At 32.2% G+C, this 60948-nt stretch overlaps 3 protein-coding genes and 1 long non-coding RNA gene across 7 annotated transcripts; 3 read left to right on the top strand and 1 right to left on the bottom strand.

The window, feature by feature from the left end:
- Positions 1-3007: 3007 nt before the first annotated feature.
- On the top strand, positions 3008-6912 carry LOC100802962 (G-type lectin S-receptor-like serine/threonine-protein kinase SD1-1). 2 transcript variants are annotated; one of them, XM_006582156.4, is made up of 7 exons: positions 3008-4486; positions 4596-4715; positions 5334-5479; positions 5620-5830; positions 5946-6183; positions 6268-6418; positions 6512-6912. In XM_006582156.4, the coding sequence occupies exons 1-7, from the start codon at positions 3160-3162 to the stop codon at positions 6818-6820; spliced, it is 2502 nt and encodes an 833-aa protein (XP_006582219.2). In that variant the 5' UTR covers positions 3008-3159; the 3' UTR covers positions 6821-6912. The 2 variants fall into 2 exon arrangements, with proteins under 2 accessions (XP_006582219.2, XP_040872594.1); XM_041016660.1 differs by having other exon boundaries at positions 4457-4486; positions 5315-5479.
- A 17061-nt stretch (positions 6913-23973) lies between these two features.
- Positions 23974-38339, bottom strand: LOC121175074 (uncharacterized). 3 transcript variants are annotated; one of them, XR_005892081.1, is made up of 9 exons: positions 38144-38339; positions 37984-38054; positions 37525-37558; positions 26193-26493; positions 25890-26108; positions 25532-25795; positions 24459-25449; positions 24209-24376; positions 23974-24136 (listed from the first exon to the last, which is right to left on the bottom strand). It is a non-coding gene; the product is annotated as an uncharacterized lncRNA (long non-coding RNA). The 3 variants fall into 3 exon arrangements; XR_005892080.1 differs by lacking the exons at positions 37984-38054; positions 38144-38339 and adding an exon at positions 37678-37973 and having other exon boundaries at positions 37525-37580; XR_005892082.1 differs by lacking the exons at positions 37525-37558; positions 37984-38054; positions 38144-38339 and adding an exon at positions 26592-26977.
- A 4557-nt stretch (positions 38340-42896) lies between these two features.
- Positions 42897-47954, top strand: LOC100802443 (G-type lectin S-receptor-like serine/threonine-protein kinase At4g27290). Its single transcript, XM_014776736.3, has 7 exons — positions 42897-44286; positions 44646-44789; positions 46250-46395; positions 46484-46694; positions 46811-47048; positions 47129-47279; positions 47373-47954. Exons 1-7 carry the CDS (start codon positions 43005-43007, stop codon positions 47679-47681), a joined length of 2481 nt encoding a protein of 826 aa, XP_014632222.1. The 5' UTR covers positions 42897-43004; the 3' UTR covers positions 47682-47954.
- Positions 47955-52663: 4709 nt separating this feature from the next.
- LOC106798962 (S-locus-specific glycoprotein BS29-2-like) lies at positions 52664-53744 on the top strand. The gene has a single exon (XM_014776737.2). It carries the CDS (start codon positions 52935-52937, stop codon positions 53496-53498), a length of 564 nt encoding a protein of 187 aa, XP_014632223.1. The 5' UTR covers positions 52664-52934; the 3' UTR covers positions 53499-53744.
- Positions 53745-60948: the final 7204 nt, after the last annotated feature.

Below are 60948 nucleotides of genomic sequence, written 5' to 3'. Positions count from 1 at the left end.
GGCTTCTAGCCTAAAGATTAATCTGGCCAAGTCAAATTTTATTTGTTCAAAAGGTGTCCCGAACCCAATTAGAGATGAAGTTACTAATATTTTGAACATTAGATGTACTCATTGCAATATCAAGTACTTAGGGTTCAAAGTTATTTTCTGAAAGAGTGTCATCTGCGGATTTTAATGGTGTGGTGAAATCTAAATTGGCATCATGGAAGGGGAACCTTTTGAATAAGGCTAGTCACCTATGCCTTACTAATTATGTATTGGCTTCTATGACAATCTATAACATGCAAACAATTTGAATGGTCTAATGAATGCAACAAGGCCATGAATGAAGTGTTCCAAGATTACTTAGAAATTGACATTGTTGAATGAACAAATATTTACAAGTTCCATAAGTAGGTCTTTGATTATCTATATGCCCAATATAAACTTTCAACAAATTTGAAGCTTCTTTGAGAAAGAAAACACCTTAGCCCCTGATTTTTTATGACTATAAAGGAGAGGAGAAATTACCTTAGTGTCATGGAGCAAAGCTTGGAGCTAGGTCATGAAATGAGGACTTTCGACGAGTGAGGACTTTTAAGTTTCAATGTTCTGCGATGATGAGGATCAGCATGACGCGAGTCAGACAGAGTCGCGAGTGAGGGCCAACGATGACGAGGACCACCATGAAGCAAGTGAGGACTTTCAAAGCAGAACTCGAACAAGGCAGAGTGGCAGACACAGACAGAGTCACGAGTAGCTCAACACAGAGTCAATTTCGGGTTTTTGTAAGTGAGTAGCTCAACACCAGCACGATGTCGTTCAGAGTTTTCGTAAGTAGCAGACTTGCGACTCTACCCAAACTCGCCTGAGTCTGTGCTAAATCGAACGAGTCTACTCCATTTTCGATTATGCTTCCGATTTAACTCGCTGAACCTTAGTGAAATCGTAAAATCGTACTATTTTACGATATAAAATGTGAGTTTAACAACCATGGCCATGTCATCTCATTTAAGTTGCACCTTCTGTTGATTCATATAATATGTTGAACCTTAGAATGATTAGAATGTATATCATCCGCTACACTACAACATCTTTGTACTTAGGGGCAGAGCTTAACCCCCTCCAAAAATTTTGACAATATATACACTCACTAAAAAATTAGAAGTATGTTAGCACCTAGCACCTTCTTTATTAAGAAAAAATATCCTTCCTTGATTTAAACCAACACAAATTAAAAACTATTTACATTTTGAGGCCGTATTCGTAAATTAGTTTTTTTTATATAATGTTATTCAAATCATTTATTAACTAATTAATAATACTATAAGTCATTGATAAACTATGAATTTGCTAATTTCATTTGTTACGGATTGTGTTGAGGATAGAATAAAAAATTAAAAATAAATAAAAAGATTATTATCAATAAATCTAACACTCTTCCTTCACCACTATTCAAATAATCTTCTAGCTAGCTTCTTTAATTTATATTATAAGTGTTAAATATATTTTCTATTTTCAAGGTATTAAATATCTTCTTATTTAAATTTTGTTTATAAAATAACGGAAAATTTATAGAATAAACAGGTTGCTCAATAATAAGATCAAAGGGCTATATGTTGAGGATGCTATTCGTTCAGAGTGTGTCAAGTCAGCCAACTATGGCTTCCAACTGCTATATTCTAAGTACCGATATTGATTCCAGAGAGCTACATGAATTGTTGACTTGTATAGTTGTAGTTGATATTACATGTATGGATGAGATATTAGAGTAGGTAAGATTCTCCGAATAGTTTAGCCTAACAAGGAAGAAAAAATCATTGGCCAAATTGCATATTAAAGTCTCCCGAAAACATCATCATCGATCAAAGTCTCCTATATTTGTCATTTTGCATAAGTGTTTGACTAACATATGCATGTGGTCCTTAAAAATAATGTCATTTTTATTTTTGATCCATTACAAAAATTTTAGGAATAAAAGTTATATATAATTTAATTATAAGAATTGTTATATATAATTTCTTAAAATTATAAAATGGTCATTTTGAATTTTTAGTCATTCCATCCTTCAAATGCAAGGACTAAAATTAATATTTCATATTTATAATTTTAAGAGATTAAATATTTTTTATAGTTAACGTGTCCTTGTTTTTAGAGGCTAATTTAAGTATTTATTTAAAAGACTTCACTTCCATCACATAGCAAAGTTGTCAAATCAATTTCTCTTCACGACAAATTTAAACAATATAAGCAAAAACTAAACAGTCTCCTCTCTCTCCTTGTCTGTCTTTCTAATTCATCACCGTAATAAATTAAAACAAAATATCATTTTCCCGTCAAATTAGTTTATTCTTCAATGAGAACATATCAAATTAATTGTGTTCTATCAATATCTCAAGAAAGTTTAACATGAAATAAAAGCTAAAATTTAATTTTCAAGCGTTGGGAGCATATTAACCATAACAATAAGACTATAAAGAAAGGTTGAATGATTGTTATTTAATTTAAGTTCTGAAATAAAAATTATTTTATTAATTTTTTTATCGTTAATGACCTCATCAATAATTTGTATTTTACATACACGAATACAAATATGTGTATTATGTAATCTTTATTTATTTCTATTACGTCTTGTTCTTTCAAATATCTTTAATTTTGAATGATCTAATAAATTGGCAATTATTAGACAAAATTTCGGATAACAAAAACATTTAAATGTCTTAAAGATGAAATATATACAGGGCATATTTGATTAGTCAGAGAGATAGTTTTATTAGAGTAAGAGAAACACATCTAGACCATATAGACATGAATAAACAAAATTTAATGTCATATAATTATTTATTTAAAAAGTCATATTATATTTAAAAAATTCACATGAATTGGTATCTTTTAACATTGACCATTTAAAATAAGATCTAAGGTCATATTATATTTAAAAAATTCATATGACTTGGTATCTTTTAACATTGACCATTCAAAATAAGATGTAAGAATATGATGTTAATGAAATCTATAATGTAAATGCATGATTGTTTTTATATATCATCGGTCCAAAGAAAATGGGGCTCGTGCTTGACTTGGAAAACATGTTAGAATTAACAAACAAAACAAGTCAACCCTCTCAGCCTATACCGAATTTCCCATTTTAATTAGTGTTTATGATACACAGCTTAATCCATGCATATCATCATTATCCAAATATCGGAGTACCACAAAAGCTCTGACCCAATGCACATCCTTTCTTTCATAATTTTATTTACATGCATACTTGTCCCCTTTCCCAAAATTTCCGTAGCAAATGATTCTATCAACTTGCGACAGTCTATGAGAGACGGCGATACCTTGGTATCAAAAACTAGAAAGTTTGAACTTGGGTTTTTCAGCCCGGGTAGTTCGCAAAAACGTTATCTGGGAATTTGGTACAAGAATATCCCAATTCAGACAGTGGTTTGGGTTGCTAATAGGGAAAACCCCATCAATGATTCCTCAGGCATCTTAACACTCAACAACACGGGCAATTTTGTTCTCGCACAAAATGAGTCTCTTGTTTGGTACACCAACAACTCTCACAAACAAGCACAGAATCCGGTGGCAGTGCTCTTGGACAGTGGCAATCTTGTGATAAGAAATGACGGAGAAACAAACCCAGAAGCTTATTTGTGGCAAAGCTTTGACTATCCATCTGATACACTCTTGCCAGGGATGAAATTGGGATGGGACCTTCGAACCGGTCTGGACCGGAGACTAACAGCTTGGAAAAGTCCAGATGATCCATCCCCGGGAGACGTTTACCGGGATCTCGAACTCTATAGCTATCCTGAGTTCTATATAATGAAGGGAACCAAAAAGGTATACCGGTTTGGACCTTGGAATGGCCTATATTTTAGTGGAGTTCCAGATCTTCGGAATAACACCATATTTGGCTTCAATTTTTTCAGCAATAAGGAGGAGAGTTACTACATCTTTAGCCCCACAAATGATGTCATGTCCAGAATTGTAATGAACGAATCGACTACAATCTATCGCTATGTATGGGTGGAGGATGATCAAAATTGGAGGATATACACGTCACTTCCAAAAGACTTCTGTGACACTTATGGTCTCTGTGGAGTCTATGGGAATTGCATGACCACACAGACACAAGTGTGCCAATGTTTGAAAGGGTTTAGTCCAAAGTCACCAGAAGCATGGGTTTCATCTGGCTGGAGTCAAGGATGTGTCCGCAATAAACCATTAAGCTGCAAAGACAAACTCACAGATGGGTTTGTCAAATATGAAGGCCTCAAGGTTCCAGATACTAGACACACTTGGTTGGATGAGAGTATTGGTCTAGAGGAATGCAAAGTTAAGTGTTTGAATAATTGTTCTTGTATGGCCTATACTAATTCAGACATAAGAGGTGCAGGTAGTGGCTGTGTCATGTGGTTTGGAGATCTAATTGACATCAAACAGCTTCAAACTGCTGGTCAAGATCTATATATCAGGATGCCTGCTTCAGAGTTAGGTAAGCATCATAGACTTTGATCTTATCATTTCGATTTGCAACTTTGAAAGTGTAAAATCAGTCTAACTTCAGCCTTTTTATTTATTTTATGGGTTCTCCAACTTTCCAGAATCTGTATATAGGCACAAGAAGAAGACCACAACGATAGCTGCTTCTACCACTGCTGCAATCTGTGGGGTTCTTTTACTGAGTAGTTATTTTATTTGCAGAATTCGGAGGAACAATGCTGGTAAATAGTTGTTTACTCACCGTTTCACTGCACTTTTCTTCTTTATAAAAATAATGGTGTTAGTCAAACTTCATTTCATTAAATTAGGAGATTTATTTATTGGTTACGCAATTATTTCCTTTATCAACATTGATTTTGTTTGCTTTTTTATCTCCTTATGTAATACTACCTACTATTCTTTTTATAAGAAATTACAAGTGGTTGTATTTCTATCCTGATAATTATAGGAAATATGGACTTATATATTTTTCATATATATTGGACTTCGTGCAGTTTACTCTACAATTTTTTTATGTCCTAGCCTATTGAATCAAGAGGAAATGAAATTAATTTTTTATGATTTCATTTTCTTCGCAAACCTTTTTTATTAAAGAATCAGAAATTTGAAACTCTCATGGTTTAATCATCTAATAGCAAAGTTAAGGCCAAGTAACATTTTAAAATGTTATTGTATCTTATATTATTACATGATCTTGAGTTTTAATACCTTGCAAGATATTTAACAAAATGAAATTATTTTTCCATCGTTGATTTTCATGTTTTTATTATTTTTAATTTATAATTTCAATTCCTCCACACATTTTATAAAACTATTGGAGGCCTTCCTTCGTTTTGTAGGAAAATCATTAACAGAATATGACAGTGAAAAAGATATGGATGATCTGGACATCCAACTGTTTGATCTACCGACAATTACAACTGCCACTAATGACTTCTCAATGGAGAATAAGATTGGAGAAGGTGGTTTTGGACCTGTATACAAGGTAATCATTCTTTGAGAACTACCACAAAAGAAAAGAAATATATATATATATATATATATATATATATATATATATATATATATATATATATATATATATATATTAATTGAAAGTTTCTACTCACGGCCAATAGTATGCAGGGAATATTAGTTGACGGGCAAGAAATTGCTGTAAAGACTCTATCAAGGAGCTCATGGCAAGGAGTGACAGAGTTCATAAATGAAGTAAAATTAATTGCAAAACTTCAGCATCGGAATCTTGTAAAACTCCTTGGTTGTTGCATTCAAGGACAAGAGAAAATGCTAATTTATGAGTACATGGCAAACGGCAGCCTGGACTCCTTCATTTTTGGTATGGGAAATAAACAAAGCATACATTTGGTTGCTAATGACTTTAGTGAAATAAGCATATTGCCAAAATTAATCCATGTTCAGCATTGAATAACATTTATGCTTGAATAAAACAGATGATAAAAAAAGAAAATTGCTAAAGTGGCCTCAACAATTCCACATAATCTGTGGAATTGCAAGGGGGCTTATGTATCTTCATCAAGATTCCCGACTGAGGATTATTCATAGAGATCTGAAAGCAAGTAATGTTCTACTCGATGAAAATTCTAGTCCAAAAATATCAGATTTTGGAATGGCCAGAACTTTTGGTGGAGACCAATTTGAAGGAAACACAAGTAGAGTAGTTGGGACCTGGTAAGTGACTCATTATTCAAAGTCATTTTTCTTTTTTACAAATATGTGAATTATTCTTGATGTAAATGTGTGCATGTCTTGCAGTGGGTATATGGCACCGGAGTATGCTGTTGATGGGTCATTTTCTGTGAAATCTGATGTCTTTAGCTTTGGCATTTTAGTGTTGGAGATTGTATGTGGCAAGAGAAATAAAGGACTTTATCAGACAGATAAGAGTCTTAACCTCGTTGGTCATGTAAGAACTTGAATCCATCTTTGATTTATGTATTGCAAATTGAAATATATCAAATAATCATCTTTTATTTTTATTATTGCTATTATGGGACAGGCATGGACATTATGGAAAGAGGGAAGGGCACTAGATTTGATTGATGACTCAAACATGAAGGAGTCGTGCGTTATATCCGAAGTATTACGTTGCATCCATGTTGGCCTTTTGTGTGTGCAGCAGTACCCAGAAGATAGGCCTACAATGGCATCTGTGATTCTGATGTTGGAGAGTCACATGGAATTGGTTGAGCCTAAAGAACATGGCTTCATTTCGAGAAATTTTTTAGGTGAAGGAGATTTACGCTCAAATCGGAAAGACACAAGTTCAAGCAACGATGTGACAATTACCTTGTTAGAAGCGCGATAAAACTCATGAAATCTTAGTTGGACATAAACCAAAATGTAGATATACAAGGATATACATTTAAGAATTTAAATACAAAAGTTGATTAATTTATGACATTCCTAGCTGCATGTTATTTTTAACTTATTTTCATATATGCTTGTTTGTTAAGCTTATAAGTGTTCATATGATAAACTTATTGAATTTAAATATCTGTTTATTAAGTTGTTTATCTAAATATTCTCAAAATATTCCCGTGCCAGATATGAAAGTGAAGTCCCGTACCAGATTTCCAAATTAGTCCTCAAGCAATTACCAAATTAATCCTCGCACATGTCTAACATTTTTTAATTCTAAATTACCAAAATCAATTTCTAAAATACGACTTCTATTATTTAGAAAAGAAAAAAGAAACAAAAGTTGTGTTTTAAAACAGGACTTGTAATTGGAAGTTGTTTTTAAAACATGACTTATTCTGTAGAAAAAATCTATTTTTGTAAAATTTTCAAATAATTATCCCAATCACGTAAAAAAGCCCTAACTTGAGGTTTACCCCCCAATGCCTCCCTGTCCAATGCATGAGAAAATTGAACCTCTATTTTTTTCCTTCTCTTTCCCAATTTACCCTTTCTGCTGCAACTGAAATCCAATCAAACCCTCACTACCCAACAACCACACCCAACAAAAACACAGCCACGAGGTGGAACTTTTGACAGTAATTCTACTTACCCAATTTTTATGAGCTAAATTTGAGAACATAATCTAGTCAGGACAGATCCAGAAGTCTATTAAAGGGCGGTTAAATATTTTTTTTTGTTTATAATTATTTAAATGTCTAATTTTTTATAAGTAATACTTTTATAAAAAAAAAATATTTATTGTTTTTACACAAAAAAGTAAAATTAATTTTTATTTTAAATGATAATAAGCTTAATTGTTATCTAAAAAAAAACAAACACAATATGATTCTAATTATCAGCTTAACCATTACAATTTGATTCTAATATCAAATAATTTTGTACTAATTAACTAAAATTAATCATTATTATAATTATTATAATATTAACATAAATAATTAATTTTACACAATTTAACTTTATCTAACCTAAAAATATATCTATTTCTATGAGAAGTGCCAAGGGAGGTGGGCTCGGGCCTCTTCCTACCCTCCTCTCCATCTGTCCCGGCCCTTATCTAGTGCTGGAAAATTTTGAAGAGGCTCTTAAACAAGTGGGGAAGATGTCTATGAAAAATCAGCTCCAAATTTTTAGTTTTCAAATTGATATTATTTTCAATTAAATAAAATATGTTTCTTTCCTATAAATATTGAAATGTTTAAAATTTATCCCTACACAATTTTTGAAATGCTTATTGTCCCTGTAAAATTAAAATGTATCACATTTGGGCTTAGAGCTAGACTTGATTGGGTCCCAAACCTTTTGTGTCACTCTTTTGTTGACGTGTCACTTCTTCATTAGTCTCATGACTGACTACTCGTTACAATTTCTAGAGGTTGAAATCCCTCACAAAATACAAAAAAAATTATCACAATTTTTTAACCATTCTTTTTTAACCTTCTTCATCTTTTACCAAGTTCTCAACCACCAAAATCAACACCTATAACGAACACACAAATAATTGTTTTTTTAGGATCACTACATTGGCTGCAATGAGCACATGAAAGAATAAGCTTTTCTACCTATTGGTGAACAGCTTCCACGCTAACACTTCGACATACCTCTCGTTCCTCAATCTTTATGGATATAAATAGTATATTCCAATGATATAGATAACTAGTGAAATGTGACTATAACTGGAGAGTCACGTTGATATTAGTTTGTGTTATCATCATCGACTTATGGAGTGTTGGGTGTGTAAGTGGTTGGTTTTAAGAGGAATTTTCGCATCGGTTATAATATTAATCGATTTAGAACATTTGGTTTTAAGAGGAATATTTGCATCAGTTATAATATTAACGGATGTAAAATATTTGGTTTTAAGAGAAATTCTTATATTGATTATAAATTCAACCGATGTGAGAAAATAAAATTGTCTTACCATTTCAAGTGAATGAACAAATAGTTTTGGATGTAAATTAGGACACCAAATTTGATAGAGTTAAAAATTGACACATTTTAATTTTATGAGCATAAAAAAAATTATAAGGATAAATTTTTAATATTTTAGTATTTATAAGAACAAAAAATGTATTTTATTTTTTAATTTATGTTCTTCCATCCATAAAATTTATATGCATATGAATATATATACATAAATATTTATATATAAAATATTATCCACATGAATACATATACATATGCATGAATACATTTATTTCTTTTTTCACATTTTAATTAATTATTTTTAAATTTCGAATGTAAATTTTTTAATTATCTCATCACAGTACTGTCACATCGTTAGTCTATAGTTAAGTTAAATTGTTAACTGTTGACTCGTTGGCAAGTGCACCAAATTGTCACACGTATTAAAGTACTCGGAAGTTGTTCGAGTGTCGAATCCATAGGAACTTTGTTTATACTTAGATTAATGCAAACCCAATTTTAAAAGTAAAAGTTAATAAATTTAAAATAACAAATAAAGAAAGATAGAAGATAAGGTAAAGAAAAGATAAAATATTTAAAGATAAAATTATGAGATAAAGGAAAAGATAAAGGAATTAAAGATAAAATTAAAAGATAAAGAAAAAGAGAGAATAATTAGAAAGATAAAATATTTAGATAAAAGATAAATTCAAGATAAAATAGTGTTAGGAACTGACTTGCCTTGTCTGTCTAGGATGTATGAGTTTATGATTTTTTATTTATCAATTCAGGTTGTTCTATGTCTATCTCCTAAATGCCTTTGTAAAGACTCAATAGATAAAATTGATAAAGTTCTAATTCTAGATGTTTGCTTTGACACATTGGCACAATGCAATCACTCTATGTCTAGTAATGATTTTATTATGATATCTTTTCTTCTTGTTCTAGTAGAAGTTATCCTCTCCCGACCGTCTAACCTCTAAAACTAATGCATGCATATCTTCTTTAAATCTTATTTAGAAATTACCCTCTCCCGAGCATCTAACCCCTAACAGAATATAAAGATGAGTATGCAAGATAAAAACAGAAAAGAAAATAGGAAAGAAAAATCTGGTATTGCATTGATAAATAGTGAAGAGTACATCATACATCGCGTGGGCTTTTTAGGCCTGTCAGACCTTAACTAGGGGTTTAGCCACTCATGACCATTGAGGGCTTTACAATGAGAAGAGGGGTGAAAGAAAGAGTAGGAGTAAATGAAACCCCTAGGAGAGGGGGTTCTGTCGTGGTGTGTTTTGTCCTTGGACTGACTCTCTGTTTATAGCTGCTGAAGTGAGCTTTGGGCCTTCGTAGGCGCGCTTAGCGCAACACCCCCTCGCTCAACGCGTGCAGATCGCGCGTGTTGCAGGCTTAGCGCGTGCTTCTGTTGGATCGTGGGTTTAACACGCGTGCTGCAGGCTTAGCGCGTGCTTCTGTTGGATCGCGGACTTAGCGCACGTGTTGCAGGCTTAGCGCGTGACGCGCGCTCAGCGCGCGTATTGGGCTGGGCCTATTTCAGATTTTCTTCTTTTCTTCAATTTTTCTGGCCTTTTTGCTTGTTACACCTCCATTTTTATATCTGCAGCCAAAATTCAACAAAACATCAATTCTTTAATATTTAAGCGCAAATAACTGCTTAATAATTATTTTTAAAGACAATTTTGCCTTATTTTCTATTATCAAAATACAATTATTTAGCAGTTATCAAAATCCCCAAATTAAAACTTTGCTTGTCCCCAAGCAAATCAAATTAAAAGCAGACTCTGAATGCTTCAACACTTTCAATGGCTGCAATTTCTCATATTTCTCCAACTGGTCCTTTCCGCATTTGTCATAATCTCACAATGGAAGCATAAATTACATTAAGATGAAATTGGTTAGTATCGGAAACAATCAAGTTGGTTTGCCTCACTTTTCTCACAAGGTTAGTGTTTATCTCTGCGCACAAATGTCTAGGGTGAGTGTTTAAAATTTATACGACCTGCAATTAAGATTCCCAAATTTTGCACTTCATCTCAATCAAAGTTATTCTTACTTACATTTGGTGGATCACTAAGGACTTTTATTGGCTTGTAATGGGGCCTGGCTAAGCAAGAAATCATGGTTTTTCTGGGATTTCAAGAACTTAGAATTATAAGAGAGCATTCATCCTAGAAAAACTTATATTTAGCCTAGGCTTTATTTGTTTTTCAGCCTTAGCACATATACAATCTATTTTTCTTATTTCCAACCTTAGCACTTATGGCACCTCTTTTTTTTTTTCTGCCCTTATTTTCTTTTTCTTTTTCTTTTTTTCTTTCTTTTTTATTTTAGGAAAGAGACTTTTGGCTTACAAGCTTCTTTTTTTTTTTTTGTGCCTTATTAAGTGCTACTTTTACATTCCCAAGACCATCTTCATTCTACCCATCCCCCAAATTAGGGGTTTATTATGACTAAAATCCTTATGCTCTCTTAGAACCCTAAAATAAGGTCAGAGATATCACAATTAGGCTTAGGGGTTTTATTTAGAAAAATAATTACTAATTTTGGCTCAACAAGGGTGCAAGGGATAAATTTCATCACAGGTTGGCTTTTTGGCTAAGTGGCTAAATTAAAAAAGAAACATGGCCTTGATCATATCCACCTTATGTAAATAATCTAACAGTATGAGAATGATGCAAAATTAGGATTTTAAAAACAAACGTTCTCTCATAATTAAGTTCACACAGCTCATCGGGACAAGATAAAGTTATCGGCTTACCGGAACATGATCTCTTTCCATCAAGCTAACATTTTCTCTCTTTGTGATTCATGTCCCACTGTTTGACTGACTCTTGCTTCCAGGAAACCAGTATTTTCACAATTGTCATGCAGCATTTCAAGTGTTGAATCCTTCAAAAAAAGCCTAAATAGTGACTTCACAAATATCATGCAATTTTTATTCAATGACTGAATTTAAAATACTGGGATTAAAATGCATAAAATAAAAATGCACAAATTCAAAATAAAGAAAAGAAATAACACAACTATCCTAAAAAAACTAAATGTGATTAACTAAAAGATAGATAAGGTAAGGAAATAATTGTTTGTTACACCTCCATTTTTTATATCTGTCGCCAAAATTCAACAAAACATTAATTCTTTGATATTTAACAAAATACAATTATTTAACAGTTATCATTAATGTATTCTAAATAGGGGATTGACCCAAAATTACAATTAAATTATCTAAAGTCTGAAGACTAAAATCACAAAAACAAAATATGGAGACAGAAATGCGCGTATCAAGAATCAAAGAGAAACTAACATTGTAATTTTTTTTTTAAAAAAAAAAATACTAGCCCGTGTGATTGCCGAACATGAGTTTAACTACGAAACTGAAATTTTCATCAAAATGTTTCCATTATTCACGTGAAGGACATTAACTTGATCACTTTAGATTTTAGTTCCAACATTGACTTTCATTGTAAAACTATATCAACTTCTTTAATTAATCACTTTTGTTTCTTTCCTTTTTATAACGTTTATCAACTTCTATAATTAATCACTTTTGTTTCTTTCCTTTTTATAACGTTTGTGAATTTTTAGTTAACAAGAACAACTATAATATGGAATATGGACCAATCGTGTGTAACAAGTCGAAAAGGTTCTTGACTGGTGTGTTGCGATGACTGGTATGATATAGGTTGGCAATGGAACCAAAAATTCTGGAGCCAAATGAATTCTTGATTAGTTCAGTTGTCATTGATTGATGTTAGTCGTGCGGAATACATAGTAAAGTCTGAAAAAAAAAAGTATAACATCATGGACAAAGTCATATATTAAAAATGACAATATAGTAAACATCATTGATAGACTAACTAAAGTACCACAAAAAGGATAACAATATTGACAACGTCTAATAGAAAAAATTATTTTGGTCATCTAATTAATTTTTTGGGTTCAACTTGCTTCTGTTATTATTAAAAACTGTAGTAAATCCTGTAATTTTTTAAAATGATTTAATTAGGTTTTCTTATTTTAGAATTTTCAATTAGATATCTTATTTTTTTAAAATGTGTTTTTGGTCCTATTTAAAATTAAATTGGGTCATGTTATTTAAAACTTTCATAGTAGAGGAAAAAAATGCGACTAAATTAAATCTTTAAAAAAACACCAATTGAAACTTTTAAAAGTAAAAGACCTAATTAAATAATTAATTTAAAAATTTTACTGAACGAAATTAAAATTTATAATAATAAGAGGACAACATCAAATCTAATAACTAAATTAGAAGACCAAACTAGTAAGTAAGCCTTTATTTTACCGAAAATTTTGAGTAAACTCTTTATTCAAACTCTTAAAGAAAGTAATTTTTGGTCAATTTAACGGGCCGGGATATCTTTTATTTTTTATTTCTTTCTCTATAGATTGACACTTAGGTGTCGTCCTTGGATATATTTGTTGAAAAAATTCATTCAACCTAAATAATCTTCCAAAAAATTACGTTAGACGATGTTAATTAATTCTCCTTCATCATGATCATTACGATTAGCATGAACGTCGTCAGCTTCTTCTTCTCCGACGTTGTTAGAAGTCATTTGTGTAGACAAAGGACTAACATAAGTGTCCATGTATGAATCATCATCTTCTACATTAACACCAATTGTTTTCCCGTTTAGAACCACAGACCACCTTTTATATACAGGTATTTTCAATTAATTTGTTCACTGTAATCAAAACTTGCTAATTAACTATGTTTTATCAATAGGCAGCCGTGTCTCCAGCAAAACCTCCAGAAAGCCCGGATGAAGAGGTCGATGATCCCCTATACCTGATGACATTGACCATCCCACAATTGTTTTTGAAGCCGCTCCAGGTTATGTGGGATGCTACCATATTCGGGGTGTTTAATCAAAACTTCCCATTGTATATAAAGCACGAAGATCTCTCTGAAATTGCACATGGTGGTCAATGTCTCAGCATATCTGTTATACAGTTGTGGATTCTGTAAGTCATTTTAGATTACTATTAATTACCAAAGTAATTGTTTTAAATTCATACATAATTAACTTTGACTTAACAACACAGCCATCTGACTGAGACAAGTGTGCGAGCGGGGAATTCTGATGTGTATGGATTCCTCGAGCCATAGTCCATTCAGAGATTTGGGCAATCACAATTTGAATCCGAAAGTTACATCAAGAGTTGGATACAGAGTTCAAAACGAGATGTTTACCTTGGAGCCTATCTGAATAGGTAAGTCAAACACAATAATTGAATTTAAATAATCTATACTACTACAATAACCCATATTCGTCTCTACTACAGTGGACACTGGCAAATGGTCATCATTCTACCTAAGGAAAACCTAGTTGTCTGGTTTTGTTCTTTGCATAATAGGTCAGACAACTACCTTAAGGGAATAATTAACAGGTTCGTATTGTTTTCAATACATTTTCATTGGCATAACTCAACAACATCAATATTTTAATGTTCCTTATATTCAACACTAGTGCTTTGAAAGGACTTGATGATACTCCACAACCGAAATCCAAGGCTGCTGCTAGGTGGATTGTTGTTAAGGTACGTGATTTAAATAAAAGTTCTACTTATATATATTTTATGTGTGTGTACACTAATTGTAGTTAACGTTTAATTAATATCCAAATTTCATTATGTATTTAGTGTAATAGACAAAAAGGAATCACTGAATGTGGCTACTACGTGATGCACTGGATGTCCACGATAATCTTAGGATCTTTCAGGAATAATTGGGAGACGGTAATTGTTTATTACAAACAAATTTGGTTTTTTTATAATTGTTATTACATTATTAATTTATTTTTTTATTTGATCATGCAGTATTTTAATGAAGTTAGACCATTGGAAGCAGAGAGATTCAAGGCACTTCGCATACAGTGGGCACAATATTATCTAAAAGTTAGAAATCAAACATAGGATGTTAGGCAACTATGTAACTTTAGGTTAATTAATTAGTTTACGTACTTTGCATTACATTTTTTACAATTGTTGTTTCATCTTAACATTGAACAACCTTTGTTGATAGCTAGTTTTTTGCTAAAATCTATTTGAAAACTGAATGCAAATGATATATGGTGTGTGCTGTGTGGTCTGATTTTAAATTTACAGGTTAAATTTTGGTTTTTTTGTAAAAACAAAGACATTATATAAAAAAAATTCCTGAAAACAAAAAAAAAACCGATGTTAACTGTCAATAGCAACACATTCGTTAACATCGGTTTTTTGAAAAAACCGATGTTAACTGTCAATAATAACACATTCGTTAACATCGATTTTCTGTAAAAAAATCGATGTTAAAATTCAATAGTAACACATTCGTTAACACATTCGTTAACATCGGTTTTTGGAAAAAACCGATGTTAACCCACGTTAACATCAGTTTTTATAAAAAACAGATGTTAACTGTCAATAATAACACATTTGTTAACATCGGTTTTTTATGAAAAAACCGATGTTAACATGGGTTATAAAAAAAACCGATGTTAACTGTCAATAGTAACACATTCGTTAACATCGGTTTTCTGTAAAAAACCGATGTTAACTGTCAACAGTAACACATTCGTTAATATCGGTTTTTTGTAAAAACCGATGTTAACTTTCAACATTAATATAAATTTTTTGGGTGTAATTCATATTAGCAACATCGGTTATTTATATAACCGATGTTGGTAATTTTACGTTAACATCGATTTTTCAAAAACCGATGTTAACGATAATACTATCAACGTCGGTACTTTCAACATCGGTTGAAAAAGTCATGTTGAAAGTCATAAATAACCGATGTAGAAAACATATTTTCTAATAGTGTTTGCGTCGTCCTCATTAGCAAATAAACGCTTAAACCTTGGAATGATGGGAAGATACCACAACACCTTCGCTGGAGGGCCCTTCTTTAAGTTTTCATCAGAACTGCAATCCTCATCATCCTTCACCTTGTACCGTGACGCCCCACACCTAGGGCATTTCGACATTTCTTCAAATTCATGTCTGTACAGTATGCAATCATTAGGGCAAGCATGAATCTTCTGGTACTCCATACCCATCGGACACAATATCTTATTTGCCTGATAGTAGCTTTTAGGCAATGTGTTATCCTGTGGAAGCAGATCATGCACTATTTGAAGCAATGAAGTAAAGCTTTTGTCACTCCATCCATATCTGGCATTGACATTAACCAGACTTAACACCGCCGACAATAGCGTCAAGGAATTGTTGCATCCTGGATACAAAGGCTTCTTTGAATCACCCTGCAATCTTTCATACACAAGGGCATGTGCTTGCTGAAAAGACTCTTGTCCAAGGTCACGAATCATATCCTCCAAGCGATCTCCCATTTCTACATCAAATGGTTCGGATTGTTGCCCACTCTGTATGTCTGTCATTTCACCATGCCATATCCACATCGTATAATTTCTCTTAATTCCATCACACAACAGATGCTCTCGTATGTCATCCAGTATTTGTCGCCTTCCCTTCAAACAATTGATGCAAGGACAATAATATTTTTCATCTTCATCCGGTTGACCTCTTTGTGAAGCAAATTGTAAGAATTGCTCGACGCCTTCCTCATATTCTGGGCTGATGCGACTTTCATTCATCCAACTTCGATCCATCTAAGTAATAACTCGGTCATACTCTCAAAGTTATTTGATGCATGAAAATCTCACTTTTTTATTAAAGGTGTGGCCCTATCCCATTCGGGAAGAGCGTCTTTTATGATAGCTTCATACATCATGGTTAATTCTATTTTGTTAAATTTGACAAAATTTTGGCAGCATTTCGCATTGGTCTCCAAGTACATGACATGAAATCGGTGAAATTAATTTCCCGATAATCAAGTATGCACTCAGAGAACAACTAGAAATGCATTACCAAAATTTCATCAAATTAAACAAAATAATTTTAACCTTAACACATGAATCTACCATAAAAATATCAGTCTCTCCAAACTGTCCAAACGAACAATTCAAGATTGAATACAATGATTAATGCAAACTGTCCGCAAGAATCATTGCATCCAATCTCAAACGGGAATCTAAGGTTCAGTCATCATGAACACAATTTGTATAGCATATATCAATTGTCATTAATGGCAGTGAACACGTAATAAAAATATTCATTGGTAACAAACATTTGTACCTGTGATGATGAGCAGCACAGTCCAAAACAAAAGCAAGAATAAAAAAAATAACTAAATGAACACTTACATAAGACAATCTTGTGTATGATAAAAAAAGAGTAAGATTAAGTATAATAAGCGCTCAGAAGATACGACAACAATTTATTCTAAATTATATACACACACACAACTTATAATCTTTGGTTGCGAGTATACTAAATTAATCAATTCTTACAAAGTAGAAATGTAACACTCAAATTCGAACACATGGCAATACTTACTTTGCCGTTAAATATAAAAATGGACAAGATCTTATAAAACACCTCAAAGTCTAATTGATTCCCAATGGCCGTGATGGTTTATTAAGATTTAAGAGTACTAAATTTACTAATTCTTAAAATGCATACTGCACAGTTCACAAACAAGTTAGTGAGCATGCATTAGCAAATTAAGTATATATAGTTATTATCAAATTAAATGAAAGTTAAATGGTATGCACTTAGAGACACACCATTAATATTTTAACCTTGTATATAAGATAGAGGATAGAGGATCAGGTAATTAAATGAAAGTTAAATGGTATGCTTCCCACGAATTATATTGGTACAATTGTTCTTTCTGTGTCGACAATGGTGCTTCGATGAGTTAGTCATCGAAAACTTGATGTGTTATTAGTACCATAAAGTATTACGTGATAAATTTTATTTTGATAATTTTTGTTATTTTTTATACTTTTATGTCACTTTAAATAAATTTATTATAAATATAATAGTTGCTACTCGTTCTCGAAACTTTCTTATTTATCTAACTTCGTAAAAACTAGTATTCTTTTAAAAAAATTGCTAAATTATATCAAAATATTATATTTTTTTAAAATGTATGTATTACCTATTAAGGATACGTACGTGTAACTATTGTCATTTTTAGAAAAAGTTTTTCGATAATACAATTTCTTTAATATGATTTGATATTAACTACATGTATGTATATAGTAAGATTCATCAAATAAATTAATTTATTATCTATTAAAAGTGAAATGATGTAACAAATAAATGAAATGCTAAAATTATTGGGGTTGTAAACTCTAATCGTTAATTATACATCTCATAAAGTTAAAAAATAAATTAAGACGACGGTAATTATTTATATTGTATTAAATTCTACATATAAGTTATGCCTAGCTATGACTATAAAACTTTTAAACAGCACCCATGACTGGTGACTAGATAACAAAACAAAGAGAATAGCTACTGACATTAATCATATACATAAGGTTGAGGCTGCTGAAGCACCTACACTTGAAATTTATGCCTAGTAGCAACTAGATTTTATAACAACAATATATTTAATGAATATGAGTGAAGGTGAAAAGGACATTACTGGGAAGCATACCATCTAGATGACTAACTCATCGAAGCATCAGGTAATTAAAATTTTCAACATTACTGGGAAGCTATGAAAATATGAATGAAGATAGAGGATCTAAAGTGATATCATATCTACAAAACAGTGAATGAAAATTCCTTCCTTGCCCCTGTGTGTGCCTTTGATACTCACTATTACCATCTACACTTATGGGGTGTGTCCAAATGAAAGTGATGAAAATTCCATTGGGGTCATTCATGGAACGTGATCCATATAGGTCACGTACATCAATCACATGCCCAAGAGAAAACATAGGAATAGTGGCCAATAAGAAGAATAATCACAGTCAAATATGATTTTTAATTTGTCTTATATATTAACATTAATACTAATTTGTAACCAATATTATTATATTTGGTCTCAAGTTTTGAAGAACACAAAGCTTATGATAAAATAATTAAAATGCGTAAGACAATCCATAACAGGTTGAGATCTTGCGTTAATCAAGGATTCATGAGTTGGATTATTAAAACATTGTTCTGCTGTAAGTTAGTCAACTTATTAAAACATTCATTATTTTAACATAGACTAACCTTGAGAGCTAAAGCACGGTCAAAGCTTTCAATAGCATTATCAGGCTCACCAAAATTAAATTGTGCTCTGCCAAGTGTGACCCATGCCTGGAAGGATCAAGATTAAAATAAATGCATGATTAGAAGACTGTCAAATGAATTAGCATTGCTCTACTTGGCATGACCATTGGTGATTCAAAATAAAACTTTGGCATATTTTTCAGTTTAGACTATATGTCCTACAAATACAATCTGCAAAGGATTTGGTATACCAAATTTAACACAGAAATAGCATACAAGCCAACCTAGCATCGAAGAGGGCAAACCAATGATTGTCTCAAATTGCAACCTGCATTTGGACATCAAAATGAGGAAGACCAATTGTATGCATGAAATAGATTACATATGCACAGGTCAAAGTTTTTATGAATTTAAAAATGGACAAAAGGCATTTCAAAGCCCAAAAGAAGAAATACATTGTTAGTTATACCCTCCGAATGTACGGTGTCGTTTGTTTGCGTCTTCCCCAAAACACTTTCTTTGGTTTTGTGACTGTGTCTGTCAAGGGTTTGAGAGAGCAGAATGGTTCTATCAAACAAGAAACTGAAGCTTAAGATGAGAGATGAATTAGTCCAAAGCAACTCCAACGCCGCCGCTAAACTCTTCTGGACTCTGCCACGCCCACACCCAGATTCTTCAAGAGAGAGAAACGAAGAAAGCTTCGATCCGACCAAACTCCACAACAATCCAACAAGGAAAATGAAACTGAAGGACCAATAAGAAGACAAAGAGGAAGAAGCTAGAGGACGATCATGTGAGAGACGGAGAAAAGGACCCTAGAATATTGTTGTGATGTTTGTTTCTCTCGTTTTCTTTCAAAGCACACACCCTAGAATATTAATTTACTAATATGATATACTTCCTCCTCTGTTCTTAAAAATATAAGATTATTTTTAAAAATGGGACCCAGCCAAAAGTACGAAACATATAAAAGAAAATAATAAATAGTAAATATGACCCAGCCAAAAGTACGAAACATCGTAGATATTTTGTCGCCATCGAAAGGTATAATTATTTATTTTTTCCTTTCGTTTAAATTAAAATCAAAACAAATATCCCAATGTCAAAGACCAACGCAATTATTCAAGCAATGAGAGGTTGGTGGTGAATTTGACTACCTCTATATCAATTTGAAAATAATCCAATAATAAAAAATTATAACTTATGAATTATATAAAATTAAGAAAATAATATCAATGTCTTTTGCATTTTCTAATTAAGAAAATAAGAAAAACATACTGGCCGGCACCGATTATATAAAATGCGTGCATAAAATAAATTATACAATTATTGAATATGTATATAATATGAATTATTCAATTACAATAAAACAAGATACTATTTAAAAAAAACATTTTCATACGTCAATTATCATTTACACTTCTTACCAATAAAATGATAAAACTAGACTATAGTATAGAAAAAAAATCTTGATAAGACTTACTGTCGGTCCCATTTAATTTAGAATTTAGTAAAACTAATTTTTATAGAAACTAAAAATTAATTTTTAAAAGAAATATTAAATTAATCAATTTATAATGAAAAAAATATTTCTTTACAAATTAATTGAAAATTATTTCTATATAAATAACACAATATACACATTTTTTTAATTAAATTAATTTTCATAGAAAAAAATGCAAAATAATAATTTCAAAAAAAATACTAATATGATATACTTCCTCTTCTGTTCTTAAAAATATAAGATTATTTTTAAAAAAATTCTTAAATACAAGGCATAGTGCATTTTAATTATTAACAATTATTTTTTATATAATAAATTGTATATTTTTTATTTTAAATAATCATCATAATTAAATTTTTTGACTCTATAAAGCTCAATATAATTTTAAAAATTTGGATCTTTTTGAGCTAATCATTATAATGTTGATTAATTTTCATGGGATATAATCACATTTTTTAAAATATGTATCTTTTTAACGGCATGTATTTAGTATTATGCAAAAATCATATCTTAAATTAATTTTTAGAATTTTTTATAAATAACAATGATTTTATATTTATTTTGAAATATGTCCATTGAAATAAATTATTTTATCGGTCAAAGAGATCTGACTAAACAATTATTTTTTTTTGTCTTTTCTTGGTTGAACAGTTATTATATATTTTTATGTTTAATTTTTACGAATAAAAAAAATTAATCAATCCGACCCTACACTTACTTGGGTAGTAGTCACACATTACATTTGGACATTTGCGCTAGACCGATCTTTGACAAAAAAAAGTTACACAAGATTTTAATTTCTATAAAGAAACCATATAATTTTTTTATATCATTCATTAGTTAAAATTTATTATTACTACAATTTTTAGGATAACTAACATGAGAAAAAATTGTACATAATAATTTATTATTAAATATTAGTGTAAAAAATTAAATTATTAACATACACTATTTACTCTTTTTTTTAAGTAGCATCCACTATTTACTCTTAACACAATGCATTTGGTAATAACCAAAATATTAAATTTCACCTCCATTTGTATGTTGGTCATTTAAGAAGTGAAGAAAAAACTTTACTTAGTCAAATGACAAAAAATATGGCGAAGTCTGGTCAAATTTTGTTGATTAAATAATAATAAAATTAAAATTACGAAATTTATTTTAAAAATTTAGTTTAATTTTTAAATATTTACCTTTTGAATTTATAATTGTTTATTAATTATTATATTTTTTAATTAAAATATAATTAATAACGCAATATATGATTTTTCTCAAAATATATAAATAATTAAAAAAAAAAGTTTATATTAACATCGGTTTTTTGGAAAACCGATGTTAACATCATTAGTTAACATCGGTTTTAAAAAAACCGATGTTAACGTATGATATGTTAACATCGGTTTTCCAAAAAACCGATGTTAAGAAAGATACTTTATTTACAAATATGTCACCGCGTTTAACTTAAGATCGGTTTTGTACAAAATCGATGTTAATAAGCCGATGTTAAAACTGCTTTTTGTAGTAGTGCACACACACACCTTCACTTTGTTAGCTCCATACATTAATCAAATTTCTTTTTTTTATCAACATTAAATTCCCTTTATCCCTTATTTTCTTTATATTTGAAATAAAGTCTTGTTACCCAAAGAAAAAGGTTATGTGCTTTACCTGGACAAGTTAGAATAAAAGGCTAATGTTTTTTTACATTCCATAAAATTTAAGAAACAATTCCTTTATGTTCTGAAAAAACTAATCCAAAAATAAAATTACATTCTGAAAAATCCTTTCCAAACTGTAAAGGAGGTGCTTCCTGATTTTTATGGGATGCGGAAAGAAACAACTAGCTTAAAATAAAGAAGAAATGCATAAATGATACATCAAACTGTAAGCTATTATAAGCTAATGATTCCCAATCAAATTTGAGATTGGGATATCAGATCTCCAAGAAAACAAAATTAATAAAAATCAAAAGAATTACTTTTTTGAAATTTTCATAATTCATAATTAAATACAAAGCAACCCTAAATCTTGTGATCAAAGATTGTTGTGACAAGCTCAAAGGAAATTCTAGGAATGGAAAGTCCTAATGGCTAGTACACTCACTACACGAAATATATCTATAAGCTTCAGTGGTTTGTGTGAAATCTGTATAGGCCTATCCTTGCTTATGTATCCCAATGGTCTATCATTACCTTCTTGATCTTTAGCATTGACTTTATACTATTAGAAAATATGTTTTTTACATCGATTATTTATGATCTTTTACATCGGTTTTTAACTGATGTTAAAAGTATTATGATTAACATCGGTTTTCAAAAATCAATGTTAACATAAAACTACCAACATCGATGATCTAAATAACCGATGTTATATATTAAGAACTACACCAAAATAAGAGTATAAATGTTGAACGTTGACATCGGTTTTCATACAAAACCGATCTTAACGCACACATTAATATCAATTTTTCTAGAAAACCGATGTTAACTTATACGTTAACATCGGTTCTTATACAAAAGTCGATGTTAAGTTAAAAACTTTAACATCGATTCTATATAAAAATCAATGTTAGCGTATACGTTAACATCGGTTTTTTATAAGAACCGATGTTAATGTTTTGAAGATTAACATCAGGTTTTATAAATAACTAATGTTAATATACGTAAATAACATTGGTTTATGGAAGAACCAATGTTAAGTTGTATGTTAACATCGATTTTTTTTAAAAAAACCGATGTTGTTTTAAGGTCTTTTTTATATACACTTTCGGTTTTCACAAAAAAAAACCCAAAATTTAACCTGTTAAAAGCAATTTCAGACCACAATTCACAACAAACATCATTTGCATTCTGCTTTCAAGCAGCTTTTAGCAGAAAGCTACAATAAACTATGAATTGGTAAATATGAATAAATGATTTATTAAGAACTATCAATAAATAACATTCAATGTTCAAATGACATAGCAAATTGCAAAAATGTAAATCAAGTAGTGTAAACTAATTAAGTAAGCTAAAATGAATTCCCTAACATCCTAATTTTCCTAACATCCTAAGTTTGATCTCTAAGTCGGAGATAATGTTGTGCCCACTGGATGCGAAGCGCCTTTAATCTCTCTGGCTCCAATGGTCTAGCATCGTTAAAATATTGCATGATAAAAGAAAAGATAAATTAATAATGTAATACCAATTATAAGAAAATCAAGTTTGTTTGAAATAAACAATTATTGTTTCCAAGTTGTTTCTGAAACTTCCTAAGATGATGGTGGGCATTCAGTGCATGACGTAATAGCCGCACTCAGTTCTTCCTTTTTGTCTATTACACTAAATACATAATGAAATTTGGATATTAATTAAACATTAACTACAATTAGTGTACACACACATAAGCAGTATATATAAGTAGAAGTTTATTTAAATCACGTACCTTAACGATAATCCACGTAGCAGTAGCCTTGGATTTAGGCTGTGGAGTATCATCAAGTCCTTTCAAAGCACAATTGAATACGAGGAACATTTAAAAATTGATGTTGTTGAGTAATGTCAATGCAAATGTATTGAAAACAACATTGACCTATTAATTATTCCCTTAAGGTAGTTGTCTGACCTGTTATGCAAGGAACAAAACCAGACAACAAGGTTTTCCTTGGACAGAATGACCACCATTTGCCAGTGTCCGCTGCAGTGGAGACGAATATGGGTTATTGTAGTAGTATACATTATTTAAATTCAGTTGTTTTGTTTGACTTACCCATTTAAGTAGGCTCCAAGGTAGACATCGCGTTTTGAACTATACATTCAACTCTTGATGTAACTTTCGGAGTCAAACTACAATTGCCCAGATCTCTGAATAGACTATGGCTCGAGGAATCCATACGCATCGGAATTCCCCACTCGCATACTTGTTTTAGTCAGATGCCTATTGTTGTTAAGACAAAGTTAATTATGTTTGAATTTAAAGCAATAACTTAGGTAATTAACAGTAAGCTAAATTGACTTACAGAATCCATAACTGTATGACAGATATGCTGAGACATTGATCACCGTGTGCGATTTCGAAGATATCTTCGTGCTTGATGTACAATGGGAAGTCTGGATTAAACACCCCGAACACGGTAGCATCCCAATTAACATGGAAAGGCTTGAAGAAAAGCTCTGGATGGTCAATGTCATCAGATATAACGGATCATCAACCTTAATTAGGATCTGGCCTTTGTGGAGGTTTTGCTGGAGAAACAGTTGCCTGCTGATCAAACATAGTTAAATAATTACGTTGAATAAATTAATTGAAATAAAAAGAAACATATAATCAAAGTAAAATATTTGTTCTGATAAATGCTTCACGAGATGTGTCAGTCAAGCAAGGAAGGTATTAAGTGTCTACCCCCACTAAGGTAACCTCATCAGTGGGTACAGGAACGGGAGCTTGTGCATCTTTAACCTCCTCAACACCAACCTTCACATGGCCAGGTAACAAAGGAATGTTGTGAATTGTTGATCCCTCAAAAACTCTTCCTAGGGCAACCAAGCAGGGAGGATTTGCTTCGATGTACAACCTGCACTTGTCTGAGTCATCCGTCTTAGGATCGTTCCCTGATGGATCAACACAAATCTCCTTTATGCTGACACGAGGACTTGAGGGAACAACCATAGGCTCTAGAGGCAGTGCAAGTCCCTAAGATTGCATCTGGGATTGAAACTGGGACTGCATCTGGCTGAAAGATGCCATCAGCTGTTGAGTCACTTTTTCTGTGATCGACTCCTCTAGCTGGTCCCTGATTTGTTAGGTCAGCTACTATAGGTCTTCAGGAGGCAGGGAGCAAAAGTTGCGGGACGTTTATGGAGCTGATCTGAAATATTGTTTGATGGTGACACCAGATCCAGCAGCACGGACATAGCCAGGGTGGTCTGGTCGGCCAATGATGGTAGTTAGGACATCCTGACATCCATGAGGGACGAACGATCCCTGTGATGCCTGCTCCTCCAATGAATCTTGTACAGAACAAATATATTTTTCTTAGGCATTCACAGAATAAACAAACATAGTTAGAATTCTTAATTGAAAATGACTTACGATCTTCTCAGCGATTTCCTTTGCTGCCTCAGATGTCATCTGCTCAATTTTCTTGGTGCGGGTCATCTTCCACTTCACGTGGCGTCTGATGGGAGATGTAGGGTCAATGACACCGTTAGTGGTTCCAGACTGGGTAGCTTCCTCCAGTTTCTTTTTGGTCTTCTCAGCCATTAGCTTTTGTTCTAAATATTCATAACCCCCACGAGACAACATGTGAGGGGAAGTGTTTTACTTCTGGATGGTCTGTGCCTTTTTCCGCATATCCTGAAAAAATCAAACATTAATGGTACAAATTACTACAATGAATTATAACAACTGAATCTTTTGTGGAAAACAACTAAAATGACAAAGTACATACCTCCCAAGAAGGGTCTCTGCGTGTCTGACAAAACTGGACCCATTTCTCCTTGCTAATGTCGTATTTTTGACAGACAGTGTCGTCTACACCGTCCTGGTCGGCTGCAGGGGCCCATTTCCTAGTCAAGTCTGATTTAAATTCCCGCCACCTCTCGCCGACATTCTAAAGAATTTTCTTCTTTGTCCTACTATTAGAAGCTTCAGGGATTTCAAATTCCGCCTGACAAATAAAAAAATTAGGTTTTATTGTAAGTAAACTATTAATTTTAGCTATTAAAAAAATGTAAGAAGAAAACTAAAATACCTGAATATCCTCCGATATCAATTCCTTCTGAGCAGCAAGGACTTCCTTCCAGGTCTCGTATGTCACGTCGACCTTATCACGCACGAGAATCCCCAAATATGTTCTTAATTTCTTCTCGTGGGGACCATCAGCCTTGCCGGTAGCAGGATCAACGTTGACCACTGATTTCTCTACACCAGGTGGTCTAGTGGCTAACGATCTTAGCCGTGTCGCTTTGCGTGTCCACTTCACGGTAGACGAAGATGCTGATGTGTCTGAAGGAGGAGGAGGAGGAGGCGAGGCAGGTAAAGTAGCCATGGTCCTTTAAACAGAAAAACCTGAGTTAGTTAACATTATCAAAAATCACTATGAGTTATGTAAATCAATTTACCAAAATAAAATACATAATTAGAAAATTACATTAGACGATATTAATTAATTCTCCTCCATCATGATCATTATGAGTAGCATAAACGTCATCAACTTCTTCTTCGATGATGTTAGGAGTGATTTTTCTGGACAAAGGACTAACATAAGTGTCCATGTATGAATCGTCATCTTCTACATTAACACCAATTGTTTTCCTGTGTAGAACCACGCACCACCTTTCATCACAAGGGTTTTGCACATAAAATACTTGTTTAGCTTGTTCTGCCATGATGAAAGGGTCATTGTGGTAACCTAGTTTCTTTAAGTCTACCCACGTAAATCCTACATCATCCTGTCCGCACACCGGTGTTGTTGTCAACCCATTTACATTTGAAAACACAAACAATAAATTTGACATAGTTAAGCTCCCAAATTTCATCAATGAACCCAAAGTAAGGGATGAAAGCTACACAGGGATTGTCATCATGCGCACTTGCGAAGTGTTGAGATTCAGCCCTTAGGGTGACCCTGCTGTTTTGCATTGTACTTTTGTCGTCTTGTGCTTTTGAGTAAAAGGAATACTTGTTTATGTAGTATCCTTTCCAAGTTATAACATTTCTTTTAGGCCCATCTGCTAGCTTTCTTAATGTTTCTGAGGCACTTTCATCAGCAAAGATTGTATCTTTAAACCAATCACAGAAAATTTTGTTACGCTTTTTCAACACCTAGTTCTTTGACATTTTTGGATTATTTTGTTTGACTAAAGCTTCATGCTGAAGTATGTATGGAAAAACTTCATTACTGTTGTTCAACACATATAAGTGAGCTTGTAACAAATCTTCTACAGTTGGAGTGATGACATGCAGTCCTCTTGAACCCTTACCACCCACTCTGTCATCATGTCGAGACTCAGGAAGGCCAACAGGTTTAGCCTTTTCAATGTAGTCTGAACAAAATTTAATAGCTTCTTCTACAATGTACCTTTCAACAATAGATGCTTCCGGATGATGTTGATTCTTGGTATACCCTTTTAAGATCTTCATGTATCGCTCAACTGAGTACATCCAACACAGATAAACATGACCACAACATCTGATTTCTCTGACCAGGTGAACAATTAAATGAACCATGATGTCAAAGAAAGTAGGAGGAAAATACATCTCCAACTGGCACAATATAATTGCCACCTTGTTTTCCAGGTCATCAAGCTTGACAGGATCAAGGACTTTGCTACATATGGCATTGAAGAAACAGCACAGGCGAGTTATGGCTAACCTGAATTTGTTAGGCAAAATGTCTCGTATGGCCACAACTAACAATTGTTGCATCAACACGTGACAATCATGAGACTTTAACCCTACCAGCTTAAGCTCCTTCAACTTCACAAGGCTCTTAATATTTGAAGAGTATCCTTGTGGGACTTTGACCTAGCACAGACACTGACAAAAATTGATCTTCTCCTTTCTAGACAAAGTATGACAAGCTGGAGGCAAGTATATTTTTTTACCATCAGACATTGGATGCAACTGCGATTGTATGCCCATCTCAGCTAGATCTTTACGGGTATTCAAACCATCTTTCATCTAGCCTTGAATGTTAAGGAGCGTCCTAATGAAACTGTCACATATATTTTTCTCCACATGCATAAACAATGTCTAACATCTAGATCAGACCAGTACAGAAGATCAAAGAAGATGGACCTCTTCTTCCATATAAAGTCTTACTTTTATCCTTCTTTGGGGTCTTTCCAAATACCATATTCAGGTGTTCAACCTGCTAGAAGACCTGCTCACCAGTCAACGGTATCGGTGCAGTTTCATGCTCTTGACTTCTATTAAAAGCTTTTTTCAATCGTCTGTAAGGGCGCTGAGGTTTTAGAAAACGACGATGCCTAGTGTACACTATTTTTCTACCATGTTTCAATTGTATGTAGCTTGTGTCTTCTTCACAAATGAGGCATGCATGATGACCCTTAACACTGTAACCGTTGAGATTCCCATATGCTGGAAAGTCATTAATGGTACAAAAAAGCATTACACGTATTTCAAAAGTCTCCTTGCAAAACCCATCAAACACTAAAAACCCCTCGTCCCACAACTTTCTCAGGTCTTCAATCAATTGACTTAGATAAACATCAATGTCATTTTCTGGCTGTCTTGGGTCCGATATCATCACAGACAACATCATGTATTTTCGCTACATGCACAACCAAGGAGGAAAATTGTAAATTACTAGTAGAATTCATTCCTAATACGAATTTTCTTGGTTGCAAAAGCTACTGCTGAGTTATTTCCATAGAATTCATTCCTAATAGGAATCAATTCTAAACATCTTAACCAAACAACAAATACTATAAGCATTTATTTTGGATTGGCCAGATTGATTTTATATGGCATAAAATCTAAACAAATATGGCATCAATGTCCAACCATAAGATGCATGATTGCTATACTTAAATAGGAGCTTAAGAACAAATTAAACTGGCACAATAAACATCTTTAACTCTGTTTGTTTTACAGATGAAACTACAGCTTTTGGCGCTTGCAGGGAAACTTGATCGTGATTTAAGGGTTTGTTCTCATTTTCTACTTATAAATCAGTTTACTTCAATCATATCTCCTCATCATCATATGAGTATTTTGTTTAACCATAAAGAGACCTTTATGTTGAGATGTGATCAGGTATCTAGGAGGATCACTTACTGTGGCCATGAGCTAAATGAATTTGTTCCACAAAAAACCTGTGCCTATATCAGTCAACACGACATTCACTATGGAAAAATGATGGTGAGAGAGACATTAGATTTTTCAGGATATTGTCTAGGTGTTGATATTAGGTATGAAGCATTAGTGGAACTGTCAAGAAGGGAGAGAGAAGCAGGAATAAAGCCAGACCCTGAGATTGATGCATTCATGAAGGTTATAGCATTGTTAGGTCAAAAAACCAATTTGGTAACAGATTATGTACTCAAGGTTGGTGTCTCTCTTTGTCTCTACTTCAAAGTATATGAATATTACTTATATGCTTCTATTTTATTCACTTTGAACGTGTTATGAAAGATCCTTGGATTGGATATTTGTGTCGACATTGTGGTTGGAGATGAGATGAGAAGAGGCATCTCTGGTGGATAGAAGAAGCGAGTAACAACAGGTTAATTTTTTGAGGAGAAGGCATAACTAATAAACCAAAGTTTCAATATCACACATCCAATAATTAAACATCTCATGTTGTATGCTTGAGGTTCAAATAAAAATAATAAAGTGCTAACTATAAGGCTGGCTACTTGTGGTACATAATCTTATAACAACCAAGAAACTTTTCAACTAATGATTTGTAAATAAGCATTTGTAATTTTCTATTAGTTATAAATATGCTTTAATTGTAACTGTGTGTAGGGGAGATACTGGTAGGACCGACAAAGGCAGTATTTATGGATGAAATATCAACAGGATTAGACAGTTCCACCACCTTTCAGATATGCAAGTTCCGACAAAGGCAATATTTATGGATGAAATATCAACAGGATTAGACAGTTCCACCACCTTTCAGATATGCAAGTTCATGAGGCAAATGGTTCATCTAATGGACGTAACCATTGTGATTTCGCTTCTATAACCCGTGTGACATCCTGGAAATTTCTACTCGGAATTTTGTAAACGATGCATTTTGAATGATTATATATAAGTATTATTCAGTATATATATATATATATATATATATATATATATATATATATATATATATATATATATATATATATACTTCTGGTAGAAGTAGGTATATTGGGGGAAAGATATGCGGGTTAGGCCGATTAAGGAAGAGAAATCCATAACTGGATAGTTATAGATTAATTCTCAATTAATTAGTCTAAAAATTATCGTTTTGTGTGCAACTTAAAATTTAACGAAACCAACCTCTGAACCACGCTCGGGGTTTCATTCTGAGTGTTTTGATATATATATTGCTTACTTTCGAAAACTGGCCTCGACGGGTGCAGAGAAAATGCGAGGGACTGGAACTAGAGAAATGGCACGCAAATCGAGGCATGATTTTAGCATTTCAAAAGGTCGAATTTTTCTCTTCTTGTGACTGGGTATGAGTCACATCAAGAGAAAAAGTGGGCCCTTTTTGCTCCACTCAAAAGGAGACATGTGGCATACCTTTTTTTAAAATAAAAAAAAAAAAGAAAAGAAGAAGCCTTTTTAAATCAAACAGCCACGTTCTCTCTCCTCCCTCAGCCCAAAAATTCGGAAGCTTTTCTCCCTCCCTCCCTCACGTTGTTTTTTCCTTTCTTCTTCCTCACCATTGAAGCTCCAACAAAGCTCCAACCTTTGCACACCATTTTTGCTCCAAATCGCGAAAGGAAGCCATTTTCGGAGTCGTAAAGCGCACCTCTCCATTTTGGGACTTCACATTTCAGGTTTGGGTGGACTTCTTCTCACATATATTTTCGTGGGTATTGGGTTTTGGGAGATATGATGGGTAGTTTTACTAGGTTTATGCCTTATGATAGTTATTCGTGAAGAAATTTGATGAAAGCATGCTAAATGTGTCATGTTTGGTATAAGTCAAGCTTACCCATTCTGTTTTAGGGTTTTTATGATGATGCTTGTGATGCTTGTGTGCTGAAATGGCTGATGGAAAACTGATAGAGATGAAGGGTAGAGTTAACCTAGGGTTTAAAAGTGAGAATGTAGTGATATGAGTGGAAAAGTGTGATGCTTTGAGGATTTGAAAAGCCAAATCTGGATTTAGTGGTAATTGGAGGTTAGAGTGAGTTAATACTAGTTTGAAATGTCATTTAGGACTGTGGGAAAGCTTGGGCTGTGCAAAGGAGGAAAATGAGTGACCAAAGTGAAGGCAAGAGCCATTTCTAGGGTAAATTGGGTGTTGAGGAGTCAAATTTTGATTCAGTAGAGTTTTCGACGTAAAACCAGTTTGAGCAAGTTTAGATTAATGTTATAGACTTGTGTGAGATGAGAGTTTGCTCCAAAATTACCCCGTTCTCATTTTCACTTCTCAAACCTTGAAAATCCACTAAATTGAGGGGTTTTAGATACCTAGATTTTGAGTTGCTTTGGTCTGAAGCTTGTCTTTGGTTTAGGTATGATTTATACTTGATTTAGGACTTGTAGGATCCAATTTGGGCAAATTTGGATGAGGGCAAGGGTGATTTCGAAAATCTACACTTATATGCAGAATTTTGCTGTTAAAGTGTGCAGCAGAATTTTGTGTTTGTGCAAAAAATGCTTATGCATGGCTGGTTGTGGAAAGGGTTGTACATATTGGGTTTTGGACGTTTTCTAGCAGATCCCAACGGTCAAAATGTAGATTTATGTACTAGGGACCTCCAGTAAAATTTTCGAGTCGATCCAACGGTGAACGAATTGGAACGAAGAGAATGTTACTGGGGTATTCGAGTAAGAAAAGTTGTGGTATTGGTTTGTGTTTTGGGCAGAGTTTTCTGCCTCTGCCCTGTTTTTGCTTGGTTTTGATAGTTCATGATGTTTGTATGTTGAGATTGCTTGGATGTTATGGAAGCTTGGAGGGATTGATGGGGACCCGGTGTTGAGAGGAACGAGGATAAGGGCTACATGGGAGTACGTGAGCTCAGTTGAAGGTGGGCAACTGGGGATGGTGGATTTATGTGTGATTTGTGGATGTGGATAGTCGACTTGCACCATCGCCCGACCGCCACCTAGTACCACATGTGACGGGTACCCCATAATCCTACAAGCTTGAAGTGAGGAAGTGTGGAAGGGTGAGACTTCCTACTTTTATTCGTTGACCACAAAGTGGTACCTGGAGATATGTCGCGGGGGTCAGGAGACCTTGGAGACGTCAGGTGGGGTGCTATTGCCCAAAACCAAGCTTGACCAATCCCGACCCAACCCGAGCATAGTCAGTCAGTGAGAACCTATGACGTACCTAAACAGGCAAGCTCCTGGCAGTCAACCGATAAAAGAACAAAGACCACAAAGCAAGGAGGCTTGTGTGGTGGTTGGCCAGCTATGGATTTTGAGTAATATTTGGAGTATGGCCTCTGGTAATCGATTACCAAGGGTGGGTAATCGATTACAAGGCTTAAAAATGAAGGCAGGAAGTTAAGATGGCCTCTGGTAATCAATTACCAAGGATGTGTAATCGATTATCAAGGATGTGTAATCGATTACCAGGCCTAGAAATGGGATCAGGAACGTGAGAGGGCTTCTGGTAATCGATTATCAATGTTGTGTAATCGATTACCAGGCTTAGAAATGGAGATAGTATGTTGTGGAGGCCTCTGGTAATCGATTACACAGAGTAACATGCCACTGGTAATCGATTACCAGTTATGTGTAATCAATTACACAGTGCATATTGCAGGTTTTCATGTTCTGAAGCTGTGTAACTCGAGTTGAGCCTCTGGTAATCGATTACCAATGTTGTGTAATCGATTACCAGAGAAGAAAAGCCTTGAAGCACAACTTTTAATTGCATGTACTGGTTATGGGACGCATTGTGTTGCTACTGTAGTTAGATCTCTCGTGAAAGAGTCTACCCCCTTTCTTTTATTTCTTGTAGATCGTGATGGCAGCGCAGTTCATCCATGACCGAGTGGAGATGGAGTGCCTAGGGGGAGTTTGGGAGACCTTCGAAGGCAATGCGAGGTGCCGATTCCGTGGCACGATCCGACTCACGGCTACTTCGTTGGTACATCCAGAGGAACCAGCACGCACGCTTCAGCGCACTGTGGAGTGGATATTACCTACACCTACTCCATATCTACTAGTGGAGCCAGTCCAAGTGATTGAGGTGACGTCATCTGAGGAAGACCCCGAGGAGGACCTAGAGGAGCTACCTCCTCCAGCCTGCTGTGGATGCTCTTGACTTTCTAGAGGGTGATGAGGACCCACTCCCTGAGGTGGATTCTCCCGAGGACGTCATGTCGGCATCTGAGGCAAACTCTACGGAGGAGAGCGATCCTGGAGGGATAGCGACTAGCGGAGGTTCTTCATCATAGCAGACGGCTCCTTAGACTAGGATTATATACTTTTTGGGGGTGGGTGTATCTAGTACAGACTGTTAGGTTTACTCTTTTTGTTTTTATATGGGTAGACCTATTGTATAGGAATTTGATGATTGTATACATGTGGCTGAAGCCACATTGGATACCTTTGCTCTGGATGTCACTATGTATTTTTGCAAAACTCCCATATTTTGGACAGCTTTAGATGATGAAGGTACTTATGATTAATCTTGTTATTTGAGTAGAAAGTGTTAACAAACTTTATTTGAAAGAGAGTTCATCGACCGCATTTTATTTTATTATTTTACATGTGACGACCTAAAATGATGACTGGTATACTTTTATTTTTTTTGAAAGAACAACATATTTTAGAGGTTACGCGTGATCAGAAAGAAATGACTCCGAATAGAGTTATGAACTGGCCATTCAGGACTCTACAGTGATGATTTTCCTTCTGAACTTAATTACTGTGAAAAAGTGAAAGAAACGAAGGAAAAAAAATCCCATGGTTTTTGTTATTTAAATCATTACTATTAAACCAGTCATTATTTAGGGACGCCACAACCCACACCAGAGACATTTGAAGTCTTTGATGACATTATCCTACTTTCAGAAGGTCAATTTGTATATCAAGGTCCACGTGAGAATGGGTTAGAGTTATTTGAACACATGGGTTTCAAGGGTCCTGAGAGAAAAGGAGTTGCTGATTTTTTACAAGTAACATCCAAGAAAGACCAGCAACAATATTGGTCTAGAAAAGATGAACCTTACAAATATGTTTCCGTTCCAGAATTTGTGCAAGCTTTTAGTTCATTTGACATAGGAGAGCAACTTGCCACCGAGCTTGGAGTTCCCTATGATAAGAGCCAAGCCCAACCAACTGCCTTAGTGAAAGACAAGTATGGTATAACTAACTGGGAACTATTTAAGGCATGTTTTTCAAGAGAATCACTACTCATGAACCACAGTTCTTTTGTCTATATATTCAAAACAACACAGATAACAATCATGTCTATTATTACATTTACTCTGTTTCTTAGAACAAAAATGTCAGTGGGAACTGTTGAAGATGGAGAAAAATTCTTTGGAGCATTATTCTTTACGCTAATAAATGTGATGTATAATGGGATGGCAGAACTATCTATGACTTGTCATGCTATCCCATTTGTTCTTTTACTGAGTGCTTAATTTTCTATGTCTATTTAATTGTTCAGCTTCTATGATTGAGTTGGTTGCTAAGATGATAAGTGAAGGCCGAGGTTTAGAGTTAATGCCAATGGAACTAGATCCTACTACCCCAATAACTTCCTATAGGTGAGTGTACAAAAATATTTTTGGAGCAGCACATATACTCAGACAAGCCTGGATATCAATCAATAGGGTCAGACTCTGATGTAGCATTAGCATTAACGCCGATGCATTATTTGGAAACTAGAATGTTATTAAATTATAAACTAATCTTCTTTTGCTCTTCAATTATCACTTATCAGTCCAAATTGTCCGGCATAAAGTGACAGTAGTTGTTAGATTAGCATGGTCTACCACACAATCTTTTTAGTATAACCATTTCATTTTTTAAAATGCCTCTGTTATGGAAGAAGAGCAAAATATAGAACACTTTGAAGCAGCTAAAGAGGTATAAGAGGCAGAACAATATGCAGCAACAATAGACACAAAAGAAACAACAAAAACACAGCATGCAGAATAACCAATCAAGGCAGAACGAAGAAGGTCAAATAGGGAAATATACAAACAGCAATACCTGAAGGATTATGCAGTGAAGTAATGATGTGTTGGCACAAACCTTCTAGAAGCAGAATATCCCAAATCTTGGTGTCGTTAGATATTGTCTCTGGTAGCAATTTGTTTTGCAATTTGTTTCTTTCCTCAAAGGCACTAGCTGCCAAAAGTTGTTAAGAAATTTGGTCTACAAAGAGCATGCTTCATATGTGCTATATACAGGCTATAACAGACTCATAATTTCATGCTAAAGTTTGTTTTACTTGTTCTGTTGTGTATGATGTTCTTTGGTGTATCTGGTTTGGAGAGAATGATTATATTCTCACGAGATTTCTTTGCATTTAAATTCGTTATAGGATTCTATGCATTGATATTTAAGGCCTGCCCATCTGAAGTGAAGACTACCTTTCATTTTTTAACCTCTTAGGCTATTTTTTATGGGATCTTGGAAAATGTATTAGTCCTTGCAAGTAATAATTAAAATGGGTTAAGTACAAGTATGGTTGCAAACGGGTTTGGTCCTATATTGAGTATGAGGAAGTTTCCGCACATAAAGGCAATTTATATGCTTTGGATGCCATAGTTCCTAGTGATAGGGAGATCAAGAAACAGGAAATAAAATTTTTAGAAAATGATGTGCTTCAAAAGGATGACACCACTTTAGACCATGAAGTTAGTGGCATTAGTACAGAGACAAGGCTACCTGTGAACCTAGAAAATTGCATGGAGATAAAACTCCCGAAAGTTGAGCCCATAATTGAGCAAATTAGAAGTGAAGCTTTAGATGGAGTATAAGATTCTAAGGCTGCCACAAGTCCTACTAAACATTCTAATTAGAAGGATAAGGAATATAGCAGGAGTGATGATTTAAATGGATTATCTGATTCTAAGTCTACCACAACTGCCAGCAAAGATTCCAATCATACGAATAAGAAATTTGGCACTACAGAGGATGACTACCTTAAAGACGCTGGTGTTGAACCTAGAATAACAAACCATAAAAAGCTTGAACCAGCAACAGAGAATGACACTCAACCCAAATTTTGCTCAATTGGCTGCTGACAACAATCTCAATTGCTAAAATAGCTTACATCAACTTTGAAAAAATCAATTTCTGAATGGCCAACCTATGATAGAAACACGAAACAAAATCCCCTTTGTGATTCCTATACAAAGATACCTCAACCCTCTGTTACATTTAAGCCATACATACAAAGGGGACGAGGTACCAAGTAACTTGCTTAATGTTGTTAGCCTTAGCATGGTTCCTCTTAATATGGAGACCATTTCTTATAACAAATTTAGAGATGAAGGACTAGTTTATGTTGGCTGAAGTAGCATTACTAAAAATGCTGCTTTTTGCCAATAACCATTGCAGTATCATATAGTCCAAACATTGAACATGATGACTACAACAGCTAACACAATGTCATGCATTTGCAGGGACCAACCTTGGGTACTAGCGAAGAGAATGTTTTCAAAAGAGGATAAGTCATAAGTCAATGTTGTGGTTTAACAAGTTCTGCAGCCAATTGGGATTTTTTTTTAGAAATTATTTAAGCAAAAAACAACAAGCAGATTTTCAAGTTGGGATATTTTTTTAACTAAATCTATCTTCTAAATTTCGTAAGCCCATACCTTACTACATATTATAAATAAATGTATCTTCCTAAGACAAAAGTGGAGTAGACACAAAGTAGAAAAGGTCAACAACAGTTTTAGTATCCATGCCTAAAAAAATGAAGCTAGGTGCTTATAACTTGGATCATTGATGTGTCTAAAGTGAGAAACAGATAGGGCTATAGCTTAACTAAGTTTCCATTCCCACTACTGAGAGTGAATGTCAGAAAGTTGTTCCTCAAGGGTTTCTTTGAGGTGTTTGTCAGACAAGAAGAAGAGTGTCCTAGTTGTCAAAGGTGCAAACATAATGAGGTTGTTGCTTCTTTGTCAAATTCATTATGGTGTGTGATCTTAGGGGGACTGGGTCTAGGGTACAGAGAGAGGTTTCCTTGTTAAGTTTTTGATGGTCTAGGCATAATTAGCTCAATCTCTGTATTTGCTAAATGGGTGGCTAAGTGTGGGGTTCATACAAGATTGTCCTTGTTAGGTTGTCAATGATGCAAACATAATCAACCTAGCTTGTCTCTATAATTGTTATTATTAGTAAAAAAAATATCAACAAAATCAACTATTGTACTGCACTTATAATCAAAATTTAAAAGTTTAAATAAATACCTGAAATTGAACAGGAACAAACAATAATACTACCCTGCAAAATTATTCAGAGCAACCTACAAGAAATAACAATATCACAAAATCAGAGCCCATAATTGTGAGCTGCTGTTGCATTTTAAAACAAAGCTATACAAAAAACAATATACAAAATACCAGTATGAGAAAGGAGTGTCATCCTTCGTGTCACAGAAACACCAGAACTGACACACAAGATGCCTCCTTTGCAACCAATAATCGTTCATTGAGACCACCCAATTCAGACCACAACACATAAAAATCGCACTCTCAGATTCAAAGAAATTTCATTAAAAAAGACAACTAAAATTATAAAATTTAACAAGGCATACAGAAGTATAATAGATGAAACTCAAATTAATGATTAACAATCCTATGTGTAAACATAAGCAAACCAATAATTATAAGCAGTGTCAACTGAAAAGGGTGAACAGTAAACATTACCTATAAAAGGGCTGATGACAACCTCGTACTACTTTGGAATTGGGAAAAACCACAAATGGAATGTATCAAAGCTCAGAATACAAATGAAAACGGAGGGGTATTTATGTTTTTTGCATTTAACTCAAACAAAACAATATTTGTGTAGGGTTAGCACACGAACTCGTTTGCGGCAGAGACGAACTCGTTTTGCGACAATGCTAGCTTCAATCGTGGCAGCGCAGTTGAGACGAAGGAGAAAGGAGCAACGACACGGGAGAAAGGACAATAGGATTTGAGCGCGTGGGGGCCAAAATTAATTCGGCTTTTTAATTTATGATGAACAACATCGATTTTTTTAACAAAACCGATCAGTTAACCACTTGAGGTTAACATCGATTTTGTTAAAAAAAACTGATGTTGTTCATCATAAATTAAAAAACCGAATTAATTTTGACCCCCGCGCGCTCAAATCCTATTGTCCTTTCTTGGTACTCATAAATACGTTCCCTTGAAAGAAAGAAAAAATCAATTACACAAACAACTAAGATTTAGTCAAATCACATACCAAAACGGGCAGGGTCTGAGAAAATGTTCATTATATTCTTGTTTTGCTTGAAGTTAGACAAAAGCAGATAATTATAAATAATTTTAATCTCCTTCTGTGTTCTTATACTTGATATATCATCTATTAAATAAGTCTGGTTTAATTGATTAAATAAAGTGCATGAATACTATAAAACATCGTATTCAATTTTGGATAAAAATATATATATGTAATTATCTTCATGTTTCATTTATTATAAGTATTAAATGCATTTCAAAGCGTGTCATGTCAGCCAACAGACTCCAAATTAGTAAAGCCAATACGACTTTCAATTGGTTTACAGCATACACTTCGGAGGCAAATAATGATGAATTGTTAACTATATATAGTTGTAGTTGATATTAGATATATAAAAAGATGTGAGTAGTCCGTTACATATGCATGATAGAAAAGTCTGACAATTCCTCAAAAATAAAAAAGTCTAACAAAAAAAGAAAACATCATTGGCCAAGTGGAAAATTAAAGTCTCACAACAAAAGTTACATTACCAATCCAGTTATTTTGCATAACATTTTGAATAAACATTCAATTCACTCTCTCAACCTAATTTAATTATGAAAAACTATTGAATGTTTTTAATACTATAAAAAATACATTTTAAACTTTTCATTTTTTTCCTAAACCCTTTTTCACAAGGAAAAATTAAAGACACCATGATTAATATAATCATGATGTTCAATCAAATGGTAAGTAAAATTTAACAAGTAAAATTTAACTAAGAATAAGTTTTTTATCCTTTAAAGGTAAAAATTAATTAAAATTAATATTTCATATTTATAGTCTTAAGATAATTGTTTTTAATAATTGAGGTGTATCCTTGTATTTTTTATAGTGAACTCAAGATATCTCAAACTGAAATTTTAGAAATAATACTTTAAAATATTAACATCTATTTAAACAATATCCACCAACAAGCTCCTTGTCTTCACAGATTAGTTAGAGTATATATTTTTTTAAGAAAAATCAACTTGAATCAAACATTAAATTTGTCAGGTCAATTTCTCCTCACGTCTAAATTTAAACAATATAAGCAGAAATTAACTAAAACATCTTATCTAAATTTAAGCAAAAACTAAACAATCTTATCTTCTCTTTTTTTTTTTAATTCATCTCTATGATAAATAAAAGAAAATATCATTTTCCTTCAAATTAATTTATTCTTACAGAACATACAATTGAGATTCTTATATATAAAAGGGTATACTATTTTTGGGATAGGGTGTTAGTGTATGAAGAGCATTGCCTGCATTGGTTCCCAACTCTGCAATAAGAAAAACAAATCACAAGAATAGTTCAACTAGTTTAGATGCACAAACGTGGTGGGCAATTATGTGAATTCAATGGTGTTGATATAATTTCAGATCTTATGATTTTATTGATATGTCATGACTGGAAGAATTTTATCACATGCTTATACGTGGAGGCTACTAAATATTTTGGTCTTTTTCTATATCTGCATTCTATGGCTTATATTTATTCAATGGTGTTGCTTTGCCCCGTTCAGTTAGAAGGCGTTGAGCCACAATTTTCATAAAAGAAATAAGAGTTTGTTGTAGAAAGACGTCTAGATATGCATGGCTACTTTTTTTATGAAATTCAAAATCTCACTTTGAGGAAAATAAGATTGACAAATATCATGATGAGAAGTATTATTTGGTGTTATCATTAATTGATTTTGATCAATTAATTTAATTATAAATAATAAAATCATATCACTGGTTAGTAGTTTTTATTTTTTGAGTGAATCAATTTTAATCTTTAAATTATTTAAATTGAGTGGTTGAAGATGAAATTTGAAAATGTACCCATTACTAGAACATTAAATGCTTATAGAAAAAAATTCTTACCAAAAGATTTTTTTTATATATAAGTATCGAGTATGAATATTAAGGAATAGAGGTGAATATTAAGGGATAGGACTGTAAGTAGGTGGATTTGGATTATATTTGATAAAATTTATGATTCAATCCAATCAAATTCAAATAAGTTGATTTTGATTATTTTTCAAGAAAAAATATAAAATCCAACTCAAACCAACTTGTCTATAAACGGTTTGTGTTGGATTGGGTCAAAGGGTCAAAATATATATTTTTTGTCTATTCTTGTTTAAAATACAATATTTTTATTATAAGATAAAATTTATATTAGATGAATTTGATACAATTGTTTCTTGTTAGATTTTTTATTTAAAAAAAAAATTGTGATGCTGCCACACCTAGCTAACTCCAGTGATTCTTATCTGTCTATCTATATATCTATCCATTGATGATGATATTACAAGGCCTACTCTTTATAAATGGATTCAAAATATTTTTAGAAGTTCATCTAAAGTAATTTTAATCAATAAAATCCAACTCTTTGATCTTAAAGGTTAATGATGCATTGATATTTACTCAATTCAGGTTGATAGGTCTATGTAATCAATAGTCAATAATATTTGAATTTTTTTATTTAAAAAATATGTATTATATATTACATATATTAATAATAATAATAATAATAATAATAACTTAATACAAAATAACAGGTTAACAGGCCAAATCAACAGATCAACTAGTTTGGATATTAAAAATCATAACACAACCAAAAACTTAACAAGTTTAATTGATTCAATTATTCAAATACAAAAATTACTCAATTCAAACTGTTTAAATTAATTTGAGTCAATCCAGATTCGTGAGAGACTCATATTCACTTACACCCTTATTAAGGGATTTACAATGACTCATATTCTCCCCTAAACCAATTAGACAAGACCCCCTAGTAAATAACCCTAAAAGACTTAAAACACATGTAAGTTAACATAAACGGCATAAATCTTTTTAGCTATAGTAACACAATTATTTTATAGTTATGCAAATACAAATTTCATTTTCAAATCAATATAAAGTTGCTTTTCTAATTCATTATAATTAAAAAATAGTAAAAAGAAAGATTTTATACTGACATTATAAAATAATTTTATATTATCACATCTAATCATCAATCATCATTTACGATAAGTTTAGTAACTTTTATTATCATTTTCTCAAAAGTTAGATTGATGGTGATTTGTGAATGAGTGAAGTGTAAAAACACTATTTTACATTGTCATTAAATTATCATTAAAATCATTATTATTATATTTATTTATGAGTTTAATGGTCATGATAGTATAAAATAGTTTTACATTGTCACTCAATTATAAATTATCGTTGATATAACTTTTAAAGTGATTAAAATAAAAGCTAAAAAACTTACCAAACATGATGAATTTTGATTAAATAATAATGTAAAAATCATTTTATAATATTCATGTGTAACATATTTGTTCTTTACTTATATATATTATGTCATAGTTTTGTGATCCTTAGTACTAAAATTTGTTGGCTAGTTAGGTTTCTTGTTAGGTATTAGTCATCCATGAAACTGATAGATACTTACATATTTAAGATGATAACAAAAAAACTAATACTTCACTCCCTATGTTTAAAACTTAGTATCGTTTAGTTGATAGAAAAAAAATTGCGACCAAGTAAGTATAATTTAGTTTTTCATTGTAATATTAATTATTATTTTTCATTAATATCTTTAATAAATGCCCTTTTCAATGTAATAGTAATATTAAGGTTAATTTTAACAAGTTATTATTATTTTTATCTATTTATTAAATTATTTATTTATGTAAAACAACTTAAAACATTTTCAATGGAGTTTTTTTTTGAAAGGTTTCTTAAGTGAAAAAAATCTTTTCTTTTCCATTAGAGCAAATCTATGTGATAAGAAGAATTTCTTAAAAATAAGATATTATCTTCTCAAAGAAAATGTTTCTTAGCAATAAAAAATAATATTTATCTAACACATAAAAATATCATAATTAAGTGAAAATAAAAAAATATAAAAGTATGAATTTCTTAAAATTTTGTAGAGTTTCTTACCATTGAAGTAAAACTGTGTATGAATTTCTTACATAGACACTTTGAAGAAAAAAAAATAATGAGACCACAAAAAATAACTTAAAACACTCAATTACCAAATTTCTATTGAAAATACTCTTAAAACACTTATTTTATGAGTACAAATTACAAGTCTAATAAATGAAAGGAACATTGAGAATTAATTGGAACATATATAACAAATAAACACTAAAAGAAAACGGGCACATGATAATTCATAACCCGAAAGCAACATTCTCAAAATAACATGAATAGAAAAGATGGAGACGAAATACAGGATTAGCAGTTGACTTGGAATTCAAGTTAAAATGAAAATCAAAGCATACGTCAGGCACAATGGTCAATTAATCCTATGTTATGTATGAAATGCCTGTAGTTGAGTAGGAAATTTCAAAAAGGGTTGGGAGATAGCTTATAAATTTCACATTTTCGTGTTTACAATACACTTGGCTTAATCCATATCATCATTATCCAAAAAACGAAGTACCACAAAAGCTGACTCGATGGAGATTCTTTCTTTCATGATTATATTTGCATGCATATTTGTTCCCTCTCTCAAAATATCATTAGCGATTGATTCTATCAATCTGCTCCAGTCTGTGAGAGATGGCGAGACCTTGGTATCAAAAGGTGGAAAGTTTGAACTTGGGTTTTTCAGCCCAGGTAGTTCCCAGAAACGTTATCTGGGCATTTGGTACAAGAATATCCCAAACAAAACCGTGGTTTGGGTAGCTAATGGGGCCAACCCCATCAATGATTCTTCAGGCATCATAACACTAAACAACACAGGCAATCTTGTTCTCACACAAAAGACATCTCTTGTTTGGTACACCAACAACTCTCACAAACAAGCACAGAATCCTGTGCTAGCGCTCTTGGACAGTGGCAATCTTGTGATAAAAAACGAGGAAGAAACAGACCCAGAAGCTTATTTGTGGCAAAGTTTTGACTATCCATCTGATACACTCTTGCCAGGGATGAAGTTGGGATGGGACCTTCGAACTGGTCTCGATCGGAGATATACTTCTTGGAAGAGTCCAGATGACCCATCCCCAGGTGATGTTTATCGTGCTTTAGTACTCCATAACTATCCTGAGCTTTATATGATGAAGGGAACACAAAAGTTGTACCGTTATGGACCTTGGAATGGCCTATACTTTAGTGGACAACCAGATCTATCAAATAACACCCTTTTTAACTTGCACTTTGTTAGCAATAAAGATGAGATCTACTACACCTATACCCTCCTAAATGATTCTGACATCACCAGAACTATAACAAACCAAACAGGTCAGATTGATCGCTATGTATGGGATGAAAATGGTCAAACATGGAGACTATATAGATACTACCCGAAAGAATTTTGCGACAGTTATGGCCTCTGTGGACCCAACGGGAACTGCGTAATTACTCAGACACAAGCATGCCAATGTTTAAAAGGTTTCAGTCCAAAGTCACCACAAGCATGGTTCTCATCGTCGGATTGGACTGGAGGGTGTGTCCGCAATAAAGGGTTAAGCTGCAACGGTACAGACAAAGATAAGTTTTTCAAATTTAAATCTCTCAAAGTTCCAGATACTACGTACACTTTTGTGGATGAGAGTATTGGTCTAGAGGAATGCAGAGTCAAGTGCTTGAATAATTGTTCTTGTATGGCCTTTACTAATTCAGACATAAATGGTGAAGGTAGTGGTTGTGTCATGTGGTTTCATGATCTCTTTGACATGAGACAGTTTGAAAGTGTTGGCCAAGATCTATATATCAGAATGGCTGCTTCAGAGTCAGGTAAGCATCATCATTCATCAACTTTCATCTTCTCATTTCAATTAATTGGAACACCAAGGGACCAGTTTTTTCCTTTAGAAGTATTTCTAAGAGAAAAAATAAAATAAAAAATGAGGTAAGTTTCTTTATAAGGTAAAATGAGTTCTTCATTTACTAATTCATAAAAAAATTCTGATATAACTTCTCTAAAACATAAAATAATATCTACAAGCTAACTAATATAACACATTTTAGCTTGTGGAGACGGTCATTTATTTTCTTCTCCTAGAAATGTTTCTAGAGAAGTTTACTCAAACATATCTGATAGCAGTCTAACTTTACTCTTTTTGATTTGTTTCTTCTTTTAATTGATTATTCAGACTCTCAAGAACCAGTATCAAGGCACAAGAACAACACGCCAAAGATAGTTGCTTCGTCCATTGCTGCAATTTGTGGGGTTCTTTTTCTAAGTACTTATTTTATTTGCAGAATCCGAAGGAACAGAAGCCCAAGGAACAGCGCTGGTAAGTAATTGCTTACCCACAGTTATTTTGAACACATGACTGCCCTTTTCTTGTTTTCTATAAATATATTTTTATAGTAGTAAATATGAAACTGTAATTATAATTATTAGGGTGAACTATGATTTTTGTCCTAAAACTCTGTAAAAAGTTGTCTGTTTTTCTTATATTTTTTCTTCATTTTTATCAAGTAATAATGTTAATAGATGATGTGATAGTCACCCTGGAAGCCACATGCATGACTTATCCTGCCATACTAATTGATGGCATGTGGTTGTCAAAGTAATAATCATGTTATTAACCAGCCTTCTTACTTGACAATGAAGACTAAATATGTTAATAGAGAGAGAAAAATATATAAAGATCAAAAATATAATTAACCTTAATTATTATTAAAAGAATATTTGTTATAAATACAATTATTAGGAACCCACAAAAAGATGACCGGGTTCGGAGGCTAGTTTAAAAGAGGTGGAACCGGCCCTAATCTATAAAATTTATCAAATTTTAAAAACTTATGCTGAGCTCAACTTAAATTATTTTAAAATCAATATTGACCGATCTTGCATGATTACGATGGCAAAAAAAAACAACAATATTGCTTATAATCTTCTGCAACATGAGAGGACAAAACATATTAAAATTCATAGATATTTCATTACAGAAAAGTTGGGGGAAGATTTGGTGTGCATGCCCCATGTTTTATCACAACAATAATTTGTTCATGTTCTCATAGAGGGGTTGAACAACTCAAACTATCATGAACTTATAGTTAAGTTGAGATTGAAAAACAGTATCTATTTCTTATGTTGAGATGAAGTGTAGAACTGAAAATAAATATTTATTTTAAATATAGTTATTAGGATATTCAACCCTCAATCCCTTAAATCATAGGGTTATTTCCAAAGGTAATTAATTAGGGAATTATTTCCTTTGTTAGAATTGATTTAGCTTCCCTTTTAGCCCCTTATATTATAATTGTTCAAAGTACCAGTCTCTTGAACCGAGAGAGAACAAATTTCGTTTTAACATTCCAGTTTCTTTACAAACTTTTTTGTACTGTAAGTACTGCAAATTGGAAATTCTCATGATTTAATCATCATGTAACAACAAAGTACAGGTCTAGTAGCATTCAAGCATGCCATTGATTTTATCTCATTAATAATATAATATTAAGTTAAAACTGCATATTTTTGTTAGAGCTTAATAGGTATGCATTATTTTTAGTGTAAAAAACTTTACACAGTCATCAGCTAATTAAAATTCATATTTGGTATGATTATTAAAATAGTTATTATTAAGCTCAAAAGATTATCTTATTATACATGATTATTTGTAATTGAATGACAGTGTGAAAACGATAACTACATATCTTATTTACTTTTTTATTTGTTATTTATGGCAATTTAATTTCCTTAAAACATTTATAACATTATTGATGAATGCCTTCCTCGATTTTGTAGCAAATTTATTACCAGAAGATAACAGTAAAAATGATTTGGATGATTTGGAGGTCCAATTGTTTGATCTACTGACAATTGCAACTGCCACTAATGATTTCTCCACAGAAAATAAGATCGGAGAAGGTGGTTTTGGACCTGTTTATAAGGTAATCATTCTTTAATCACTACAACCAAAGAAAAGAAAGAAATATAAATATTATTGCAAAGTGTCTACTCATGACGATGAGTATGCAGGGAATATTAATGGATGGGCGAGAAATTGCTGTAAAGACTCTATCAAAGAGCACATGGCAAGGAGTTGCAGAGTTCATAAATGAAGTAAATTTGATTGCAAAACTTCAACATCGGAATCTTGTAAAATTTCTTGGTTGTTGCATTCAAAGACAGGAAAGAATGTTAATTTATGAGTACATGCCAAACGGAAGCCTAGACTCCTTAATTTTTGGTATGAAAAATGAGCAGTGCATAGATTTGGTTGCTAATGACTTTAAGTGAGATCGGAAGATTACTAAAATTGAATATTCAAGTTGAATAACATTTTTTCTTGAATTAATAAAACAGATGATAAAAGAAGCAAATTGCTAGAGTGGCCTCAACGCTTCAACATAATTTGTGGAATTGCAAGGGGACTTATGTATATTCATCAAGATTCCCGATTGAGAATTATCCATAGAGATCTCAAGCCAAGTAACATCCTACTTGACGAAAATTTGAGTCCAAAAATATCAGATTTTGGAGTGGCCAGAACTTTTGGAGGAGACGAATCTGAAGGAATGACAAGAAGAGTAGTAGGAACCTAGTATGTGTCTCGATATCCAAAACCATTTTGCATTTTTACAAATAACTATGTAAATTAATGTTCTTGATGATGTCTTGCAGTGGGTATATGGCACCGGAGTATGCTGTTGATGGGTCATTTTCGGTGAAATCCGATGTCTTTAGCTTTGGCATTTTAGCGTTGGAGATTGTATCTGGGACGAGAAACAAAGGACTTTATCAAACGGATAAGAGTCATAACCTTGTTGGTCATGTAAGAGCTTGAATCTATTTTGATATATTATGCATATCAAATTGAAATAAGAGAAATAATTATCTTTTTTCGATTATTTTTATTATGAGACAGGCATGGACATTATGGAAAGCGGGCAGGGAATTAGATTTGATTGACTCAAACATGAAGTTGTCGTCATGCGTTATATCAGAAGTACAACGTTGCATCCATGTTAGTCTTTTGTGTGTGCAGCAGTTCCCAGATGATAGACCTCCAATGAAGTCTGTGATTCCAATGTTGGAGGGTCACATGGAAATGGTTGAGCCTAAAGAACATGGTTTTATTTCGGTAAATGTTTTAGGTGAATTAGATTTACACTCGAATCCGCAAAACACGAGTTCATCAAATTATGTGACGATTACCATGTTAGAAGGTCGATGACTTGTGAAAGAATAATTGGACACACACTAAATATAAATATATGAGGTGTGCTGATATGCAGGTGCAGGTTTATGAACATATTTGTTGTTTAGCATTTCAGTTTAGATTTTAGATCAGAGTGCTGGTATGAATGCAGTTTATTTGAAAATGATAATACTTATTATGTAAATGTGTTGGGGGTACCCTTGTTCCTCATTTAATATATACTTCTTTTGGTTGAGCAAAAAAAACTATTGAAATCTTAGGAAATTTGTAAGAACTTGTATGCAAAAGTGATCAGGATTAATTTATGACATTCCGGCCAGAAAGTTCTTTTCAACATATTATGATAAGCTTGCTAATTGTGATAAAATTATTTAATACATACTTGTAAGTTATCTAAATTATTTAATACATACTTACCTAGATTATTAATATTACTCGTAAGTTTTGGATGGCTTAAATAAGACTCTAGTGTTTTCCCTTAAATGTTGAAAAAGTACTAGTAGTATATGAAATGCAACATGAAATGATGCCGAAAACATTTTTAACACAATAATAAACTCAATAATAGAATAATAGTCAGTGAAAATAAATTTTCCTAAACTTCTGAAAACATGTGAAAGGCACTAATAAAATAAAATATAAAGCGTAAGATAAAAATCAAAAACACACATGAAACACAATTTATTTAACGTGTAAAACATCTCGGTGCAAGAGTATAAACCCCAGGTCGTTCAGACCAACAAAATATAACTCTACTACAATCAATAAAGATACAAGAGAGTCTGAAATAAGTACTAGGCATGGCAACGGGGCGGGTCAGGGTTGGGTTTTGTTTATCCCACCCCCGCCCCCGACTCCCCATTTCCCTCCCCTCCCCCGCCCCCGAAACCGACAGGGGTGTATATTTACATCTCATCCCCATCCTCGATGGGGTTCAGGTTTTTCCCGCCCCGTTCCCGACATTTTTATAAAATTTTATTAAAAAATATAATTTTTCATAAAATAAAAAATATAATTTTAAATAAAACATAAAATTCAATTCAACACTAACATAAAATTTAATCTAATAGTTTCATATTTCAATGTGTTATATATATTAATAATTAGCGGGGCGGGTTCGGGGCGGGTATTGAGAATCTCATCCCCGACCCTGAACCCGGATTTGGCTATCGGGGAAAATCCGACCTCAACCCCGATCCCGATTAACTCGGATTTTCCCCGTCAAAATCGAGGCGGGTCCAAGGCGGACCCCACGGGTTCGGGCCCCGTTGTCATGCCTAATAAGTACACTAAAATGTATTACAAATAATTAGATCAAAATAGAACACAAATGCTTAAAATAGAGAGACAAGAAGATAAAATCTCAATGCAAAATGCAAAGCAAAAAATGCAAAGTACTTAATGTTCTCTCCAGATATTTTTTTGACAATCCAACCGAACAATTTAAAGTATCATATGTGTAAAATCTATTGTCCAAAAATTTGTCTAATCCAATGATAAATGAATTTACAGTTACAATCTGAAAAACTCTTTTTAGTGGATGTGTAAAAATGACAATATTTTTTTCTCTTTTTTTTCTCTTAATGTTTTGTAACGATTCTCTCCATCTCTCTTTCACTCTAATCTAGCCCCTCTACACTTAAATAGTGAGACAAAATACATCTGAGCTCTAAATATTTTCACAGTACAAGCCTGAAATCAGAATGTCATATGTAAGCTCTGGCCCTTGAAAGTATGATAAAATCACTGCCAGTTTTTGAAATCCTACATAGTAGTCATATATATAAAGGTAAAATCTTTAACAAAACCAGTATAGTTAATCATCCTCCTCGTCGATACCTTCCTTTAATGAACATTACACAGGTTAATTACCTACTTACTCTTCAAACTTCATTTCTTTTCTTTGGTGCAGGCTTGATGTTACACCTGCAAAAGTAATTTCGTCACATGAAGTCTTTATAACTAAAGACTAAAGAGTAAAAACACCAAGCAAGTGTGTGTTATAAAAATAAATATATATTAATTTAGAGTATTTTTATAATTTCAGGAACATAAGTCTAAATAAATCAAATTAATATGAAATAGTTAATTTTTATATACTATACAATAAACATACAATTGAATATAAAGAAATATAAAATATGATAATGTAAATGTTTACTTGTTTAACAAAATAAAAAATAATAATTGTTTTATTAACATTACAAAAACTTTCTACATAAAAAAATCATTATGAGAAGAACATTATAAATTGTTTCATTAACATTACAAAAATAACATAATTTATCATTTTTTGACTATAAATTGTTTGTGGAAAAATAGTTATTTTTCAAATTCATTTAAATAGCATAAATATTATTATTCTTTAAAATAAATCTAAATCAATCACACTTATTATTTTTACAATAAATATGTAATCCAATTTAATATTTATGAGAGAGAAAAGATTATTGATGATTTAATGTTTATAGAGAGGAAAGATGAGGATGTATGAAAACTAATTTAATGGTGATAGAGAAGAAAGAGAAGAGAGAAATAATTATTTTAAAAATAAATAATAAATTATTATAATATCTTTATATTAAACTTAATAACACAAAGAGGTTTAATGATTTTTTATTTAAATAATATATATGGTGTTGATTGCTAATACACTGCTGCCAAAAAAATATGATGTTTACATTAACATTCTCTCTATATGTGTATATAGGATAGATATATATGTATATAGGATAGGAATCTATTTTATAAGAGAGTGGAAGGATTAAATATAGAACATAAAATCAAATATAAATTATTAATATTTAATGTTATGTGATTATTTAAGAAGTCACGTAAGTTTTTTTTTTATGTGATTCTTTATATTAAATTCCAGCATTCCATTTCCTCTCATAGGATAATATATATATATATATATATATATATATATATATATATATATATATATATATATATATATATATATATATATATATATATATATATTTGCCGGCTTGTGGTTGATATTAAATATACGAAAGGGACATTTGAGGTGGGTTACAAATGCAAAACTTACAAGAAAGCATCTTTGGCCAAGTCGTGAATTGAAGTCTCATGAAAAAAATAACATCATCGAGATCGAGCCTGATAGTATTTGTCTTTTTGCATAAAATTTTGAATAAACATTCCATTCATTTTCTCAACCTAATTTATTTACCTATTGATGAATATCTAATTTAATTTTTTACAGACATAATTTAACTATGAAAAACTATTAAATCTTCCTTCAAATTACAAATTCTAGACATTTTAAACTTTTCGTCTTTTCAATGTAAGACCTAAAATTAATATTTCATTTTATAATCTTAAGATACTAAATATTATTTTTAATAATTAAAGATTCCTTGTAGTTTTAGAGAATCCAGGACATATTGATCAGTCGAGAGCTAAGATATATAATCCCTCAAAGTATTAGGATGTCTTTAAGGAAGAAACCTCTCTCCATATTCACATGTTTTAAGAAGAAAAGTTATCTGCCAACAAGCGTCCTTGTTTTGGGAGACTAATTTGAGATTTTCTTTTTTTACAAAATTTCAACTTGAATTTAGCATTAAAATAATATAAGAACAAACTAAACCATCTTAGCTAAATTTAAATAATATAAGCCAAAATAAACAATCTTATCTTCTTTTTTTTCTCTAATTCATTCCTATGATTAATATTAGTGAAAGAAAATGAAATGAATGTGTGTGTGTGTGTGTGTAATATAAGCCAAAATAAACAATCTTATCAATCTTATTACCATCAAAATAAGACTAAAAATAAAACTTGATTTATTTTTTATTTAATTTTATGAATAAAAATATTTTAATAATTTCATCAATTGTGATTAATTTGTATTTTATGTACATGAATACGAATATGAGTTTATTATTTAATTTTATTACGTTTCGGTCCGTTCTTATATCTTTAATTTTGAAATATCTCATATAACAATTATCAGGGAAAATCGGATAAGAATAACAACTAAATGTCCTCAACATGAATTTCGAGATGTACACATTACTATAACGTTTAATGCTGACGAAATGACTCTAAAAGTATTCCAAATATGTAAGTTTCAAATTTTATTTTCAAAGAGATATAAAGGTTTTTTAAAATTTATTATAAGAATATAGAAATATTATTATTACATTTATATATATTATATCATAGTTTTTCTAATCATTGAATAAAACTAAGTTGGAAAAAGAAATTCCATTAAATATGGTCATTCAAGTAGTAAAGATTGATTGACAAAATATATTTTATATTTTTAATTTGGTAAAAAAATAAATCAAAATAAAATAATAATAAATGAAAAAATTATTTGAAAATTAATTGGAAAAGAAAATGAAAAATTGACACCAAAAAGAAAATGTAATGGTATCATTTTTTTTTATGATAAATGTTAGAGATACATCTAGAGTTAAGACTAAAATAGAGTATATAAGTAAAAGATTTTGACTTTATAAGTTGGTCTTTAAAATTAAAATTAAGTTAAATTTAAACTTACATCCTAATATAATATAATATTAGAGTCTATCTTAACAAGTATTGTTGAGCCTATCATATTATATGCGAGGATATTATTATACCATGCATTCACAAATGTCGTGAAGCACACTTCATGCTCGAGATGTTCAAATCCTTAACGTAAAAAATGTATGCTAGAAATCTCACATCAAGATTAAATTAAGCTTAAACTTATAATAAGCCGAAATTTATTGATAAAAATTAATTTAATCTAACGGACACACTATAAGATTCTCAAAAAAAACATGAATAAAAATGATGGAGATGAAATAAAGGGTCATAATAGGTTATTAGGTTACGTGCTTGACTTGGAATTGAAGCTATAGAATATTGATGAACTAAATCATACGTCAAGCATTCGTCAGAGAACTATATATAGATTATGCTTTGATTGTCCTAAACTATAGATTATCTGTATCAGAACTTCTTATGCTGGACAACAGCATTTCTTTTGCTGCCATTCAACTTTCTCTTTCTTTAATGGGTTTTCCTTTTATTGTCGAAAATAATAATAATAATAATAATAATAATAATAATAATAGCTTATACTGATGATTTTCCCATTTTCGTGTTCATGATTCACCTGGCTTAATCCATATCGCATTATTATCCAAGTATCGGAGTACCACAAAAGCTGTGATTCAATGGACTTTCTTTCTTTCATGATTCTATTTGCATGCATACTTGTTCCTCCTCTCAAAATTTCGGTAGCAAATGATTCTATCAACCTGCTCCAGTCCACGAGTGATGGGAAGACCTTGGTATCAGAAGCTGGAAAGTTTGAACTTGGGGTTTTCAGCCCTGGTAGTTCCCAGAAACAAGACAGTTGTTTGGGTTGCTAAAACCCCATCAAGATTCCTCAGGCATCTTAACACTCAACAACACAGGCAATCTTGTCCCAACAACTCTCACAAACAAGCACAGAATCCTGTGGTAGTGCTCTTGGACAGTGGCAATCTTGTGATAAAAATCAAGGGACAAGCAGACCCAGAAGCGTATTTGTGGCAAAGTTTTGACAATTCATCTGACACACTCTTGCCAGGAATGAAGTTAGGTTCGAACCTCCGAACTGGTCTGAATCGGAGATACACTTCTTGGAAGAGTCCTGATGATCCATCCCCGGGAGATGTTTGGGTTTTTTTGGGTTTTTTTCTAATTCACCCTCTCACGCCCAGTACTCTTTGGACTTGGTGCGTGGTCCTTTTGAATGGATCTAGAATAGGCTCTGATATCAGGAAAAAATCTGAACCTAATTCAATCCTAAAAATTAGCTCGTGAGAATTATCCTCACCTTATATGTTTTATCTTGACACTGTCTCTAGTCAATGTGAAATTTGGATTTGTTTCTAATCAAGGGATCACAAAACTTGCTCCGGTGTGGACCTTGGAATGGCTTATATTTTAGTGGAATGCCAGATCAACAGAAGAACCCCATTTTTTACTTGATTTTTGTCAAGAAATAAGGATGAGATTTACTACACCTACAGCCTAGTGAATAATTCAGCCATGACCAGAACTGTAACAAACCAATCAGGTACAATTAATCGTTATGTATGGTATGGAAAAGAATGGGGATTGTATAGTCGTAAATATGAAACTTTAAAAATAATTGTTTAGTGGATGAATATTTGGTATAAATATAATAATTAGGATAGTCGACCTACAATTCCTTACAACACGGGATTTATTTACATAATTGATCGAGCAATTGTTTCCTTTATTAGGATTTATTTTGTTTTACTCTTGTATCGATCACCCTATCTATTATAAATTTTCAATATACTGGCCTCTTGAATCAAAGAGGAATTGAAACAAATAGGGTGTTCTCATTTCGTCAAATATCTATCTCATTTGCTTGAGCATACGTAAATTATTATAAATTTTTAATACTTTTTTCGATTTTCATAAATAAATAAAAAATTTAAACTTTTTTCTGGGTCTCAAGTTCCTATGCTGTGCATGGGAACCGTGACTTGGTCTTTGGTCCCACAAAGACAAACCTCATCTCTATCAAATTTTATCAAATTCTAAGAACTTGCATAGAACCAGATTTAGTAATTCATTCAGACTGAAGCAAATTTCACCTCAAACAACCTCTTTATTACACACATAACTCTTGGGGGAGTGAAACACTCCTAGTTTGTATAGATGGCATCATAATAACTGGAAATGATGACAAAGAGAAGTAGAACTAGAAGCAAAAATTGGTTTGACTACTCAAGGAATCTTTCTATCTCAACAAAATCTGTACTGATTTTTTATCCAAAATACAAAAGGCTTGGATGCAAACCTATCTCAACTCCTATGGACCGATTACTAAGTTAGAAAAAGCTCCAAATTAACTGGTATTTTGGGAGCCTTTACTGCAATTTCTTGCCTGTTGGTTAATATTCCATGCATACATGATATCTGTAATAATATTTATATTTCTTTCTTTTATTTGGTTGTATTGATCAAAGAATGATTACCTTGTAGACAGGTCCAAAACCACCTTCTCCGATATTATTTTTGGTGAAGTCATTAGTGGCAGAGTGAAATTGGAAACTGTCATGAATCGAGAGAGAACAAATTTCGTTTTATAATTCCAGTTTCTTTAAAACTTGTTTTTTACAATGAATTCTGCAAATTGGAAACTGTCATGATTTAATCATCATGTATCAAAATTTTAACACGCAGTTGTATTTCGTTAGTTATTTGATCTTGAGTTTAAAATTTGCTAATATTGAACCAAATGAAATCATATATTTTGTTTTATTTTTCTTATGTAATTTTCATTTTTTTAGAGCTTAATTGCTATGCACCGTTAGTGTAAAAGTTTTTACACGGTGATCAATCAATTAATCATGTTTTGTATGACTTTTAAGGTAGCTATTAAGGAAGTCAACAAAATTAATGACGGTTGATGACAAACTTCACACTGTTTATTTTCTCTTTTTATTATTTTTGCTAATTTAAATTTCATTCAATAACATTATTGAAGGCCTTTCTCTGTTTTGTAGGAAATTCATTCACAAATGATAACAGGGAGGGAGTCAGGGAAGAACATATGAATAAGCTGGAGTTCTGGACATCCAATTGTTTGATCTACAGACAATTGCAACTGCCACTAATGATTTCTCCACCGAAAATAAGATCGGAGAAGGTGGTTTTGGACCTGTATACAAGGGGTATGCAGGGAATATTAGCCAACAGGCAAGAAATTTCTGTAAACACTCTATCAAGGAATTCATGGCAAGGAGTGACAGAGTTCATAAATGAAGTAAATTTGATTGCAAAACTTCAACATCGGAATCTTGTAAGACTTCATGGTTGTTGCATTCAAGGACAAGAAAGAATGCTAATCCATGAATACATGCCAAACGGCAGCCTAGACTCCTTAATTTTTGGTATGGAAAATGAGCAAAGCATGGCTTTGGTTGCTCTTGACATCAGCAGATTACTAAATTTTAAAAATCATGTTGAATAAAACAGGTTATAATAGAAGTAAATTGCTAGAGTGGCCTCAACGTTTTGACATAGTGAGTGGAATCTCAAGGGGGCTTATGTATCTTCATCAAGATTCCTGATTAACGATTATACATAGAGACCTCAAAGCAACTAACATCCTATTCGATGAAAAATTGAGACCAAAAATATCAGATTTTGGAGTGGCCAGAACTTATGCAGGAGACCAATCTGAAGGAAACACAAGTAGAGTAATAGGGACCTAGGGAGTGTCACGTTATCCAAAACCATTTTTGCTTTTTTACAAATATGTATGTAAATTGTTCTTGATGCATGTAATGATGTCTTGCAGTGGGTATATAGCACCGGAGTATGCCGTTGATGGGTCATTTTCTGTAAAATCTGATGCCTTTAGCTTCGGCATTTTAGCGTTGGAGATTGTATGTGGCAAGAGAAACAGGGGACTTAATCAGACAGATAAGAGTCTTAACGTCGTTGGCTGTGTAAGAGCTTGAATCTGTTTTCAACTTATGTGTGTCTAGTTAAAATATAACAAATAATTATCTTTTCTTCTTCTTATTATTATTATGAAACAGGCATAGACATTATGGAAAGCATGCAGGGCATTAGATTTGATTGACTTAAACATGAAATTGTCGTCATGCATTATATCAGAAGTACTATGTTGTGTTCATGTTAGTCTTTTGTGTGTGCAGCAGTACCAGAAGATAGGCCTCCAATGAAGTCCGTCTTTCGCTCATTCTAATGCTGGAGGGACACATGAAATTGGTCGAGCCTAAAGAACATGGTTTTATTTCTAGAAATGTTTTAGGTGAAGTAGATTTACGCTCGAATCAGAACGACACAAGTTCAACCAATTATGTGACAATTATCCTGTTAGAAGGTCGATGACTCGTGAAAGGTTTAATTGGACATACTCTACATATAGCTATAAGAGGAAATCTGTAAGAACTTATATGCGAAAAGTGCAGGCCTAATTTATGACATTCTAGCATGCTATTTTTAACTTGTTTTGATATGTTTATTGATAGGTGTTATGCATATATTATTTGTATATTGAAATCGCATAGCAATTATCTCATTTTTTTTATCTTTTATTGTTTAGTTTGTGTTAAAACAATAGGACTTAGCTTCTTTTAAGTTTTTGTTCAGAAGATATTAAAGAGTAATTTTTGTTTGTATTTTGTGTAGAGTTGAGTTGTAGCAGAGACATGGAAGAGGATGAAAGATCAAAAGTGTCGTGCCCAGCATGATCTTGTAGCTTAGCAAGTCAGACCCGCTCAGCCCAAGCTAGCCGCTTAGCGCAAGGAACCACATGGGAAGACAATTGTCACGAGCAAGCGCGCATCCTGTGCTTAACGCATGGCCACTTGATCTAGTTGGACATGCACTCAGAGCAAGAGTCACGTTAAGCACACAAGAGATTTTTTATTGGCCAATTGCTTGGTGAGGCATATAAAAGGAAAGGAAACTTTGTGTTTCCTTAGCCACGAAGAAACCAGCAAGAAGCAGAGGAAAGCAAGCAGCCGGTGCAAGGAAAATCCATTTTCTAAGCTCTGGCCGATCCATTTCAATCCAGTTTTCTTCCCTTTCATTCCACTTTTATTTTTGTAAGTCTCTCATGATAATGAGAGACAAAAAATCACCCGTTGTTGGGAGCTCTACAACCCAAATTCTCTTGGATGCAATGATTCTAAACTATCTTCTAATATAATGTTATTATTATTCATCCTTGTGCTTATTTACATACTTATGGTTTGATATATGTATTATTTTAGGATATAAATATTGGGAAATATTTTGATAAGCCCAAATATGTTTGTATCTAAATTCTAATATTATTTGGGCTAAGCATCCCCTACGCACTAAGCCCGAATATCTCTGTGTGAAATATTTTGCTAATTGGGCCAAGCGCATACATCGCGCTAAGCCCAAGCTATTTTTTGTATGTTCGACTTTTGTGTTGGGCTAAGCACGCTCTACGCACTAAGTCCAATTCCTTCTCTGTCTTAAAATATTGTTAATTGGGCTAAGTGTGCTACCCACGCTAAGTCCACGCCTATCCCAGAGGTTTCATTTTTTGTATAGGGCATAGTGAGTCATGTGCGCTAAGCCCAAATATATCTTTGTTTGCGTGATTTCAATAATTAGGTTCAGCGCACACCTTCATGCTAAGCCTAGCCTCTCTTTTTCAGTGTTTTGCTAAAGGTAGCGCTAAGCGCCCATTTGTGCACTTAGCGCCCAGTCCAATACATGTTACCTTTATTTTACTTTTTACTTTTGACTTTAATTGTTTTACCTTTTAATTTATCTTCTTTTTGTCCTTCTTTTTATGCAGATGGCTTTTAAAAAATGCAGAGCTTCCACATCACAAGCTAGGCCACATGAGCCCAAGCCAAAATAGGACTCCACCAGGTTCACATCATAAGTGGCATGGCACAAATATCAAGAGAACATTCATCTCTAAAACACACTTCCGGAGAGGAGCGTCCAGCTTACCTACTCTTGCCTACTCTCACTGAGCTCCTAGAGAAGAACATCGATATAGCTTTGGTGAAGGAGTTCTAGTCCAACATCTATAACCCTTAGGACGGCTTGCCTAAATATTGCAAAGTTCGAGGGAAGGTCATCAAGTTCGATGCTTAGACATTGAACACCTTCCTGGAGACACATGTGGTCCTATATGAGAGTGAGAGGCATCCTACCTTTTCCCAGTTTCTCTACACTTACCCTGACCACCAGGCCATTGAGGTCAAGCTCTACCTGCCTGGGGGTCATTTCATTCTGAACACTGAGGGATCCCATGGAAGATTCCGAGGAAGGACATGACCACTCTCACTCAAACTTGGAGTGCCCTCTCTTACTCCAACCTCGCTCATACCTCCCACACCTATGATCTCAACATCGACTGGGCCCGCCTTATTTATGGTATTATTATAAAGATAGACATGGACTTGGACAACATGATCTCCTCTCAAATCACCCAGATAGCCCAAACCAGCTCGTCCAAGCTCGACTTCCCAGCTCTCATCACGGTCCTCTATGATGCCATGGGAATCCATTTGATACCTTGACCTTCGCGAGTCCTTAAGCCTTGTCATTATGTCATTAACTTGGCATACATACGGAATAACTACTAGAATCCATCAAATACTTTTGTAGTGTCATTAACCTTAATGATATAATTTTGATACTATTTTAAATAATAATTTTCACATAAATAGTAAATTAAATAATATTTGACTATGCTTAATTTTTTTAAAAAAAGGTACATTAAAGTATATATTTCACAAAATAATTAAAAATATTTATAATATTATATACCGTAAAATAACATATTAGAATTGTCTAAGACATTATTATTATTATATATAATAAAATAGTAAGTATTATTATTATAATATATATATATATATATATATATTAAAATAGTATAATATATTATTTGTTTCTTGCTTTTTTCACTTGGTTCTTTATAAAAATTTGTTATTATTTAAATCTTTTAATAATGTAATTATTTTTAAAATTAATAATATTTATATTCATTGATTATAATTAAAATTGTATTACCATTTTCACATTCATTATCAAATTGATGATTTCATTTTCTATATAAATCCTACTTCAAAATTGTTGACATATCCACCCAATTTCTTTCGTGTGTGTTTTCTATCTTCTTCTTCTTTTTCATTATTATATTATCATTTCTTTCATTCTTTATTTTTATTTTTATGTATGAAAAAGGATACTTGAATGTGTTATTGATCATCATCAAAATTGAGAATTTAGTTCTTTTAGATTGACAAGATATAAGGTGGATCTATATTCATAATTGATATAAAAAAATCATATCTTTAAATTTTTATTTTTAGTATTGTTTATATTTATATTTTGATTTTAGGTCTAAATGTTTCTTTGAATGATTTTTGTGAGATTCAATAAAAATTTAAATCAATGTCATATTTTTATTAGAAAATTCTTATATGAATCATTTATCCAATATATTTTGTGAGGAATGACAAGTAGAAATTAGAGATTATATTTGATTAGGTATATCATCTTACTCTTTGTCTTTTATCATTATTTTTTTGTTTGCAAGATTCACTCCAGTTATGTTTTTTTTTTTTAATTTCATTGTTATGTTATTATATATTTTGATATAATATCATTTCTTTTATTTTTCATTTTTATGTATGACATGATACTTTAAACGCGTGATCGATCATCATCAAAAATCAAAATGTAACTTTTAAATTAGTAAGGTATAACATGGATCTATATACATCATTGATAAAAAAAATTGTTTAAATTTTTATCTTTAGTGTTTTTTATATTTATATTTTGATTTTAGGTATAATTGTTTCTTTAAATAATTTTTTTGAAATTGAATAAACATTTGAAACAATATGATGTTTTTATTAGAAAGTTCTTACATGAATCATCCTCCTCCTCCTCCTTATTTTTTTTTCAATCATATTTTGAATAGTTCTATTACAAATTTTTATTTTTTTCTACTCAAATCAATTTTTAAATGATATGAATGATAATTTTTAACTATCAATTGGCTAATTTATTTTCTTCAAAATACATGTTATATGTGTAAATAATTTAATAATTATCATTAACATAACTAATTTAATAATAATATTTTTAGTTTTGAAATATATGCTAAAAATTACAATAAATAATTTAAATAATTAAATTGATAATAAATCTTGCACAATAATAATAATAATAATAGCAATAAAAATAACAATAATAATAGTCATAATACAACAATTATTTATTAAGATCAATCATAACAAACTATAACTTAATATTTTTATACATTTAGACCATAAATGATAATAAACATCAATTAAATATCATTAATTTAAAATAGCTAAGGTACCTAACAATATAATTATTGTTACAAAGAAACAATAAAATGTAATAGCTAATAACATATTAAAGATTAGTAATAAATACAAATAATTGATGACATCTTTAATAAGTTAATAAATTTTTAAACAATAATATTTAAAGTTTGAAACATACAATTATTTTTATAAATAAATTTTAAAAATTAGTAAGCAATGAAAATAAAACTAAAACTAAGAGAAAATAAATAATAATAATAATTATTAAATCGAGATTATTCAATTTATATTACATCATTGAGCTTAATTAATTCAAACTTGAAAACTTTAAAAATATTACACAAAACTAATATATTCAAAATAATTAAAATTATATTTTTTAAAATAATTAATGACCATGTCTA

The sequence above is a fragment of the Glycine max genome, chromosome 6 (genome assembly GCF_000004515.6).
Source record: "Glycine max cultivar Williams 82 chromosome 6, Glycine_max_v4.0, whole genome shotgun sequence".
In the NCBI taxonomy this organism is placed as follows: Eukaryota; Viridiplantae; Streptophyta; class Magnoliopsida; order Fabales; family Fabaceae; genus Glycine; species Glycine max.
Note: the sequence above shows the minus strand (reverse complement) of the source record. Positions and strands in the feature narration are given on the sequence as shown.

Excerpts from the sequence above, each read along its gene's own strand:
- LOC100802962 (XM_006582156.4), top strand. The coding sequence starts at position 3,160 with ATGCATATCATCATTATCCAAATATCGGAGTACCACAAAAGCTCTGAC. Across the intron at positions 4,487-4,595 it reads GATGCCTGCTTCAGAGTTAG|AATCTGTATATAGGCACAAG; the intron begins GTAAGCATCATA and ends CCAACTTTCCAG. Across the intron at positions 6,419-6,511 it reads GTCTTAACCTCGTTGGTCAT|GCATGGACATTATGGAAAGA; the intron begins GTAAGAACTTGA and ends ATTATGGGACAG.
- LOC100802443 (XM_014776736.3), top strand. The coding sequence starts at position 43,005 with ATGGAGATTCTTTCTTTCATGATTATATTTGCATGCATATTTGTTCCC. Across the intron at positions 46,695-46,810 it reads CCTAGACTCCTTAATTTTTG|ATGATAAAAGAAGCAAATTG; the intron begins GTATGAAAAATG and ends TTAATAAAACAG. Across the intron at positions 47,280-47,372 it reads GTCATAACCTTGTTGGTCAT|GCATGGACATTATGGAAAGC; the intron begins GTAAGAGCTTGA and ends ATTATGAGACAG.
- LOC106798962 (XM_014776737.2), top strand. The coding sequence starts at position 52,935 with ATGATTCTATCAACCTGCTCCAGTCCACGAGTGATGGGAAGACCTTGG.